At 53.6% G+C, this 70,278-nt stretch overlaps 1 protein-coding gene and 1 long non-coding RNA gene across 10 annotated transcripts; one reads left to right on the top strand and one right to left on the bottom strand.

Moving 5' to 3' along the window:
- Positions 1–10,167: 10,167 nt before the first annotated feature.
- Positions 10,168–68,523, bottom strand: SLC29A1 (solute carrier family 29 member 1 (Augustine blood group)). 9 transcript variants are annotated; one of them, XM_038396534.1, is made up of 14 exons: positions 63,672–63,729; positions 52,670–52,832; positions 23,369–23,461; positions 20,528–20,609; positions 20,211–20,401; positions 19,802–19,941; positions 19,319–19,453; positions 18,771–18,868; positions 18,436–18,532; positions 18,052–18,143; positions 17,796–17,904; positions 17,249–17,334; positions 13,236–13,435; positions 10,168–11,381 (listed from the first exon to the last, which is right to left on the bottom strand). In XM_038396534.1, exons 3-14 carry the CDS (start codon positions 23,395–23,397, stop codon positions 11,270–11,272), a joined length of 1,371 nt encoding a protein of 456 aa, XP_038252462.1. In that variant the 5' UTR covers positions 23,398–23,461; positions 52,670–52,832; positions 63,672–63,729; the 3' UTR covers positions 10,168–11,269. The 9 variants fall into 9 exon arrangements, with proteins under 9 accessions (XP_038252462.1, XP_043367519.1, XP_043367518.1 ...); XM_043511584.1 differs by lacking the exons at positions 52,670–52,832; positions 63,672–63,729 and adding exons at positions 29,439–29,544; positions 29,836–29,995; XM_043511583.1 differs by lacking the exons at positions 52,670–52,832; positions 63,672–63,729 and adding exons at positions 28,740–28,819; positions 29,836–29,995.
- Positions 28,590–32,852, top strand: LOC122459456. The gene is made up of 2 exons (XR_006280166.1): positions 28,590–28,923; positions 30,910–32,852. It is a non-coding gene; the product is annotated as an uncharacterized LOC122459456 (long non-coding RNA).
- Positions 68,524–70,278: the final 1,755 nt, after the last annotated feature.

Below are 70,278 nucleotides of genomic sequence, written 5' to 3'. Positions count from 1 at the left end.
AAACAAAAGAAAGGAGGTGAAGAAGAGGAGGGTGATGTCTGTCAGCTACATGAGCCAGTAACTGCTGTCCTCCTTGGTGAACCAGTTTGGGCCTCAAAATGGAGTGAGAGGGGTTGTCTATGGGTCATAACTTCCTCCCCCTCCCCCCCCCCCCCCCCCCCCCCCGGCTGGCAGTGCAGGGATCTCCCTCAGACACGAGCTACCTGCCCTTTGGCAACGCCTGAATACTTTGTCATGTCAATTAAGTCTCATTGGATAGAATTGCCTGCAGTTCTCCCCATGGCACCACGTAGTGCCCAATCTCCAGTATGACAGGTATTTGCATTGCTGTGTTGCCAGCAGAGACCCAGCATACATGGACCAGTGGAAACAACCAATGGCCCTGCAACAGGGAGGGACTGCAAACCTGGGGCCCATGTAGTTGCCCTGGGGATCTCTGGGCCTCTCAGCCCCTCTTCACAGTGTGAATTGAGTGAAGGTGTCTCCACTGTGACTGGAGCACATTCCTCCCTGGTGGGGCCTGGCTTCTGAGGATGGGGCAGGTGTAATCATAATCAACCCAGGCAGGGATTGATGCTGTGACCCAGTTTGCGTCCCATTCACACTAGCTGGATCACATCAGGGGGGAGCCACTTCAGTCACAATTCAGCCTCTACTTTAACAAACCCATGGCCCCCATAACTGGGCAGGGGTTGCTCTGTGGCACCCCTCAAACACCTCGCTGGGCAGTGGGGACAGGACTTGGAGCCTTCTGCTCCGTAAGGTCCAGCAACAAGGAGAATCTCTGTTGCCAGCAGTATTGGACCTCTGACCCTTGGGAGCAATTCCAACACCATCCCATCTGGGGCAGCTCAGGGAAAGTTGGGACCAAGCCTTCTAGGGAGGGAAGGAAGTGCTTCCCGTTAGGGATAAGGGCACTCTGCAGATCTGTGAAGAACTGGAGAGCCTCACCCATGGATTGAGGCAAATGGCCCCATTGGGGTAATGATGGTTTTTCCAGAAACCCAAAGGAGAGCTGAGAACAGGGCTTAGCTGGGGAGACCCCGTGCACCATACTTCCAGTCTCTCCCAATGGCCTTCTCCTGCTTTTCCTGCATGTTTCCGGTCTGCAGCTGGGCAGGTGCTGTTCTGGAGAGACTCTGCTTCCCGAATAGGCAAAGGTAGCGGGGTACTGGAGCGCCAGCTTCATTTGGGCCAAACCCTTTGGAATCAGACAGCAAATGCCTATGAGGAGACCAGAGTCCCCCACTGTTGAGGGTCTCCCCAGCTGCCTCCCTCCAAGAGCATGTCTGGGGGAGCCCTAGGCTGGAAGTGACCTCTTTAGTCTGGGATGGACACCTCCTGGGGCCTAGGGAAGGAGCATGTGTCCTCTGGCCTCCTCCTCCTCACAGAGAGTGGAACTGATCTGAACCCTGCTGAGATGCCAGAACAACACTGCCATCTCCATCCCTGGGCACATCCTGCCCCAGGGGAGGTTCCTCTGCCAGCTCAGCTGTCCCACCTCCAGACTGAATGCATGGTTATAGTCTTGGTAATCTGGGACAGGTGGGTGGGGAGTGGTAGGAATGAGATGCCAGGGCTGGAAGGGAAACACAGGGGAACGTCTGGTCTCTGGGGTTGGCTGTCTGGTGTGTGTCCCCCAGTCCTGGCTCCTCTCACACACAGAGCCCTTGTTTTCTGGCCTTACGGAGCCAGCAGCTCTTCTAGGGCTCAGGGCCATGGGAAGAATGACTGGACAACGTGGCTGTTGTTACAAACCTGGCCAATGAGCTCATGATTCTGCTTGACTTTCCGGAGGCCATAGGCATGAGCTCTGTGCTGAGCCAGATGCACACTGGGATATGCAGAGCTCCAGGGACCCCGGAACTGAATAGTGTGTGGGGAGGGGGGATGGACTATAGGTTAGAAGTGAGGGGCATGGGCCGAGCTGGGTATGGGGAGCCCAGGGCTCAGATAGCGAGTGGGCACTGACAGTACTGTGTGGGGGGGAGGTCAGGGCCGGGATAGCAGGGGGGCTGCAGGTCAGGGGTGAGGGACACTGGCAGAGCTGGGTGTGTGGGAGCCCAGGGCTGGGATAGCGGGGGGGGGGGCTACAGGTTGGGGCGAGGGGCACGGGCAGAGCTGTGAGGGAAGAATAGCAGCTCAGGTCAGTGTTGAGTGTCAGCCCTGGTCTACACTAGGCATTGAGGTCGAATTTAGCAGCGTTAAATCGATTTAACCCTGCACCCATCTACATGACGAAGCCCTTTTTTTTGACTTAAAGGGCTCTTAAAATTGATTTCCTTACTCCACCCCAAGGGGATTAGCGCTGAAATCGGTTTTGCTGAGTCGAATTTGGGGTACCGTGGACGCAATTAGACGGTATTGGCCTCCGGGAGCTATCCCAGAGTGCTCCATTGTGACTGCTCTGGACAGCACTCTCAACTCAGATGCACTGACCAGGTAGACAGGAAAAGGCCCGCGAACTTTTGAATTTCATTTTCCTGTTTGGCCAGTGTGGCAAGCTGCAGGTGACCATGCAGAGCTCATCAGCAGAGGGAACCATGCAGAGCTCATCAGCAGAGCTGACCATGATGGAGTCCCAGAATCGCAAAAGAGCTCCAGCATGGACCGAATGGGAGGTACAGGATCTGATCGCTGTATGGGGAGAGGAATCCGTGCTTTCAGAACTACGTTCCAGTTTTCAAAATGCCAAAACATTTAATCTCCCAGGGCATGAAGGACAGAGGCCATAACAGGGACCTGAAGCAGTGCTGCATGAAACTTAAGGAGCTGAGGCAAGCCTACCAGAAAACCAGAGAGGCGAACAGCCGCTCCAGGTCAGAGCCCCAAACATGCCGCTTCTATGATGAGCTGCATGCCATTTTAGGGTGTTCAGCCACCACTACCCCAGCTGTGTTGTTTGACTCCTTCAATGGAGATGGAGGCAACACGGAAGCAGGTTTTGGGGATGAGGAAGACGATGATGATGAAGTTGTAGATAGCTCACAGCAAACAAGCAGAGAAACTGGTTTTCCTGACAGCCAGGAACTGTTTCTCACCCTGGACCTGGAGCCAGTACCCCCAGAACCCACCCAAGGCTGCCTCCTGGACCCGCCAGGCGGAGAAGGGACCTCTGGTGAGTGTACCTTTTAAAATACTATACAAGGTTTAAAAGCCAGCATGTTTAATGATTAATTTGCCCTGGCATTCGTGGCTCTCCTGGATATACTCCCAAAGCCTTTGCAAAGGTTTCTGGGGAAGGCAGCCTTATTCCATCCACCATGGTAGGACACTTTACCACTCCAGGCCAGTAGCACGTACTCGGGAATCATTGTAGAACAAAGCATTGCAGTGTATGTTTGCTGGCGTTCAAACAACATCTGTTTTTTATCTCTCTGTATTATCCTCAGGAGAGTGATATCATTCATGGTCACCTGGTTGAAATAGGGTGCTTTTCTTAAGGGGACATTCAGAGGTGCCCGTTCCTGCTGGGCTGTTTGCCTATGACTGAACAGAAATGTTCCCTGCTGTTAGCCACGTGGTGGGGGGAGGCAAAATGCGACCTTGTAACGAAAGCACATGTGCTATGTATGTAATGGTAACAGCAAGGTTTACCATGAAAGAGTGTACCCATTGTTCTATAAAATGTGTCTTTTTAAATACCACTGTCCCTTTTTTTTGCTCCACCAGCTGCATGTGTTTCAAGGATCACAGGATCTTCTCCTTCCTAGAGGCTAGCGAAGATTAGAAAGCAAAAAAAATGCACTCGCAATGAAATGTTCTCTGAGCTCATGCTGTCCTCCCACGCTGACAGAGCACAGACGAATGCATGGAGGCAGACAATGTCAGAGTGCAGGAAAGCACAAAATGACCGGGAGGAGAGGTGGCGGGCTGAAGAGAGGGCTGAAGCTGAAAGGTGGCAGCAGCATGATGAGAGGAGGCAGGATTCAATGCTGAGGCTGCTGGAGGATCAAACTAATATGCTCCAGCATATGGTTGAGCTGCAGGAAAGGCAGCAGGAGCACAGACCGCCGCTACAGCCCCTGTGTAACCAACCGCCCTCCTCCCCAAGTTCCATAGCCTCCTCACCCAGATGCTCATGAACGCGGTGAGGGGGGGCCTCTGGCCACCCAGCCACTCCACCCCAGAGGATTGCCCAAGTAACAGAAGGCTGGCATTCAATAAGTTTTAAACTTCTAAAGTGATGTGTGGCCTTGTCCTTCCCTCCTCCACCACCCCTCCTGGGCTACCTTGGTAATTATCCCCCTATTTGTGTGATGAATTAATAAAGAATGCATGAATGTGAAGCAACAATGACTTTATTGCCTCTGCAAGCGATGATCGAAGGGAGGTGGGGAGGGTGGTTAGCTTACAGGGAAGTAGAGTGAACCAAGGGGCGGGGGGTTTCATCAAGAAGAAACAAACAGAACTTTCACACCATAGCCTGGCCAGTCATGAAACTGGTTTTCAAAGTTTCTCTGATGTGCACCGCACCCTCCTGTGCTCTTCTAACCGCCCTGGTGTCTGGCTGTGCATAACCAGCAGCCAGGCGATTTGCCTCAACCTCCCACCCCGCCATAAACATCTCCTCCTTACTCTCACAGATATTGTGTAGTGCACAGCAAACAGTAATAACAGTGGGAATATTGGTTTTGCTGAGGTCTGAGTCAGTAAACTGCGCCAGCGCATTTTTAAACGTCCAAATGCACATTCTACCACCATTCTGCACTTGCTCAGCCTGTAGTTGAACAGCTCCTGACTACTCTCCAGGCTGCCTATGTATGGCTTCATGAGCCATGGCATTAAGGGGTAGGCTGGGTCCCCAAGGATAACTATAGGCATTTCAACATCCCCAACTGTTATTTTCTGGTCTGGGAAGAAAGTCCCTTCCTGCAGCTTTTGAAACAGACCAGAGTTCCTGAAGATGCGAGCGTCATGTACCTTTCCCAGCCATCCCACGTTGATGTTGGTGAAACGTCCCTTGTGATCCACCAGTGCTTGAAGCACTATTGAAAAGTACCTCTTGTTGTTTATGTACTCGCTGGTTTGGTGCTCCGGTGCCAAGATAGGGATATGGGTTCCGTCTATGGTCCCATCACAGTTAGGGAATCCCATTGCAGCAAAGCCATCCACTATGACCTGCACATTTCCCAGGGTCACTACCCTTGATATCAGCAGATCTTTGATTGCGTTGGCTACTTGCATCACAGCAGCCCCCACAGTAGATTTGCCCACTCCAGATTGATTCCTGACTGACCGGTAGCTGTGTGGTGTTGCAAGCTTCCACAGGGCTATTGCCACTCGCTTCTCAACTGTGAGGGCTGCTCTCATCTTGGTATTCTTGCGCCTCAGGGAGGGGGAAAGCAAGTCACAAAGTTCCATGAAAGTGCCCTTACACATGTGAAAGTTTTGCAGCCACTGGGAATCGTCCCAGACCTGCAACACTATGTGGTCCCACTAGTCTGTGCTTGTTTCCCGGGCTCAGAATCGGCGTTCCACTGCCTGAGCCTGCCCCATTAGCACTATGATGCCCACATTGCCAGGGCCCGTGCTTTGAGAGAAGTCTGTGTCCATGTCCTCATCACTCTCGTAACTGCGCTGATGTCGCCTACTCGCCCAGTTTCGCTTTGCCAAGTTCTGGTGCTGCATATACCGCAGGATAACGCGTGTGGTGTTTAATTTGCTCCTAATTGCCAAAGTAATTTGAGCAGGCTCCATGCTTGCCGTGGTATGGCGTCTGCACAGAAAAAAGAGGCGGAACGATTGTCTGCTGTTGCCCTGACGGACGGAGGGGTGACTGACGACATGGCTTACAGGGTTGGCTTACAGGGAATTAAAATAAACAAAGGGGGTGGCTTTGCAAGAAACTGAATGGATAGAACTCAAAAACTGGGTTTAGCAGGTCGTTGATTTCACAGAGGGAGGGAGGGAGGGAGGAGAAAATGAATACAAACCAAATCTGGTCTATTTCTTGTTTTGAGCCACTTCATCTATCTTTCAGAGTAGCAGCCGTGTTAGTCTGTATTCACAAAAAGAAAAGGAGTACTTGTGGCACCTTAGAGACTAACAAATTTATTAGAGCATAAGCTTTCGTGAGCTAATAAATTTGTTAGTCTCTAAGGTGCCACAAATACTCCTTTTTTCATCTATCTTTATACATCTTGCTGGCAGCAGACTGTGCAATACGACCGCTATCCATCGTCACCTCCTGGGTGCTCGGCAGAAGACGGTGCAGTATGACTGCTAGCCATCATCTTCTGCTGGCTGCAGATTAAAAGACAGTGCACTGCCGGTAGGACTCAATCGCCATGAGACAAAACAAGGGAAATGATCTGTCTGAGTCACTCCCACGTTCACCCAGGTGCCTGGTTAAAAGAGCACCCAGGACTACGTCGACGATGGCTACCAGTCATACTGCACTGTCTGCTGCCAAAAGGCAATGAGTGGCTGCTGTGTAGCAATGCAGTACCACGTCCGCCAGCACCCAGGGGACATATGGTGACGGTTAGCTGAGCGGGCTCCATGCTTGCCAGGGTATGGCGTCTGCACAGGTAACTCAAGAAAAAAGGCACAAAACGATTGTCTGCCCTTGATTTTACGGAGGGAGGGAGGGAGGGAACGGGGGGCCTGACGATATGTACCCAGAATCACCCGCAACACTGTTTTAGCCCCATCAGGCACTGGGATTTCTACCCAGAATTCAAATGGGCGGTGGAGACTGCGGGAACTGTGGGATAGCTACCCACAGTGCAAAGCTCCGGAAGTCGACGGTTGCCTCGGTACTGTGGACACAGTCCACCGACTACATGCACTTAGAGCATTTGTGTGGGGACACACACACTCGACTGTATAAATACGCTTTCTACAAAACCGACTTCTATAAATTCGACCTACTTTCATAGTGTAGACATACCCTCAGTCACTCCTATTGTCTAGCTGGTTGGTGGCCCCTGTGAATCATGTGTTCAGGATGTGTACAGCAAGAGGCAGACAAAAGGCTTCACAACCCCCTATTGTAATGGGCCTCTCCTCAGCCCCACTCCCACCAGCAAGGCCAAGGAGTGAGTATGCCACAAAGCCTGTGGTCCCTCCAGCACAGGGCTGAGGTCTGATGGGATGTGAGTGGGGGCGGTCGTCAGGGCTGATGAGATGTAACTATTGGGCCTTCTCTAGCAGGCAGCTGGGGCAAAGGCGGTGTCACCAGGGGTTACTCACCTCAAGGGAGGAAAGATGAGTGGCACAACCATCCCCTGGGTCATTCACCTCCTCCATGGCTGTGATGTGTGTTTTGGGGACAAACCCTGATGCCTGCAGTACAGGGTATGGGCTTGTTTACACTCAATTTTTCACACCCCTAAGCAAGATAATTGGGTTATTACTTCTGGGTGCAGACCTTGCCTATGGCTACATCAGTGGTTGTGATCCTGCTTTAACTGGAGGTTACTGCTAATGAATGCACAGTACTGAACACAATTGTGTGTACTAAGCTAGGCCTTCCAGGAATGTTTTTTCCAGGACACAAACAATTGTGGTTCACCCTAGGCTGGGATAATGGTAAATGGGACAAAATACAACATGGTTTTACAAAAGGTAGATCGTGCCAAACCAACCTAATCTCCTTTTTTGAAAAAGTAACAGATTTTTTAGATAAAGGAAATGCAGTGGATCTAATTTACCTAGATTTCAGTAAGGCATTTGATACCGTGCCACATGGGGAATTATTAGTTAAATTGGAGAAGATGGGGATCAATATGAACATCAAAAGGTGGATAAGGAATTGGTTAAAGGGGAGACTGCAACGGGTCCTACTGAAAGGCGAACTGTCAGGTTGGAGGGAGGTTACCAGTGGAGTTCCTCAGGGATCGGTTTTGGGACCAATCTTATTTAATCTTTTTATTACTGACCTTGGCACAAAAAGTGGGAGTGTGCTAATAAAGTTTGCAGATGATACAAAGCTGGGAGGTATTGCCAATTCGGAGAAGGATCGGGATATTATACAGGAGGATCTGGATTACCTTGTAAACTGGAGTAATAGTAATAGGATGAAATTTAATAGTGAGAAGTGTAAGGTTAAGCATTTAGGGATTAATAACAAGAATTTTAGCTATAAGTTGGGGACGCATCAATTAGAAGTAACGGAAGAGAAGGACCTTGGAGTATTGGTTGATCATAAGATGACTATGAGCTGCCAATGTGATATGGCTGTGAAAAAAGCTAATGCGGTTTTGGGATGCATCAGGAGAGGCATTTCCAGTAGGGATAAGGAGGTTTTAGTACCGTTATACAAGGCACTGGTGAGACCTCACCTAGAATACTGTGTGCAGTTCTGGTCTCCCATGTTTAAAAAGGATGAATTCAAACTGGAGCAGGTACAGAGAAGGGCTACTAGGATGATCCGAGGAATGGAAAACTTGTCTTATGAAAGGAGACTTAAGGAGCCTGGCTTGTTTAGCCTAAGTAAAAGAAGGTTGAGGGGAGATATGATTGCTCTCTATAAATATATCAGAGGGATAAATACAGGAGAGGGAGAGGAATTATTTAAGCTCAGCACCAATGTGGACACAAGAACAAATGGGTATAAACTGGCCACCAGGAAGTTTAGACTTGAAATCAGACGAAGGTTTTTAACCATCAGAGGAGTGAAGTTTTGGAATAGCCTTCCAAGGGAAGCAGTGGGGGCAAAAGATCTATCTGGCTTTAAGATTCTACTCGATAAGTTTATGGAGGAGATGGTATGATGGGATAATGGGATTTTGGTAAGTAATTGATCTTTAAATATTCAGGGTAAATAGGCCAAATCCCCTGAGATGTGATATTAGATGGATGGGATCTGAGTTACTATAGAAAATTCTTTCCTGGGTATCTGGCTGGTGAATCTTGCCCATATGCTCAGGGTTTAGCTGATTGCCATATTTGGGGTCGGGAAGGAATTTTCCTCCAGGGCAGATTGGAGAGGCCCTGGAGGATTTTCGCCTTCCTCTGTAGCATGGGGCATGGTTGACTTGAGGGAAGCTTCTCTGCTCCTTGAAGTCTTTGAACCATGATTTAAGGACTTCAATAGCTCAGACATGGGTGAGGTTTTTCATAGGAGTGGGTGGGTGAGATTCTGTGGCCTGCGCTGTGCAGGAGGTCGGACTAGATGATCAGAATGGTCCCTTCTGACCTTAGTATCTATGAATGGCATTCAATGAACTTGAAGTAACACAAACTCCCAAGGCTACGTCTGCACTGCAATAGGTGTGACTGCAGCTCGGCACGTGCCCCAGCCAGTTTGAACTTAATGTGGCTAACAAGAGCCGGTAGCTGCAGCAGCATGGATTTCAGCACAGCCCGCCCAAGATCCTGGGTTATATTCCCATTCAGAGCCTGCACCCGTGCAGCTCTGTCTTCTCTGCTATGTTTGGCTGTCCTAGCTCACATGAGTATGCCTCTGCGAGCTGCAATCACACCTTCAATGACTGTGTACACGTACTCCAGGGGAGAAACAAAGAGCAAAACCTGGGGGTTTTGCACAGCTAGGTTTGGTGCAAGGGATGCAGCTATCCTGGACATGAGTTACAGGTGGTAGATGGAGGGCATCAGTGGACTATGCTGGGGTGAAGCTGGCAGGTATATGTTTGTGTCAAGGGCAGGTAGTCCTGGTGTTCAGAGGAACCATCGCTGTCCCTAGGAGCGGGAGAATGTTTCTGGGGCAACTGCTTCCAAGAGAGGCAAAGGTGCAGGGATGCTCAGACAGGACAGAATGCTGCAGTTCACTATTGTGGTCACTAGGGGGCACAACAGCTCAGCCAATGCACCTGTCAGGGCAAGTTTTGCAGAATGGATTTGATTCTCAGAATAGCTTAGCACCTCCCCCCCCCCAGCACCTCCAGTCTGCCGGTACTGCCCTGGACCCCCACACCCCCAGCCTGCTCTCAGCACTCAAAGCACTGGCCATGTGTCCAAGCGCTGGGGTTATGGTTGGGACCCCCTACCCCCTCACTGCCCATGGAACCCCCCCCTGAAATGGGAAGCCAGAGTGGGAGTGAGCTGAACAGGGGCTGAGGACGGTTGTCTCCACACCAGTCCCTTCAGCCCTGGGGGCCTGGCTCTGCTGGGGCTGACGCCTGTGGCTGACGCCTGCATGGTGCTCGCGCTCCCCTCCCCCAGTGGCAGCGTGGGAGTCAGTGGCAGACACACGAGGAGGCATGTTCACTCTTTGTATAGAAAAAGGCAACTGTACAGCTACATTTACAGAGACAAACGGGCCAAGCCCCCACTTGCACCAAAGAGTACCCAGCCAGGCAAGGCCTCACGGAGCATGGAGTGGCTCGTGGCAGTGCTGTCCTGCACTGGCCTTCTCACTCTCTGCGCTCCCCCAGCCAGCATCCCTGCTCCATTCCGTCAGCGCCTCCTGCTGGGGAAGGCGGGGACTGCTGCAGGGGGCAGATCAAAGTCTGGGGCAGTGCAATCAGCTGGGGTGAGTGTCACCTAGAGGGAAGGCAGGAGCAGCGGAAAGGCCAGGGCAGAAGGAGAAGAAGCCAGTGCAGTAATTAAGGCAGCTGACTGGCACTCAAGACAGCCCTGCCCCAGTTCCCCATCTGGAGTATGGGATCATGACCCTTCCCTAGCTCCCAGGAGGGAGGGGGAGGAATAAAGCCATGAATGGCTGAGAGGCTCAGCAGCTATAGAGATGGGGGGCACACACGTATATAGGGCAGAGGGGGAGGGAGTGCAATCGGCAGGACTCCCCTTCACTCAGCCAGGCCTGGGGCATTTCCCTTGCTAGGGGAGGGGGAGAGAAACTGGACAAGGGTGAACGCTCCAGGGACCCCTTGAGAGGAGGGTGGATGGTGAGAGCCAGTCACAAGCAGCCCCCAAGGGGGCAGTGACCCCAGGCACTCTCTTTTCTTTTGAGCAAAAGACCCCAGACTTGGCGGGTGTGATATGAATTCGAGGCAGGATCCTGGCATCTGTGTGGGGGGAGGGAGACACACAACACTGGGCAGGGGGAGATCTGTGCATGCATAGGATGCAGGGGTCACACACAGTATGGTGGGCACACAGGTCCTGGAGCCATCACACAAGCTGGGGATAGGGCAAAGTGGCCCAGCCATGGGAGCCCCAAGCCATCCTCAGGGTAGGTGGAGGTTGCTCCCCAGGTCAGAGGGCATAAGGTCTGTTAAGGCAGTGAGAGTTCATAGCAGTACACAGGAGATGTCCCCCGCAGCACCGTAACCTCTACGCGCTGGCCGGGAGGATGAGAAGCTGAACCAAGCACGGCCTCAGTGTCCATGCTGCCGCCCCGCTAGATCACTGTCCGGAAGAGGAAGGAGGACATGGCTCCCAGCGCCAGGCCCAGCGAGAGGAAAAAGGCCATGACGGCTCCGGCCGTCTCGGCTTCATGGGCGGGCACCTTCCTGGGGGAGGAGAGAAGCGTCAGCCCAGCAGCACTCTGCACCAGTCCCCACCCTTGGTGGCTCCTGTCCTAAGCCCTCCTGCAGGAATCAGTGCCCTGCAGCTCCCCAACATCTCCCACACCATTCTCAGGGCTGAAGGGAAAGGGAACGAGAACCTGGAATGAACTAGGAGTTGTCCTTGGGGAATAATCCTGCGCCACCCGAACAGAAGGGCTGGGAGGGACCTAAAGGGGCTTCTCAATGCACACTTCAACAGAACATGTGGGAACTAGAGCAGGCGGGCTGCCCCACCCTCGCTCCTGCCCCGCCCCTCCTGCTCTTCCAGCTCTGGTCTCCCCATCTGTGTGGCACAGAGCAGTTAAAATACTTCTGCTGGACACCCACCCCTTATGGCAGAGTTGGGCTGAGAACCCAGGTCTCCCGACTCCCAGATCTGTGCTTCAACCCCTGCTTGTGGGTCAGAGCAAGGGACTGAGGGGATCCTGAGGCACACACAGGGTCTTCTCCCCCCCCGTGGCCAGGACCGCTTTAGAGACCAATTGTTCTATCACCAGAGAGAAGCCTCAAGTGCCTGACAGAGAACAGTTTAGTCCAGTTTCCAAGGGCCCCCCAGGGTTGGGGCACTGACACTGTAGGGAAGGAGGGGACAGGATGGCATGTGAGGGGGAGCAGCCTGCAAAGGGCCCCCCGATGTGGAGGGCAGGAGGCTCCCTTCACGCCACTGGGAATGCGCTTGGTGAGCGAGTTCACTGAACTGCCCAGCTGTTATGCACTGGAAAAGCACCAGCGGGGTGTGTACAGACCCGGCACAAGCCGTCGGTGGTGCTCTCATGCTCCCTCTGCTGGAACATGGCAGGCAGAGCAGAAGTCTGCGCTAAGGGTGGTGCCCAAACCAGAAACATGCTCTTTTCAGGCTGTGTGAGGAATATGGGGGCTGGGACGGGGTGTCACACACAGCCACACAGGACTGAAGCTGAGCCTGGGGTCGAGCTGGTGCTGTATGTGGAGCAGGGGGTGGGGTTAGGAACCAGGCCAGCCAGGAGCAGGGAGAAGCGCTGCCATGGCTGCCACTTGATAATCACACACACTGGTGATGGGGAGAGGGAAAGGGGGGCAGGAAGGGCAGGGGGCCGAGGAGGTAGTTGCAGCGAAGGGCAGGGAGGGTGCTGACTGCTTCCCGGCAGGGTTTCTCCGCAGCAGTAATCCCATCCCCATGTCCCGCTGGGACATGCGCCCAGCTCTGAGTTATGGGCTCGTAAAAAGAGCACAGCTGCTAAGTGTCAGGCAAAGCGCCATCCTGCAGCTCCCGGTGCCAGCATACCCCTCGCCTTGACAGAATGCAGGGCCCAGTCGACCCCAGATCCCTGCGCTGGGGCCGAGGCTATGTCCCTGGCCAAGCGCTCTGCAGGGACAGTCACTTTTGGCTGCCTAGCTCTGGGGGCAGGTCTCCCCCTGGGGATCGGCCCTGGCCCCTGTCGCTTTCACTGCTCTCTTAGGAGGCACAAGTCTGAGCTCAGCTCTTGGCTGGGGAGGAAGGAGAAGACTCGTGGCTGAAGCACAGGACTGGGAGCCAGGATACCTGGGTGGCCTGGGGCAAATCCTCCCCCCACCACCTGTTTCTCCCTCTGTAACATGGGGAGAGTGATCCTAACCCACTGCACCAAGGCAACTGGAAAAGCACCCATTAGATAGGGGAACCCCCAGTCCCTCAGGCAGGGCCTGGATAAGGGGGCTGTGCCCAGGCTGGGTCCCTGGGGCAGAATTGCCATCAGCCGGTGCCCAGTGCAGCAGCATGGGCTGGTGTGTGGCAAGAGGTTGCTTGGCTCCCCTCCCTCCGCCACAGGTCACACTCACTTGGGCCCGAAGCACATGCAGAGGCTGGCCAGGTAGCCGTTGGAGATGGAGAAGAGGATGATGAAGCTGATGTACCAGGCGTCATGGTGAAAGAAAACGGGTATGTGGCTGCGGGGCTGCACGTTGCATAGCATGAAGAGGGGGATGAAGACCATACGGGCAGCCACCATGAAGGGCAGGAGCCAGCTGTCTTTCCCAGGCTGGGAGAAAAGATACAGACCTATGAGTGGGTAGTGTGCCACAGGACACTGGGGAACTGGGCAGGTGAGGGGCATCTCCCCATGGCACCCTGCAGGGCACTAAGGTGCATCCGACGGCAAGAGGTGAGGGTGGAGGGGGATCAATACAGGTAAGGCATAGGAAGGAGGCTGTTGAAGGAGCTTCCCATTGTCCCACTCAACTCTAGCCCCCCCCTCTAACCGAGGCAGCTCAGTGCTGTGCCTACCCACCTGAAAGGGGTGCTGCTGAGGGACACAGGCTCCCTCTCTCTGCCCTGCAATGCCCTTTGTACAGCCTGCGCCCCCATCTGATGCGAATGTGGCTGGGGAGGACTGGACTTGCTGAGCTCCTGCACTGCAGCTGCTGGCTTAGGCCCCAGGGAGAACAGGGGGTCAGCAGGCAGGTCCCTGGGACGCAGTCCCTGGCTCCTGCAACCCCTTCAGGTCCATTCCCTGCGACCGGGCTGGGGCTTTTCCAGCCCGCTGACTCGTGCTGCTGGAGCGCTGGGTGGCGGCAGGAGCCAGAATGCTGAGCCAGGGTTCTGCAGAGCCAATAACGAGCTGATGGAAAACAACAGGCTGATGGCAGCTGTGAAAGCCCTGTGCGCACACAGTCCCCCGCCCTCTCCCGAGGGGCCAGCGTTCATGGGAAGTGTCCGTACTCCTGGCCAGCTTTCACCAGCTCCCTGAGCTCCCCTGCCCCATGCTCTCTGATCCGTGGCCCTGGCTTGGCAAGTTTCTGGTCAGTCTCCCTTCTCCTGCCTGCTGTGTCTGCAGGTGTGAGCCCTCCCCAGGAAACACTTTGGTTCCGGCTGGAACCTGCCCTGCTCAGTCCCTTCCCTTCGGCAGGTCCAGCTTTGCTTAGAGCCGAGTGCGCAGAGTGGGAGCCCCCATCTTTGTCTTTCTCCAGCTGGGTGTGATAACGTGCCCCCTGGACCCGACACCGCTGGGACATCTCAGCCTCTCCTCTCAGTTCCACCTGGGCCTCTCCAGAGCAGTTGCAACGGGGCCACCGTGGATGGATGCTAACATCCCGGAGCCAGGATTGGCTGCCTACGTCTGACATGAACCTTTGTTGTCCCCTCAGCTATAGACCCTGCAGGGCACATTGTGCCCACGACTGCCCCACCGCCATGCCAGCCAAGCCCAAAGAGTTTGCTGCGGGATAGGGGCAGGCCAGTCCTAGTGTTTGTGGGCACAGCCAAAACCATCATCCTGTTGACTGAGCGGCCCCGCCCCGGGAAAGGAGGGCCTCCGACAGATCAGCCAGGCCAAACCACAGGCAGTCACATCCCCATTTCCATACAGCTTATTTTGGAACCATCTCCTGCTGGGTCCTCCTGCCAGCGGGGATGTGGCCTGGCAAGGCAGCTCGGGGCTAAGGGAGAGGGCAGCCAGATGATGTGACCCCAGAGCTGGGAGCGAGTTTCGGAGAGGCAGCTCCTGGCAGCAGGGGGTCCTAGTTCAGCCAGGCCGGCTGCCTCAGACCGGACAGGCTCTCCGTTGTCTCATGCTGTCAAGTTTATTCAAACAAACATCCTGAACAGTAATGGGGAAAGTGTTGTATGGGGCATGGAGGAGGCAGGAAGAGCCAGAGACACCCCAGCCCCCTCCCCACCCATGGCAGCAGGCACAAGGGATAGTCACTGCAGAGCAAAACTCTGGACCCACAACCTGACCCACTCAGGCCACCTGGAATGTGAGAGAGAAAGAGTCCCCCAGCAGCCCTGTTAACACTACAGGGCCTATGACACACACTCATGCAGATCAGTTTCCAAAACACCCCCAACTCCCTGGGCATGGTAGCACCCTGAACGCTAGCTACAGGGGGCGGTGTTTAGCCTCGCTCCTGCATTCTCAGTTCCCTGGAGGACGGCAGGAGGCAATTCCAGGGCAGAGTGGGTACAGGGCTCAGACCAGCTTACACAGTCTCTGAGGCCCACACGAAGGGCCTCTGAGCCCTGTTATTGGGACAGGGCCAGACCCCACAGCAAACGCCATAGAACTCCAGAGCATCAATGGCACCATATGGGGCAGGCCTGAGGGGCAAGAGAAAGAGACAGAGGGGGGCCAGGGAAGGGGGCAGCATTGGGCACTGCTGCCATGGAGGGGACTGTAGCCCATTTGGTGCCCTTTGAGCCCAGCCCTAGACTGCCTGTGAGCAGAGCAGCCCCCCGCTGCTCCTCCTCTGCCCTGGCCAGCTGTTTGTATAGCTGCAGCCTGGGTTTGTTTACAAGGAGGCTGCAATTACGAAGATGGCTGCCTCCAAGCCACAATGCTGGGAAAACAGTACCATGGGAACGTCTAACCGGAACTGCACAGGATCCCGCCCCCGCTCCCATTCGCCACATCCCCTCTCGGACCGCCACAGCACCAGCTCCCTTCCATGACCTCCAGCCTACCCATCTCTCTGACTTCATTTGGGCCCACGCCCTCCTTCCCAGCCGGAGACTTCTCAGCACCATCCTCTCCCCGGTGGTGAGCTGCTCTTCCCTTGGCCCTAGCTCCCAGACTCATAGACTTTAAGGCCAAAAAGGACCATCGTGATCATCTAGTCTGACCTCCTGCACGTCGCCAGCCACAAAACTTCACCCACCCACTCCTGTGACAGACCCCTAACTGCTGGCTGAGTTACTGACACCCTCATTTAAAGATTTCAAGTTACAAAGAATCCACCATTGACTCTAGATCAAACCCACAAGCGACCCATGCCCCATGCTGCAGAGAAAGGAGAAACCCTGCCATGGTCTCTGCCAAGCTGACCTGGGGGGAAATTCCTTCCCCACCCCAAATGACGATGATTAGTTAGACCCTGAGCATATAGGTGGGACCCACCAGCCAGACACCTGGGAAATAATTCTCTGTAGTAACTCAGAGCCCCAGCTAGCATCCCATATCCAGCGACTAGAGATGTTTGCCAGCTGCCATCCCCACGCTTCCTTCCCTGTCGCACACATTCCCAGAGCAGCCCATCTGCTTCTGCTCCCTGGGCTCCTTCCCCCCAAGTAGCTGCTGCCCTCTGCACTCTCCACAAGGCGGCTGATGGCTTCCTGCAAGTACCACCTATGGGTCCCTTCTATGCCCTTGGAATCCTGTATCTTGCTTTTCTCTGGGCTCACCACTTCTCTCCCTGCTGTACTTTGCTGCCCCCAGCTGCTGGTGTCCCTCAGGGCGCCATCCCCTTGCTTGCTAGTTCTCTCTGGAGTGCCTTTACGTCCACTTCCCAGGGAGTTAATTATAGACCCTTAAGGAAACATGTCAGACTCAGCTGGGAAAATACCCGGAATTCACAGTGCCTTTAGCTTCTCTAGCCAAAAGAGGCAGGACAGGATTCCAGGGGGACAGGCTCCCTACATCTCCATGATAGTCACTCCTTGCCGTTCCCTAGCACATACACAAAATTGTACTTGAGCCCCAGCCCACAGGGAGGTAGGGGTCAGCAGCAGGATCTCTACTGTAGAGGTGGAGAAACTGAGGTAGGGCGCAGGGAAATGACTCACACACGGGCATGCAATGAGGCAATCAGCGCCAGGGACAGAAACTAGGAGTCCTGACTCCCAGCATCCTACTCTAACCCAACAGTTCTTGCTCAGCTCCCAGAGTCAGGATCAGAATTCAATGCAAAGCCCCTTGTGCTAACTTGCCAGCACCCACTTCCTTGTGTCCTGCATGGGCAGCTGGGCTGTCAGGACACAGGCAGCCCTGAGAGGTGAACTCTGATTGGTTGACTGTGCTCCTAAAGGGTCAGGGCCCAGCTGCCAGGCCTGTTCCCCCTCCGCTCTGCCCCACACTTACCCACAAGCAGACAGCTGTGAGGCTCCGTCCCAGCCAGTCGAAGATATTAAACATCAGGAAACAGGAGACAGGGATGAAGTACATCTCTGGAGAGAGGGAAAGGGTCAGTGACAGGTGATAGGAGGGGGTGGGGTGTCCTGTCTGCTGCGTGAGGTGCCCTCCACCGTGCAAGGGGACAGGGGGATCAGGCCCTACCCTACAACACAGCCCCTCCCAGGGGCACAGGCTCGCACCCTCCCTCTTCCTCCAACACACCTCTCCCTGCAGCTCAGCAGCCAGGTTGGGGTCTGGGCCCAGCCCACACCATTGCCCACAGATCCTGCCCAAGTCTAGGAGGGAAACCTGGCGTCCAGTCTGTCAGAGGGCACAGCAGGCCTATCCAGCTCTCAGGTTGCCATCAGAGATCACTGGGGCCTCTCCCCTGTAGCTCCTTCCCCACCCGAGCCCCACTTTCTTCCAGCTCTGCCCCTGGGGGTCCGCTCCCTTCTAGCCCGCCCTGTCCCTAGTCTTCCCAGAAATGAACGAAGGGAAGCCTGCTGTCACTCACCCCACTTGCTGCTTCCGGCGATCGTGGACTTCACCTCGGCAGTGACTGCCGGGAAGACCCCAATGGTGACAGTGAAGACGAAGCAGACTGACAGAGCCATGCCCCAGATCTGAGGGGAGAAAACAGAGCCAGGACCCGGTTACCCAAATATGTAGGGACAGACCAGCTCTGGGGGTCTCCCACTCCGGGTGAGAGACGTGGCCCAGGGACCCATAACCCAGGCATTAGGGGTAGGGGGTATCACCGACTCACATACCTTCTTAAAGATGCTGAAGACGGAGGGCTTCTGGCTGGGAACTTGGGGGGCTGTGTTGTTCGGGTACCTCTGTTCCACCCCATTGGGCTCGTCTGCAGGGAGAGACAGGAAGGGTGAGGGGAGGCCCCAAGGTGGTGGGTGACCCCAGGTGCAGCCAGTAGCTCCACGCTTGAGCCCAGTCCCAGAGTCAGCACTGATCATGCCTGCCGCTTCCCCATCCCCTGGGATTCTGGGGTGGGCCACTTGCAGAGGGGCTGCAGGCTTCCCCAGAACCAGAAGCCTCCCCAGGTCCAGCTCCAGCACTAGTCCCCAGCTCTCCCTCCAGCCTACCCGTCAATATTCCCCTGTCGTTTGGTCCGGGCTACTCCACCTGGCACACCCCACCTTTCTTGATCAGGTCGATCCTGGTCTCCAGCTCAGCATGCCTCTCGTGGACCCGATACTCATTCTTGTCCTTCATCAAGTGGTAACGGAAGAAGTCCTGCAGAGAGACCAACCAGAGAGTTTGTGTGTGTGGGGGGGGGCAGGGGCGGAAGGAGAACCTCTCCGCCCCCAGGGATGGGGGCTGTCTGTGACAAGGGCTGGAGTGTCACGGGGGAAGCCTGCAGGCACGGGAATGAGGCTGGCTTCCCCTTGCACTATGGCTCGTCTGGAGCACAGCATCCCCACCCCCACTCTCCTCTGCCGGCTGGGTGGTCCTTACCAGGGTGAGTCCTTACCAGATGGGGCAGCAGGATGTAGGAGCCGATGGCCAGCAGGATCACCACGCAGGCTGTGATGAAGTAGCCGAAGGCGCTGTCTTCCAGCAATGAGCCACCTGGGAGCACGGAGAGGAGAGAGGCCGGAGGTGAGGGAAGGGCAGAGAGAGTTGCTGAGGAAGGCAACAATAGGGGAAGAGTCATGCCCTGCCTCTCCCCCCCCGCGCCAGCTCTGCCAGAAGGACACCCCTCTCCTAGGACAGGATGTTTGCAGAAGCCTGTGGAGACCCCCCGAGCTGCCTCCTGCAGTGATCACCTACCCAATAATTGGATTTTAGTGCCCCTCCCAGAGTGACCCCCAAGTGTGCCCTTTCCTAGAGGTGCCCTGGCAGTGGCTCTGAAGGGTGTGTGTGTGTAGGAGGGGTGTCGAGGGGAAGGGCAATCTGCACACCCTCTGCACCGATCAGGCCCTCCTGCAGCTCCTGGGCACAGGCTGTGTTTTGCAGCAGATCCCACTGAAAGGTGGGTGGCTGGAAGGCTGTAGACAGGGCTTCATGGGAGTTACTCACTGGCGATAGCGCAGATCATGGCCAGAGCTGCGAAGGTCCCTGCCATGCCCTGCCCGCTCATGATAGGGGCTGTGTAGCTGACAGGCAGCAGCCCTGCCAATCCAAAGAGGCTGCCCTGGAGGATGGCACCAAAGGCTGCAAGGACAAAGACAGGTAATAATGAGGATCGGCAAATAGGGGTGACACATAACAGTGCCCTTCTCCCACCCTTGCTGCGAGACAAACCGGGGATCTGCACTACATCACAGCCAGTGCCCCTGCCTGGCTCCCTATGGCGCCTCCTGCTGGAGGAGGAGTAGCCATGCACTTCAATGCCAGGAGATCAGACCCAGACATGAGACCCTGTAGCAGCAGAGTGGGTTGGCACCGCCCGGGCTAACAGCGAAGGGAGCAGTTGAACGGGGTCAGTGCCTCTTTCCACCCCTCTGGGGACAGCTTCCCCGACCCCAGTAGCATCAAGGATTGCCCAAGGCCCCCACTCACAATTGATGAGGATGATCTTGACCACAGTGATGACGAAGAAGGGGAGGGGCTCCAGGGGAATCTTTACCAAGGCAGCCGTCATCATGAAGACCAGCAGGATGGCAACCAGGCTGCCCAGGACACGGACTTTCTGGGGTACCCTGCAGGGTGGCAAGAGAGCCCCTCAGTGAGAAGAGCCCCTGCCAGCAGGGCCATGGGGGGCTGTGGGAGGCACCCACCTTGGCAGGCCTGCCTCAAAGAGGAATTGGGTCACAAAGGCCAGGCGTTTGGTGGGTCTCATGCCAGTGTTGAGCGGGGATTGGTCCAGCTGGGCTCTGGGGTTGGAGGGGACCGGGCGGGAGGGCCGCGTTCTCTGCTTGGCCAGAGGGGATGGAGATGAGGGACTGGGCCAGAGCGGGGCCAGACTCACCTCTGGTGGAGGAAGGAGTTGAGGCAGGTGAAGATGAGCAGGGGTAGCATGGCACAGAGCGTCATGAAATTGTTGAACCTGGCCTGCAGGTAGGTGGGGGGAGGCTCCTGGCCCTTGTCTGTGCTGTTCAGCCCAGCGAGGGGCTCCAGGGAGGAAACGTTCTGGGGATCCCCAAGGCGGTTGGTGAAATACTGAAAGGGAGAGAGTGAATGAACGCGCCTGCCTCCGACACACCCATGCCACACGCACGTCCCTCCTGGCGCATACCAGCTCCCAGACCACACGAGCATGGACCACACGCACCACACACTCCTTACCCTGGTGGCTGTCATGAAGAAATTCCATGGCAGCAGTGTCCCCAGGCCGAGTGTGAAGAAGATTAACCAGACGGCTTTATACCTGTGCGAGAGATGGGCAAAGTCAGAGGGGTCTCTGAGCAGGCTGCTGCTGGGACAGGACAGGTGGTAGGAGGATGTGTGGATATTGCCCCCATCTCCTGACCATCCCTGGCCCAGAAGAGGGGAGAGAGGAAGGAGGCACCAAATCATGACTTAGCTCAGGTTCAGTGTTCATAAAGGGAGGGCAGTCAGGGCAGTGGAGAGATTTTCTTGGAGAAGGCAGGGGCCTGGGCTACCTGCCACTCCCACAGCTCTGCCAGTGCCCCTCAGCCCTGACCTGCAGCCCCCCCTCCCGCTATCCCAGCCCTGGACTTTCCAACACACCTCTCTGCCAGTGCCCCTCACCCCTGGGCTCCCCACACACAGCTCTGCCTGTGCTCCTCACCCCTGACCTGCAGCCCCCCCATTATCCCAGCCCTGGGCTCCCCCACCCAGCTCTGCCAGTGCCCCTCACCCCTGACCTGCAGCCCTCCCGCTATCCCAGCCCTGGGCTCCCCACACCCAGCTCTGCCAGTGCCCCTCATCCCTGACCTGCAGCTCCCCCACTATCCCAGCCTTGGGCTCCCCACACACAGCTCTTCCCATCCCTATCACTCCTGATCTGCAGCCCCTGGCTGTTCCAGCCCTAGGCTCCCTTAAGCAGACATTAATTACATTTCCTGGACCTCAGGACAGTGCAGGCTGGTGCTGCTCAAGCTCCCTCACACAATGCAACACAGACAGACATTAGCCTTTGGGGCACCCCTGCTGAATTCTGCAGCACCCTTACAAGCATTAATGTCCCCAGCCAGTTCCCAGATTCAGAGATTCCCAGGACAGAAGGACCACTGTGACCATCTAATCTGACCCTCCCCTCTCCCCCCCCCCCCCCGTATAACACGGGCCGGAGAACAGCCCCAGAATAATTCCCAAAGCATATCTTTTAGAAAAACATCCAGGCTTGGTTTAAACACTGCCATTGTTGAAGAATCCACCATGATCCTTGGTAAATTGTTCCAGTGGTTAATTATCTTCCCTGGTAAAACTCGGTCTTATTTCCAGTCTGAATTTGCCTTGCTTTGACTTCCAGCCATTGGATCGTGTTGTACCTTTCTCTGCTAGAACGAAGAGCCCATTAACAACTATTTGTTTCCCATATAGATACTTATAGTCTGGAATCAAGTCACCCCTGAACCTTCTCTTTGTTAAGCTAAATAGATTGATCACCATAAGGCCCGTTTTCTAATTTTTTAATCATTCTTGTGGTTCTTCTCTGAACTTCTCCCCAATTTATCAACCTCCTTCTTGAACCACCTGTGGGCACCAGAACTGGACACACAGAGTGTGCCAGCAGCAGTCACCCCAGTGCAAATACACCTCTCCACTCCTACTCATGATTCCCCTGTTTATACAGCCCAGGATCGCTTTAGCCCTTTTGACCACAGTGTAGCACTGAGAGCTCATGGTCAGCTGATTACCCCCGGGGGAGGCAGGACACCCAAGTCTTTGTCAGAGGGTTCTCCATTCAGTGGGGCGCTGTGCCGTTGTGCCTGTTTTTACAGAGGTGATGAACACCCCACAGCTCCCACTGGCTTCACCTGGACTGGAGAGTGCTCAGCCCTTCTGAGAATCAGGCCCTAGAAGTCTAACATGGGACACTCAAAGCCTATAGCTGCTTTTGTCCACCTAGGCCTTAATGTAGTCGAATGCGCACGCGGAGTCCCAACTGCCCCCTAGTGGCAGCTCTAATCATAGTGCTGTTTAGTACAGCACCCACCTGTTGGACCCAGAATCCCCTACTGGGAAGTTGGATGTGTTGGAGTTCGGAGAAATAAGGCCACCTGGGTTGTTAGTGGCGAACACCGGGGCTCCCACTTCCTTACCCACTGTGTGTGCCTTCCCAAAGAGAAGAGACTGGGTGCCCCCAACAAGGTGTATCCGGGGAGGGGGCTATATCTGACACTCCATATGGCATTGATGCTAAGGCAGGAGAATGGATCTCACTTGTAGGAGAGGGGCAGCTCTCTGCGGGAGGGACAGTGGGGAGAAGAGTGTCTGCTTGGCCCAGGAGAGGTTGTGTGGAGCCCTGCAAGTGCTGGGAGCAGACCCGCCTCCCACTGACATTAAGCAAGAGTGCAAGGGTTCAGCTGCCCTGGGACCCAAGAGCATTTCCAAGCTGTTATGAAAGAGGGAGGGAGCAAGCGAGGGTGTTGGCTGCTCACAGGCCCATGGCGGCCAGATGTGTGCTGGCAGATGTGGAAGGGGGCCAAGTCTTATTATTTGTCTTCTCCTCGCAGTACGGAATGTTTGCAGCCCATGAGTTATGGGAAAACTGACCAGAGGAGAGCTGCCGAGGGAGGAGAGCGCCACAGACCCGATCCCGTTGCTTTAGTCACGTCATGAGCTACAGACTGGGCTCCACCATAGAACTACATATAGCACAGCACTGGCTGCTGCTCCCCCAGCCCTCTGCTGTAGGGCCAGGGCAGAAGGCAGGGCAGCAGGGTTTCTGGGTTTGGGGACAGCAATAGCTCCCCACCATCCCACCTCTAAGTTCCAGGGACACTGGATTTGTCAGGATCATGGCCCCTGTGGGCTCATCCCAGGGTCCTTGGGCTCTTCTGGCAGTCCTGTCGCTTGATGAGCCTGCCAGGCTGCAGGGAGGGGGTCCCAGAAACATCGCTGCAGCTGTGGTTCTGTCAGGAGGGGCTGGTCAGGGGACCAGCGTGGGAGGCGATGTTTCCAGGGGACGTGTGCACACACACTAAGGTCTGGCCATACCTGTCTGAGGGACCGCTGCTCGTCATCATGGTGCCTGGTGGTGGTCAGTGAGGTTTGGTAGCTCCCAGCAACTCTCACTGTGCTGCTGGTGTCCTGCAAATCCAAACCAAACAGAGAGCTTAGTGGGGAGCTGGAATCCCGGGAGCAAGGAGCGCAGTGCTGGTTTTAGTGCTGGGGGCATCCTGGGTGAGCTCCCAAAGGGCTGGGATCAGCAACACTCTGAAAAGGGAACAGTACCCGCACTGATCTGCCTCCCCTTTGCAGAGCTGCTGCTTGGAGCCCTTCAAAACGACTTGCTCAGGACAGGCTGGGACACAGGGCAGTGGGGTCGGAGGCCTGAAGCCCCTTCCTCCTGCAGGGAAGCCCTGCCCTGACACTGCCCCTTTCTCCCCTGGGTGAGTTGAGCTGGCATTTTTCTCAGCTCCTCAGTCCCCTCTGCATCAGCCAGGCATATCTGTTCCCCTTCAGTTATATACCCAGCAGGTCCCATCCAGGAGGCCTGTCTCCTCCACTTTAGGCTATGTGGAGTCGCCAGCCCAGCAGCGACTCCAGTAGGGGCAAATACCCCATCTCCAGACAAGGGGAATGCCTGGCTCTGGCATGCTCTAGGTTCCTTTAAGCTGGTGCGTATCTCCCACCCCCCTTTTCTCTGCATGTACACTGGAGCAACTCCCCCACAAGGGCTGAGGCCCCTCCCAACCCCTCTTTGGTACCAAGTGACAAGGAACCTTTAGGCACTGCTCCAGCCATGTCTGCTTTCTGCAGAGACCCGGCCCTGCTTTATCCCTATACACCAATGGCTTTTCAGCCCCGAGGATGGATCAAGGGACAGCTGGAGGGTCTGAGCATAAGCAATTCCCTCCTCCCAGAGACTGCAGGATTTTCTGCCCAATCAGCAGGAGCAGCCCTAGTGTGGCCCTTGCCAGTTTCACCTGTTACTACATTGGGCACTTCCTCTTCACACGCAGTGGGCATACTCTGGGCGCCCCCATCTAGCTCACTCCCCTCTGCAGATTGCATGATCCCCCAGACAGGGAAGAAGTGTGATCCCTTTTGTCGCTTATGGGGCACGGCATAGTTATCTAGTACATCTCACCCACTTCCCCCTGCCATGGCTACCCCCCAAGGCTGCCTCCCGGAGAGCCAGCGCCCAGCCACAGCTGGGAATGCTCTTCAAGGCTCCAGCATCAGTCTAAGGGAGCCCAGAAATAATGGAGAGAAAATGGGAAAACCACTGCGTCTGGTGAAAGAAAGCCTACTTAAGGCGAGGAGTTCAGCTCAGGGGACATGCGAGTGCGGGAAGGAATTTGGGAAGACCACTATGAAGGTGGAAGGTGCTGTACCAGAAGAGACTAGTGGGCCCATGTGCCCAGCATCCTCTGTCCTTGCTAAGCTGGATCAGATCAATGCGCCATCTAATCTGATGCCCCTTACGTCCCTGTTGCACTGGCTGCTGGTCCCAGTACTTAATGGCACAAGGAACGTTTAAAAAAAAATCCTCATCATGCACCTGGCCAGGTTTGCAACCCTCTCCCCAGCCAGCTAACACTGTGAAGTGTGACATCCAGTTGCTCTTAGGTCAGCGTGCAGAGAGCTGCAAGCTTTCCTGCTGCACATCCTGCTCCCCAGACAGATTCATCCTGCCACTGCACAAGGGGCCCAAGGCAACTGGATTCCTCCTGTCGGGAGAGTTCCAGTGGGGTTGATCAGAACCTGGATCCCAACACGCTGCTTGATAAATGCCCTGACTGCCAGACACACCCCTGCTCCCTCACCACACCTGCACCATAGAAGGGCTCGGCCTCTCCATCAGCCCATGCACACACCTGGGGCTGACAGAACCAACGGAAGCTCTGGCAGCCCCATGCCCATTGAATGGGAAGGCGTGTCTGAAGGCAGTGGAACTGTGTTTTGCCTCCCACGGGGGTAAGTGCCAAGCCCCTCCTGGTCATGGGGGCTGTGTTGGAGCAGATGAGTTGGTGTCAGGTCACATCACACGGAGCCAAGGGAAGGGAAGTGAGGAAATGGAGGATTTTGAGGAGGGAACAACATGTGAGCAGTACTACAGGCTGCCAGCTTCAGGATCCCAGAGGAACGATGGAGCAGGGCAGCAAGGCCCAGGAGCTGGGGAGTTTGCCGGCGTGGGGACGGCTCTCCCTGCCAGCAATGCAGCTGCAGTGGGCCCGCTTACAGCAGCCTCTGAAAGCCCATCTGTCACAGGGCCCCATCATACCTGGTTTAGTTCTGCTGCCCTGAGCTTGCGGGTCCCCACATACTCCTCTCCCTGGCCCCTCTCTCTGCCCTGAGGGGGCCACTCGCTCCTGTTTCCCTATTGACTGTGAGCCCATGTCACTCTGGGAAGGGTGAGCGGGCTTCCTAAGGGAAGGTGCCATAGCTGCTTAACCCCACGCTCTCATTTTGCCAAGTGCTTCCATTTCTTTCCACAGAGTGCTGGCTTATTGCAAGCACACACAGACCAGCACTCATTACTCCCAATATCTGTAATGCAGCCAGCTCTTACAGGCAACCCTACCATAACAAATCAATGTGAGTGACCCAGCCTGTGCCGTCTTGGGCAACCCAATAACAGTGCCCTACAACCAACCAGCGTATGTAGCTCGGCCTTCACAAGCAACCCTGCGATAATGCCCAGCTCAGCTGGGCTAAGAAAGCCTGCAAGACAGCTGCTGGGCCTGCACTCTTCCTCTCAGAGGATACACGAGCCTTCATGGATCGTGAAATCTTCCGCATATCAGGGAGAGGAAATACTTTTTTCAAGGTCATGGCATAACAGCTTTGTGACAGTTCTGCAGAGCTTAGAAATGAAATTTCCCTGCAGGGGAGGGATGTGGGAGCCCTTGTAATAAGCCAGGCTGCTGCTCCCTCTTGTGAATCCGCTGCAAGGCTACCTCTGACAAACTGTGTGGCCCTTTCAGGGCTTCAGGCCGCATGGGATTGCGTGAGCTTTCCACGGTCAGTACTTTGACTCCCAGTACGCGCCAAAAATGGCTGTCAAGGACATTGTTCCCATAAAACAATCAGGACGGACAGGTCCAGATGCCTTTCCTACCCTTATCTATAGATATTCTTCAGAGTCAAAAGTCTTTCCAGATGTCCTGGTGCAGGGGCTGACTTGAAGGGACTCCCATCTGAGTTCATGCTGCCCTTAGGGGAGTGCCTATGTACGCTTTTGATACAGAGAGTGTATATTTGGCAGTTGTACATTGAATGCAAAAATCTCACTGATGCTGCACTATGGTATATCTGAGATTTCACACTCCCACCTGGCTCCCATATGGACCCTAACCTGGCTGCTATTTAAACTAAAGGGCAATTGGGCACAATAACATATGGGCATCAACTGACCATGGACACATTTAGGATGGCAATTAGAAGGTTTCTAACCCTCAGACAGGTGAGGATCTGGAACTCCCAATAGGAGTTGTAGGGGCAAACCATGATCTAGTTTTAAGAGTCAGCTGGACAAACGTATGCGTGCGATTGTATGATGGGGTTGCTTGTGATCGAAAGGTCAGGGATCAGCAGCCTTGGGGCTCCCTTCCAGTTTGCCTTATGTTCCTAAAAGCTCTTGTTTCAGGGTTCCAGCCAGCCATGCTGCAGGGGTCAGGAAGGGATTCCCTCCTCCCTGCCCATGTATTCTGGGGGGATTTTTTTTTGTTTTTTTTTTTTTAAATCTCCTTCCTCTGAAGCATCAGGGATGGCCATGGCCGGAGATGGTTCATTGCACGGGGAGGGTTGGAGCTCCGAGATGGTACCAAGCATTCTCTCTCAGCTACTTGCCCACATGCTCATGGTCTAACCGATGCCATAGGTGGGGTTAGGAAGGAATTCCCCCCCCCGGTCAGATTCGGGGAAACCCTTGGATTTGGGGTTTTTTTTTTTTGCCTTCTTCTGCAGCATGCGGGTCACTTGCAGGATTATCTGGGTATATCACACTTAATTATTTCATTTCTCTGTCATTGCAGGGGAACTTGGGCATTGGTGCACCTTGGTCCCTCCTATCCTCTGCCTGTGGCACAAGACAGTCTAGTCTCCTGAGGGCTGTGATACTTTGGTCTCATTGCAGTCGCTGGGTTTCGTGTGTGGGTGCTGGGTGGTGCTGTTGGTCTGAGATATACAGGACCTGGTCAGACTATTATGAACTGATGGTCCCAGTTTGGCCTTCAACTCTATGACTAATGAGGCTGTGGACACACTAATTTGGAACTGTCTGGTCTGGTGAGGGTCAGGTCCCTGGTAACGCAGGTATTTACAGTTAGCCTCTTGTACTTCTACATCCCAGGCAGAGGCTGTGTGCAGAGAGCTGTATTTGTGTGGGTGTGCAGGGGCATGCCTGCCTACGTTGGCATGTGTGCATCCAGGGGATGGTATGTCTCATACTGTTCCCAGAATGATGACAAACCCTTTGTTTCAACAGTCACCATCAAAGAGCTGATGAGGAAACAGCCACAGTTTCCAGATATCCTCTCTCTTCCTTCCTGAGTCCTGTTTTCAGACACCCTCTCCCACTGTTCACCTGAGCCCAGAAACCTGGGAACCCCACAGCCACTTCCCACAGGCTTCCAAACCGGAGGCTCTGCCCCTCCCTGGGAAGAGGCAGCAGGAACAGGGCAATCTCTGAAGGGCCAGTGCCTAGAGTCTCTGCTCCATTTTTACAGGGGCTCTGTATGCCTGGCCAATGAGAGAGAGAGACTAAGTGCTTCAGAGGCAGTTGGACATCAGGCTCCCCCACCCGCTCGGGTGTCTCTAATGGGGGCAGTAATGCCTGCTCTCTCGTCCTGGCAATGCTGCTGACAGCCCTAAGACCTCTCATTCCAGACACTCACCCCCTTCCTCCAGGTCAGGGACCCTGCAGCAGCTCCTAGCATTGTCCACAGCCATGACCCTGTCCTGTCCCGCTCCATTTTCACGGCCCCATCTCTTTGGTAGGGAGTGTGAAATCAGACAGCCCTGAAGGGGAGTCATAATCCCAGCTCTCTGGGAGTGAAGGGTGACCCGAGCCCAGCCCTCTCAGCCACCCCATCTGCAGAGCCTCAGGGGGAACTCTGCAGTCAGTGGGAAGTCCCTGGGGAAATATAAAACCAAGGTGTTTTATCTTTCCTAGCACCTGGCTCCTTCTTATCACAGCTGCCCAGAAGTCTGTGGGGGGAGTAGGACAGCAGTGTTTCAGGGTGGTATATGCCTTGAGTACAGGCTACAGACCACTGTACCAGCCACTTCCAAAGCTAATGAGCACAGCTCCTGACACTGTGCAGGACCTGAGCTAACGTACCCGCTCAGTGCACTCCACGCTACTTGAAGAGCCAAATATAGCCAGCTCCCCAGGCATCTCTGACCCAGTTTGACTCACCCAGCCTGGACCTCACTGGAATCCCTCCTGATTACACTGGCATGAGAGGAGAAGAAACAGACCTTCCGTAGAATCCAGGGCTGCAGTAACAGTGGTTAGTTACCAATGGGGTGTAAACAATCACAAACAGCTGCAAGTGGGTGCCTGGAGTAAAGTTGTGCTACTGATCCTGATCTGGCACCAGGTGAGTGTGGAGAGAGTAACACACATGCTGAGGGGCTCGGTTGGTTGCAGCAGCTAATAGGTGGGCACAAAGCAAACTGAAGAGATGCTTTACTCTTACATCCACCTGTTAGTTACTTCTCCCACCCACACACTCCCTGCTTAGAGCAGAAGACAAACTCCTTTCAACCCCCCCCCACCCAATGCCAGATCCGCTGCCATTCACACAGCTTTCCCAGAAGCATTCACTCCCACCTGTTCCCAACCATTCACACAGTTCTGCTAGAAGTTGGCCTCGGGCCTCAGAGTCTGATCAGAGTTGTACAGTGTAAAGCCCGTTACTACTGCCTGGAGTGACTTAACTGTACCCTGCTGTAACTGACCAGCACAATCAGACTCTGGGTGTTTACACCAGACTAAAGAGTTTTCTGTGAAAAAGAGAGAGAGCTGGCCCATTGATTTTGGGGGTAAGTTTCCCTGCAGATTGAACTTCTAGGATCCCTGCCTACAACCCCTTTACCAAATGCCCCATCCTACCAGCCAGGTGCTCTCGATAGCTCCTTCAGGCTCTCTGTGCCCTGGGCACTGAGCATGCTCCCAGCTCCCCCAGAATTACGCATATTTGGAACAGTTCCCTAAGAGACTAGCCATATAAAGTAGATATTAGAGAAACTCCCACAAACACAATTCCAGCTGCTTAAATAACAACACAAACAATGCCGTGTTCTCACAACAGGAGGACTCAGCTCCATGCTCCTGGCTCCCTTCAGCTGCAGCAATCTCCCAACCCCCCCTGCTACCGCAACATGTGACAGAATGGAAACCGACCTGTTGTCTAAACCCAGCTGCACGATCCTTAAATCCCTCAGCTGGGAACAACTGGCTGGTTTGGGGTGAGGCTCCCCCTTGTCCCAGTGGGCAACAAAGAGATTACCAAGAGGGCAGGTGGGTCTCTGTCAGTCAGGTCGCTCCAGACCCTTCAGGCTGCCACTGGGCAGAGATTCCACGGAGAGCAGCGGCTCAGGGAGGTGCCCTCTAAAGGCCCTGCGGCTGGTATCTGAGCCACAAGCTGAGGCCAGCACTCTGGATGTGGGAGGGGGAAAAGCAGATAAAAGAACTGACCAGGGCCTCTTTCTGAGGAAACACGAAGACACCTCTCCCGACAACCTGCTATGTCAGGGGAGCGGAGATAAGCTACTCTCAGTGTGGATACCAAGCACATGGGTCAGGGCCTGTCTCCCGATGAGATGTCACACAGGGATCCTGATTACTTATGCCCATTAGATGATCCCAAGCACTTCTGGTGATGCAGGGTGTTACGTCCTGTGTCCTGGACTCATCTCAACTTGAGCAAGTCCATTCAGCCACCCTCATCTCCTTGCCGTTTCAAACAGATACTGAATTCCTGCCTTGCTTCATGGCTTAAAAAAATTGTGCCGTGTCACTGTGCACTGTTAAAAGGCTACCACGCTCCAACCAACAGTAGCTGCACTGGAGCAACGGGAGGAAACATTCTGTGTGTGTGAAGGACAGTGTTTAACAGAAGTGAAGCCAGTGAACAGGGGGTGGGGTGGGCACTGTTTTCTATACAGGCAGTAAATCTGTGTGCATTCCCACTTGAGTGTAAAGCAGTACGGATACAGACAGGTTGGAGGGAGGACCTGTGCCCCAGGGCCAGAGCAGAACTCTGGCTATCTATCTCCACAGAGTTAGCCACACACAGGCTGTCTCTGCTCTGCCCCAGACTCAGTCAGGGAGTCTAAGGGCTAGGGTGTGCAAACTGCTAGCCTGCTGAAGGAAAGATCTATACACATTTGAACGGATTTGCTGACTGGGCCAGTTTTCTTCCCTAAAACTTACTGTGATGGTTCTCGGGGTACCCAGAACTTGGCACCTGCTGCCTCCAGAGCAAGGAAGCTTGCCTGTGGTAGCTAGGTATAGCTCCCTGATACCACCAGCCTTCCGAGCTAGTACAGTAGGTTTTCCCCTAAAGTTCAGTCTGTTGCAGAATCGGCTGACTTCAGACGAACCAGGATCCAATCTTTTATGAAACACACTCGCTCAACACGACATCTTCTCGGTGAAGGGATGCAGAGGATCATTTCTCCACGCTGTGATAGAATGAATCAGAATTTTGTTTCATTCACAGACAGGGTGACTCCATCTGTGTATCCTTCCTTTTTACCTCCAAGTGGTTTCAATGTTTATAGTTTGTCTTTGATGGTTTCTATTCACTGTTCTCAGTTGCTGCACTCGTAGAAAATCGGAGCAAGCAATATGGACATAATCAGTTAGCCAGGAGGGGAGGGAAAATGTTCCCTTCCACTTGAATCGGCCATCACCAAGATGTCTTAATGCTTCCCTGTGGACTCATTTTTACTTCAAGACCATAAGGCACAGCTTTCAATATAGTTACATTATTCCTTAAACATTACCCATACACACAATGGTTATAAGTATTAATAAGTTACAAGCACTCAGAGACATCATATGCTACCCTTCATGGATAAACACCCAGAAAATGGTGTATGAGGTGGAGTGAGTTTGTCAGGCCTGAGACAGGAGTTGTTTGTAAAGAACAGAGAGCCCTTTGCCCATTGGCACCAATTGGCCTCTGTGTCACAACGACCCATTCCTACCCAATCCTAAGTTCACCAGAACTAGGACCCTGGTAGGTTAAAGCAGGCTTCGGAGAATTAAAAGTGGTTACCACAGCAGTAACAGGAGAGCCAGAGCAGCCGATTGTAAAATACCCAGGAAAGGAGGGAAGGGGTTGGCCTTGCTCAGAGAAGCAGATGCCACTGAAGTGTCCTGAGATGCAAGCCAGGTCATTGGGGGTTTACAGAAGGAGGCTCTGCCATGGAATTAATTGGCCTATTAAAATACCATGCTGTTTAGCCCTGTGTCCCAGGGTCCCACTTCCAAGCCAGCACCATGCTAGGCAGCAGTCAGTCCCAAGCCTTACTGGCATTCTCCAGAGTCCTAACCAACTTCCTTGCTGAGCTGTCACAGGCTGACACTGCCCCTTTAGGGGCAGAGCAGAGCCAGTGCATCCTGAACCTCATCCAATTAAAAGGGCGGGGCAGCACTGGGTGCTATCAAAGATCCGGAAGAGACCCTCTGAGAGATATCTGGTGACTCAGGGCTGCCTGGCAGTACTGACTAGAGGAACAAGGAAGAGGCAAGTTAGCACTACAGCCTGTATGTTTGGAACCTGGGAGAGGGCTGAAGGCGGGAGCAGCAAGAGAAGGTTGCTGGCTGACATCCCCACAAAGAGCCAGATGGAGGCAGGAAGAGAGCAGCAGCAGCAGGAGCTGTGTTGGCTCTAGCTGGAGATGGGGATAAGGGAGGGTGGAAGGCAGAGGAGCAAAGGAGGGGCCTACCATTGCCACCTCCAGGGCTTGAAAGCTGCTACCAGAGGAACTGTGGAGGGCTGGGGGAGTGAGGGATGCTTGGCAAGGATGGCTGCCAGCAGAGAGGCTGGGGGGTTCCTGCTGGGAAGAAGAGGGGTTGCCCCAGGAGGAAGGGATGAGTTGGCTGTCCCAGCAGAGGGACAGGAGGAGTGACAGAGTCTGGGTGTGGTGGGTGATGCCAGAATGTGGTATGTGGTACGCCCATGGCCGAGAGGATGTGTGATTTTCAGGACAGCTTGCACTGGGGTGATAAATGGACTATGGTTTGGGACTTTTGGTAATAAACTCGCCCCAAGAGAGCCTGCATTGGAGCTCTTGGGTTAAGGGAGGGGGACACTAAGGACAGGCCACACATGTCATACCATGGCTTGCCACCCAAGGTGCTGCAGACAGGGCTGCCTTCTGATACCAGCCATCGTGGGAACGGGAAAGGTGGTACAGCAGAACCTCAGTTACAAACCTCAGAGTTATGAATGACCAGTCAGCCACGCACCTCATTTGGATCCGGAAGTACGCAATCAGGCAGCAGCAGTGACCAGCCCTGCCCCCGCCCCCACCCAAATACTGTACAGCACGGTACTATGTTCAACATAAACTACTAAACAAATAAAGGGAAAGTAAGAAAAGAAAGACTGACAAGGCAAGGAAATGTGCTTGTTTCATTTAAATTAAGACGCTAAAAGAGCATTTTTCTTCTGCATGGTCAAGTTTCAAAGCTGTATGAAGTCAGTGTTCAGTTGTAAAACATTTGAAAGAACAACCAGAACATTTTGTTCAGAGTTACGAACAAACTCCACCCAAGTGTTGGTAACTCAGAGGTTCTACTATAAGTGCTGAATGGGGTAGCTGGAAAAGCTCTTGTTCAATGGTAGTGCTGGGAAAGCCTTCATCCAGCATAGTGGTGGCAGGGGGGATCCCACACTGATTCCTGCTTCCCTAATGCACCCTGATCTTCACCCCTTCACAGATCTGCTCCCTTTTTCCCCAGTCCCAAGGATCCCTAAGCGCACAAACAGTCCTTGTTTCTCTCCCTGCCCTCCCATACCCTTGCTCTCCCCACGATCCTGCCCCAGGGCCTAACTCTTTGCTGCCTGTGTGTTGAAACTAGCATTGAAACCCCCTTTTCACATCCCCCTGCAAAGAGTCCTGCAGTGCTCGCTATCCCCCAGTTCACAGTCTGGGCAGTGACAGAAGAGAGGAGTAAATTCCACTTTGGGGGGGCAGTGTAGATAGGAGGCGGGGGTAAGGTCCTGGGGGTGTGGAAGGGAGTGGGATGAGGGAGTGGAGTCAAACCTTGTTGCTTCACACTTGGCGCCAGGGTCTAGGATAGACGGCGTCAAATAAGGAAAAGAGAAACTAGGGGCAGATGCGAAGCTAGTGTGAATTGGCAGAGCAACCCGAGAGGTGTTGTGGAGATTATAACACTACCTGCTCCTTGGGTACGGGGCTGTTCTGCAAGCTACTATTCAGTGGGTTAGGCCCTGCCTCTGCTGATGCTCAGAGCAGCTGGGTCTTGTTTGTCTTCAAAGGGCAGGGTGGCTGGTTCCAACATGACAATAATGCTAGCTTTCTCAGGAGGCCATCTCCTCTGTGTTTGCATGGCTGGTACTGCAGCTTGGGGAGAGGTGGACTGTGATTGCTCTGGGGATTCAGAAGGGGGGGCCCCCCAATGTTAAAGGTGCTGATATTCCCCCCAGGGGAAGTGGCCGGGAGCATCAGAGCAAACACACCTGGCAAGGGACTGCCCGGGCTCTGCGAAATAAGTCACATTTCTCTGGTCTTTTATAGCTACAGGAATCACTTGCCCCATCATGAGACATACTGCTCCAAAGGTGGCGGTTTAGGTTTGTTCCATCTCGTTTGAGTGGCCATGTTGGCTGGGCCACTCCATGACCATGGTTCCAGGTGGAACTACACAGTGCCAGGAGCAGCCCGGAGGTGTTGGAACAGCCGGGAAACAGCTATGCTGAGCTGGCTGTAGGCTGGGAATTGCATTCCCCCGGGGTTAATCTGCTAAGAGCTGCCCTGAGCTGGTCTTGGGCTAGCAGCTGCCATTCTGTGGCTCTTAAGAGAACATCAGAAGCCTAGGGCAGCCAGCAGCCTCCCTGGCGCTCACCTCTGTGCTCCCTGACTCTGGCCTGTTGCTGATTTAGCCCTGTAATTCACCCCAAGCCTTAGCTGCCCACAGCAGGTTAGAGTCCAACTCCCTGGGGAAATACAGAGTGAGGGTTGCCCTGACCCTGAGGTCAAGGGGCTGCTTGCAGAGCTTGGGGGCTGAACTTATGCAGCTCCTCTCCCACCTTGGGTGAGGGTAGCTTCCACTCAGCTATTTCTACTATGCAGCTCCTGCTAGCTATTTTAGGAGGCCGCTGGGCTGGGGAGCCCAAATGAACTTGCAGCTGGTTCCAATTTAGAGGTGGGGGGGAAATGCAGCCAAAACAGAACAAAATGTTCCATGGGCTGACCATTACCATTTCCCCAAGTTGCAAAGATTATGGTGGGGTGTGGGGCTCTTCCTGAGGATTGGCAGCCTCACTAGGAGCTAGGCTTGCCTCTCAGCTCAACCAGCTGCTGCTGTTCCAGTGGGAGTCAGGTGGCATGAGGCTGGGATTTTTGCCCTCCATCAGTCATGTCTGTTCATAGTATGGGCATGACAGAAATGCAGCAACTATTTTGGGCCCCAGCCCCCAGAGAGCAACTGGCCCCTCCCCTATCTACCAGACAGAGGCAGAGCAGGGACAGTGCTGGTGCTCTGAGAGGGAAAGGGACATGCCTGTGTTATCTCCATCATGGGAAGCGGGGCAAGGAAAGAGGCAGAGGCAGGAGAGGCTTAGGGCTGAACCGTGGGCTGGGAAATGCTTGGCCCTGCTCGGACTGCTGAAGTGGTGCAGTTTAGTACCAATCCCTAGCGCTCTCCAGCAGCAGATCTGCTAGCACTTTCCAAAGGCGGTCAAAGTATTCTCCTTTTACAGCTGGGAAACAGATGCAGGGAGGTGATGTGACTTGAGCAAGGGCTCTGCAGGTCCGTGGAGGTAGAACTCCGGTGCCCTGAGTCCAGGCTCCATGCCCTGGAGGTCAGCTGCATGGAAAGAGGCTACCCAGGGTGTTGGTGCTAGCTCAGCCTCATCAGGGGGCAGGGGCGTGAGACTTCAGTGCCAGGGAAGGGATGGGCAGGTGTACATGGGCTGACTCTAGCTCTGCTGCTGCCCCTCAAATCGGAGCTGGTCTCTCCCACCCTTCTACTTTCACTTACACTCTCCAGACGACTATTGATTATGTCAATTGGGCTAGAGAAGGGTGGGTGGATGGGGGAAGAATAGGCTGAGCTCTGCAAACTCATTCTCATTGTGACCGAGTCAGAATGTGAACCAGCTCGCAGAGATGGAAGGCCAGTGCACTAACCCTCTCCTCAGCTCTCCACTTTGCACCCGGAGTACATCCACCAAACTCTGTTACAGGCTAAACAGGAGTTTCTCTGCACTGGGACCTTGGGGTAACAGCCTGATGAAGGGGCCATTTGCTTCCCATTCTCCAATACTTGAGAAGTGTATGTCACATGGCTGGAGCAGGGGTGTCCAAGGAGCAAATGGAGAGTGGGAGTGATGCTGTGGCCAGGTCTCCTCACCCCAACCACACAGCTGGAATTAGGTTGGGGAGGCTTCCCACTAAAATGCCCTCCCCAAAATGGCCCCATTTCCCCACCAGCTGAGGGGGATCCCTGGCCTTGCGGCCACATCCTCCCATGCTGCATGCAACTCACAATGATGGGGCAGAGCCCTGCCCCCACTCGCAAGGATCGGGTAGTCCCAGGAGATGCAGATCTTCAAACCCATGGCAGAGAGAGATCACGTGCAATGCAGCCAAGTACCAATGCATGGGGCACTGCCACAGCAAATGCGTGCTGGTTGGATGCTAGCTCCACCCTTTCAACACAATCACACCCACGAGCAACTCCCCGGCGGTCTCCCCCCACCCCTAGGCACACAGGGCAAGATGGGACAAGCACAAGGACCAGCAGGGTCACTGTGAGCAGTCCAGAAGTGGTAGGATGTGTCCCTGTGTTTAGCACAATGAGGCCCTGACCTGAGTGAGGCCGTGGATAGCTCTGCAATACAAATGATGAGATGCCTTTTGCTTGGCCAGGGCAGAGCAGGTAACCTGTCCCCCTGCAGCTAGATACCCTCATGCAGCCCCCCACTACTGGCTGTCAGTCAAGGACCAGCTGGGGCAGCACATGTCCCTAAGTTCTTGGTTCCCAACCTGGGATAGCTGGGGATGGATCATCCGGGGTGCTGTGCACCCACAGCTCTCATGTACTTTAACTGGAGCTGCATGTGCTCAGCTCTTCTGAAGTCAGGCCCTGGCCCTTGTCTCAGCAGAGACACCCACAGCTCAGTGAGAACAGCTGAGCACCATGGCATTATTTGTTAAAAAGCTCTTTAGGGTGGGGACTCTGTCTCCGCCAACATCTCCCACAGGAGGGAGGCACTGCTAGCCAGAGGCACAGCTGCAAGGCCATGAGCCCCTCCGTTCTGAGGAGGGGGCCTGAGCAGGCCAGCCCTCCCTGGGTGCAGGCTGACCACCTGGAGATGGCTCAGAGTCTCACTAGAGCCTGTCCCAGAGTCTTTATGTGTTGGAATGTTTGTGGGCTGGGATGACTGATAATGGGTCCATTGGCAGAACCCTGCCTAATTAATAGCTTTCTGGCACATGCGTCCGTGCGAACCACTGGGAGGTTATTGTCTTTGTTTAGATAGCAAAGTGATGTAGTAGGGCTGGAGTTTATCTCTGTTGAAAGTCGCTTTCAGCCCCAGACACAGGGTTTACAGCGGAGAGTAAGTGACAGGAAGAGATGGGGCCCAGTATCCCCCCAAGCTCTGGGAGAATCAGAAATGGTTCAGCTCGCTCCCCACTTCAGGTCTGGCCTTTGCCCAAAGATCATGACTGCTCCAAAAGCCAGTCAGAATCCTGCTGTCTACTGCATCATGGCAGCCCAACTGGTGTGACGGGGGTACCGGGAAGAACAGCGAAGAAGGGGCCAGACACACCAATGAGATCATCATGCTTTCAGCTGGCTGGCCCTGGAAGAGCACCAAGAACTGATCCCCCTCCAGCATGCACCAAAGTCATGTTAGGGTGGACTACCCTTTCTACAAAGACCCCACGGGGGCCTTGACTCCAGCCTAGAAAGGAAACTGGCTCACATGGCTATTGGCCAGCGTCTATCTAGACAGGGCTGGGGTGAGGAGATGCCTCAGTCGAAAGGTCTGGATTGTACTTTATGGGAGAAGAGGAGAAACAAAGACTGTACTAGAGCCACAAAGGGAGAAGGTGCCAGAGCCAGGCTAAAGAATCAGCAGTTCCTGGATCCAATTCCTGTGCTCTGCCCCCCAGACCAGGCTGCTCTCTCACTGTCTTGGAGTACTCCAGAAGTCAGTTCCTGGAGGATGTACCCAGCACAGGGAGTTGAAGGCTTGGCTGGTGTCAGCATCTACTGGCAGAAGCTACATTCTGCACCAGGCTGCAGCTACAGCTACATCAGCATCAGAAGGGCCTATCAAATGGAATTGATAGTGAGGCCCTAACACTGGGGCTGGCCATCCCCTCACTTCCCAGACAGAGTCCCTCTCTGGGCTCACAACTCTAAAAGGAGAAATCTCTCTCTGCCCTTCAGACCCAGCAGCCACAGCAGAGAGAAGAGGGAAGGTTGGCCAGAGAGCAGGGCTCTCAGTGGAGAGTCTGCATGAGCTGAGGCTGAGCAAGCCCTGATGTAGAGCCTGGTGAAAGAGCAGGGAGGAGCAATCTGTGCCTGCAACCTCCCCTCCCTCCACCCAGGAAGAGATACCAGCCCAGTTAGCCACCACCCTGAGCAGGCTTCAGAGAGACATGGCTCTCTCTACCCAGCTGGTTAACAGCAGCCTCCATTCCCAACAAGCTTTACCGGTGATGCACCCAGCAACCACTTCCTTTCCTGCCACCACTGGGGACAGGGGGATTGGCGGTGTTTAAGAACACACACCACAACAGGCAAAGAAAGAGAGTCCCATTTGCAACCAGAACTGGAAGGGACATTTTCGAGAGACCAAGCTGAATTGCCTGAATTTCAGTCTGGGCAAAACAGCAAGGTTAATAATGTTCCTCTTCTTGCCAGAAGTGCCTTGAGATCTTTAATAAACACGAACAGTCAGGCCCCTCGGAAGCATGGCATGCCCTAACGTACACTAGGATATGGAGTTCCATACTTTGAGAAAGCCTGCCCCATACAGAGTCATGCCCGTGAGCCCTCCTCCGCTTTCAGCGAGCACTCCTTAGCTTCTGAGAGCTGATGGGGTTGTGACTGTCTGAGAGAGAGAGAGAGAGAGAGCATGCGCGAGAGAGAGCTGCAGACTTCTTGCAGGCACCATATAGGGGATGGGAGATCCTATAGCACTAGGCTGTCCAAAAAGAATAAAATTCCCGCGTAATTCACAGAGCAATACCATGGGAGTACCGCAGCAGCTGGCTTCACCAGAAATGGCATCGAACCCACATCTGGATTCTGATGCAAGACATTCTAGGAAGAGAAAGGCGTTTCCTTCATCCTGGTGCCAGAACCAGATGCGGCTCATTGGAAACCAGAACTGGCAGCTCTCCTTCACTCCCAGCTAAGGACAGACCAGGAAGAGAGGGCCAGGATGCGTCTCTACAGTCTAGACATGGAAAAATCCCCCTGGAGAAGAGTTATAAGTGTCTCACAGGATGGAGTGTCCATTGCTTCCCTAGGGAATCTCTACTACAGGCTGGTGTGGAGAGATAGAGACATGCTGCAGCAAATCCAGAGGCCTCTGGGAGAATCTCCATCTCCTCTGGATGGGGATCTCAGGGTGAGCTGTTTTGGAAGACAGGCCTGTGGAACAGAAAGTTAATGTTCCATCCAGGGGTAGGCAACCTATGGCATGCGTGGCACTCACACTGCCTGGGTCCTGGCCACCGGTCCGGGGGGCTCTGCATTTTAATTTAATTTTAAATGAAGCTTAAACATTTTAAAAACCTTAATTTACTTTATATACAACAATACTTTAGTTATATGTTATAGACTTATAGAAAGAGACCTTTTAAAAACGTTAAAATGTATTACTGGCATGCAAAACCTCAAATTAGAGTGAATCAATGAAGACTCGGCACACCGATTCTGAAAGGTTGCTGACCCCTGGACTAGACTGTCCTGAAGCATCACTGTGTTATCTGGCTTCCAGGCTGGATGGAAACAGCTGGGCTCTGCCTGTTGTTGTTAAACAGAGCATGGCATTGGCGCACACCTCCAGCTGGAGCAGTGCAAGCAGCTGGAGAAGCCAGGCAAGGTGACGCAGTTCAGATTCTGAGCCGGCCTGCAAGGTCTATGGCAAAGGTGTTAACTCACTGCGGAGAAGGCTGAACTCCATTTTAATTCTGGGCTGGTGTATGAGGTTATGACAACGCTCTCCCAGGGATGGTTTGCACAAAGATCAAGGGGAGCACATGCCCTTATGTACTAAGCAAGCTGTGTGATGATCAGTTGTTTGCCCTGCATCACTCAGTGGGAGAACATGTTCCCCTTTAGAGCCATGTCTATTTCTGATTCGTTTCTCTCCCTTTTCCCCACCCTCCTTTCTCTCCCTCTTCCCCGCCTTTGTGTTCTCCTCTCTTCCCTTTCCACATCCCAGTTTCCCCACCTTGTGAACTTCACTCCCAACTAGAGCTGGTCAGAAATTATCCATGGGACTGGCTTTCTATCATAGAATGCTTATTTGTCTAAATCTAAGCTTTCTGGGGAGATGATTCCATTTCACTGAAGGTGCCACAGAAAGCAGGTGGGGTTCTGATTTGCTGATCCCTTGCCCATCCGGCTCCTGGCTCTTTGGGAGGCTGATGGGAACCTGAAAGTCCCAACTCCTTGGCAGCCCAGGGTCCGTAGCCCCGAAGGCTCCCCTTTCTGTCACAGCCAGTAGCTTCCTCCTCCTTGGACAACCTAGGATGTGGGGCTAACTGCAGAAGGTGGAAGACTCTGGACTGCATGTAAGAGGCCCTGCTCCATGTGCTCTGGGTCCAGGCAGCCACAGTAAGGAGGACGGTCAGGCTAGGCCAAGTCCTCAAGTGACTGAACAATAATGCTGATCCGCCAACGCTAGCAAATTCATTAACATCCTCCACCCAGGAGATAATGAAGTACTAGCATTAATTCCTCATGGTAGGATTCTTCCTCTCATTAAGTAGCTTAGTAAGGGGAGGAGGCCCAGGGACACCCTGCAAGACCCAAGCTCCTCACTTCCTGTGCCTTCCAGGATCCCAGCCCTGCTGTGTGGGTTGAAGCAGATTCATTCTCACCCAACTCCTCATCCTCCTATTTCTGAAGGTTTGTCTTCCCTGTAGAGCTAAAACTCGAGTGATCTATGCTCAAGTTACTCCTCTCGAGTTGGCCTTGCTTGAGTGACTGCAGCCACACTATGACATAACACGCCAGCTACTGCATCTTCACTGACTCTGCACTCACTCGTGTGTAGCACTAAGGGTACATCTACATTAGAAACCCTACAACAGCAGTCAGACTGCTGTAGTGTAGACACTACTGCAGTGACGGGAAGGGTTCTTCCATCACGGCAGTAAATCCACCCCTCTGAGAGGCGGTAGCTAGATGTACAGAAGAATTCTTCCGTCGACTTAGCAGTGTCTACACGAGGTTCACTTCAATACGTCTCATAGGGGAGTGAATTTTTCACACCCCTGAACGTAACTTCGTAGTGCAGACTAGCCCTATGATTGCTGGAGCTGTTTCCCATGGCTCCTTGTGTTGCAGTAAGCTAAGGTGCTCTTTGAATTTTTTCCCAGTGAATTGAGGGAAGGCACTGGAGGACTAGCAGCACCTGGGTAGAGTTAGCTTGCATCCACATTACAGAGCAGTCACGTTAGCGACTGGTGAGTTTTGCTCACTCAAGCTTTAGCTTATACCCCTGAAGGACCACACTCCAGTCAGGATTATGGGTGTGTGGACAGGACTCAAGTTAACCGAGTGAAGATAAGCCCTGAGAAACTCAAAGCTATTTAGGGCAGGAGCTGGCTGCTGCCACAGAGACAAGAGGATTACATGTTTTGGGATTTCACAAAAGGGACTGGGGATTCATGTTTTGGCATAGACCCTGGACAATGAGGGAGCTGGCTGGAGCAGGCAGCTCAAGGGACAGGCCTAGGGAGGCAGCTTGCTGCTCAGGATGAAAAGGGAAGCATATCTCAGCTGTGACATTTGGATGACTTGCATGCCTTTAACCCAAGGGAACCTGCCAGGTGTGGGATTGGGGGCCGATGCTCATTTACCCAGGACCTCAATGACGAGTCTCAAGGCTGGACCCCAGAGCCTGGTCACCATCACCCCAACTCACAGCTTGAAGGTGCCCCACTCAAAGGCAGAGAGTGGGCAATGGCTGGTACAACTGAGATCTTAGTCAGCTGAACTGGTATTAGTGCCCAGCAAGGTTGGGATTCCCCTATCTGGCGTCTATAAAGTCTACTAAGGAAGGGTGGGCACAGGGTCCAGTGTGTGGCGGTCTCTGGTCCTGCTCCTATCAGACTCACTATTAATACAGTTGTCACTCTCAAGAAAAGAAAGAGATGCTCACTAACATTTCTGTGGTGTCCTGTCACCCCATTCAGAGCAATTCCTATCTTGGCCATCCCCTACAACCACTAACCAGGGGGAGTGCAGCAGACAAGGCAGCAGGGCCAGATACAGGGAGCTACCCCAGACCGCCCTCCGGCTCCTCTTACACAAGAGCCTTCCAAACTGAATCCATGTGACACAAAGGGGTTACAAAGAGAGCGCTCTAGCTCCCCACAGCCATCACAACACAGCAGCTTCCCTAGTCCCACTCACCAAACCTCCTTCAGAGCGTCTTTCTTCCACCTCCCTTTCCAGCACTGCTCTCCTCTCCAGCACGACCCTACATCCTTATTGGGCTGGCTCTGCCCACGGCAGACTGTATATTCCTTGGGGCTGGGATCTTGCCTTAATCCTGCATGTTTGTAAAGCTCCCCACACACAATGGTGGGCACTACTGATCCTAGAGCAACAACATGAGCAGCCCCAAACAGTCGCTCCCATCGTGGGCACTGAAGACATCCACCCAGTGCCAAGGCGGTACACGGTAAAGACCCGCACCTGGGCCAGGCTGCACGGTACAGTTGGGACACCACCACCACCACCACCACCATCTCCCACCCACTGCCCCAGCAGTAACCATTACAGGGACATTCAGCCCCACCGCAGACAGGGAGCAGTGCCGCAGGGATAATGACCATTGCCTGGCTTTGGGGGAAAACTCGCTCCTAACGCATTCCGCTGACCTGCCCTATTCCAAGGAACTGACAACTGGCAGCTCCCTACCCACGCCCAGCCCACTGGGTGCTGCCCGATTCCTGTGCCCGAGACGTTCAGGTGATGACACTGTCGGTGAACTGGGACACACACCCACACGCGGGAAAGTGCCTGCTTCCGTTACTCCACAAACTCCTGGGGGGGACTATCAGCAATGGGGCAGGCTGTGCCCCCGCGCCGGTGGCAGGGGCTGGGCCCGAGGCATCTGCCTACAGCAGCAGGAAGCCGATTTACACGTGGCTGGCCGGAGAGGCGGGTTGTGGGAAGGAGACGGGAGGGGGCCCCGACCCGCAACACCCGCTGCTCGGGACCCACGTGCTGGGCAAGGAGCAGCTCGGCCTCCCCCACCCACGAGCCAGGCAAGCGGGTCAGACCCCCCCCCACCGGGATCGGGGCCCTTCCTCTCCTACTAGGGGGTGCGGGGGGGGGGCTCTGCTTCCCCGGAGCGCGCAGTCCGCCAGCGGCCGATGTCCCGCCTGTCCCGGGGCGGCGGCGCAGAAAGGGGGTCGGTGGCCCAGCCTCACCCACCTGCTCCGGGACGGCTCCGGCGGCCTCAGTCCGCTCCCGCGCTGCTGCTGCGGCTGCTGAGCGCCCCGAGGGCGCAGGGAGCCACATGTAGCCAGCGAGCAGGTCCGGCCCCGCCCCTAGCCGCCTTCCTCTCCTCCCCCAGGCTCAGCCCTCCCGGCTCCCTCGGCCCCAGGCCGGTGCCCTCACTGCCCCCGCCGCACCTTCCCCGGATACCCTCCCTCTGCCCCAGGCTGGCACCTTCCTCTGTCCCTCTCCGCTTCGTGGCTGGCACCCGCACCCTCCCTAGCTGTTCAATCCCCTTGCTCCTCCTCCCAACCGCCAGTCCTTCCACTCTGGCGGGCACTGCCCCCTCGCTTGTTCTCTGCTGCCCACCCACTAAAGCGTTCCTTGCTCTTCCCCTCTGCAGGGCACCAGGTGCAGCCTCCTCCGCTCAGGAGCCAGCCCAGGGCCCAAAGTGGGTCATGGATCTTTCCAAAGCTAGGGGCTGGGGATGAATCTTAACAAGGCTCTTGAGTTGTCTGCCAGCCACCACAGCCCTTGGCAGAGAGCCCTTCTCCTCTTCAATAAACCCCACTCTGTCCTGGGCGCCTATTAAACAGGCAGCAGGAGCCAGGAGATGGCAGGCTTTATTTATCATTCCAGAAACTTGTGAGCCACCGGCACATCCTAGAAGTTCTGCTGGGAGTCAAGCTGTCTTCCTCCCCTCCATTCATTGTGTGCTGCACAGGGGATTTGGCTCAAAAACAGGCTCTTTGCCCCCTTACCTGCTACTCCTGGGCTTATTTCCCAGCTGAGCTCAGGATCCTGAGGGTCACAGCACTGCCACCTCCACTGCAGCCCCATGCGGAGGAGCAAGAAGCCTCCAAAGGGACAAAGAGCTTATTTTCTCATCGTAGTCCCCAGCACGCACCAGTCAGGAAGAGGAATGCATAGGACCCAGGGAGCAGAACTGTTTCTAACTGGCCTACTTCTCAGAGTCCCTGCTACTCTGAACCGCTGCTATAGCATCACTCGATAATGATTGCTCTGCCCATTTTTGGCCCCTTCCATGTGAGGATCCCAAAGTACTTTACAGACATCAATGAATTCAGCTTTTCAGGCCCACTGCGTGGTTTAGGATCCTGCTCCTCAGCTTGCAGATGGGGAAACTATAGCACACAGGAGGGACAATGACTTGCGTAAAGTCACACAGTGAGTCAGGGGCAGAGGATTCCTGGCTCCCAAGCCAGAGTTTGAGCCAATAAACCATCCTTCCTCTGCTTCAGAATACCGTTCTTCAAAACCAAGTGGCATGGACTGACGGAGCTCAACCCCCTACACACAAGCTCCCCGGTGCGAGTCTCTGCCTACCTCATCAGACCAGTTCCGCTTCTGGCTGACGTCCTACATTGGCTGTCCCCAGGCTGGGTGCATGTTGCAATACATTTCCCAAAGCACCGGATCACGTATGCTGACTCTGTCTCAGACCTTGTCTAGACTAGGAGTGAAGGTGTGACGTTAGCACACATTGGAGGGCAGAGAGACTAAAGCTATGTCTACATTTAAAATGCTACACAGGAGCAGCTGAGCACCGCAGCATTCAGCATAGACATTACCTCTGCCGACAGGAGAGGTTCTCCTGTCAGTGGAGTTAATCCCCCTCCCTGAGAGGCAGTAGCTAGGTCGACAGAAGAATTCTTCCATCAGCCTAGTGCTGTCTACACCTGGGTTTTTCACGCTCCTAAGAGACATAGCTATACCGATGTAAGTTCCTAGTGTAAATTAGGCCTCGGCTTTAATTCAAGCAGTTTTAACATGTATTAAAGGAAATGTGCCTTGGGATAGTTAGGCCTTGGTTACACGCCAGGGCTATGTCTACTTTACAGCCTATGTCGGCAAAATTTATGTTATTCCACGCCGCTGAGCAACATAAGTGACACTGTATCGGTAGAGCTGCGCCACTGCAGCGCTGGATGTATAGACATATCCTAATTGTATCACTTTACCTATACTAGTACAGTCAGTGCAGTGCAACCTCCTAGTGTGACACAGCTATATGCGTATAAATGTGCTTTAGACCAGGATAGGTATTCCTCTTCCTTATGGGAATAAGCTATACTGGTAAAAGGCACCTTTACACCAACATAACTACATCCACAGGAGGGGTTGCACCAGTGTAACTATATTAGTAAAACAAAACACAGCCCCCACCCAAATATGTGTAGATCAGACTTCAGCAAGTGAACATCACATCATAAACCTAGTCTAGGCAAGACCTTTCTGCTGAGGCTTGTCCCTTAGGTATGTCTAGACTAGAAAAAAAGGTATATTCCTAACCTGAGTTAGCCATCCCCATTAGAAATACCACTTAGAACCTAATCTAAATGCATTATAGAATCATAGACATGTAGGGGAAAGGACCTCAAGAGATCATCCAGTCCACTCCCTGTGTTGAGGCAGGACCAAGTATCCCCAGCCCCTCCCTGACAGGTGTTTGTCTAACCTGTTCTTAAAAAACCTCCAGTAATGGGGATTCCACAGCCTCACTTGGAAATCTAATACAGAGTTTAACTACCCTTATAGTTAGAAAGTTTTTCCTATTATCTAGCCTAAATCTCCCTTGCTGCAGATTAAGTCAAGTACTTCTTGTCCTACCTTCAGGTAGGTCATGGAGAACAATTGGTCACTGTCCTCTTTATAACAGCCCTTAACATATTTGAAGACTGTTACCAGGTCCCCCCTCAATCTTCTTTTATCAAGACTAAACATGCCCAAGTTTTTTAACTTTCCACATAAGTCAGGTTTTCCAAACCTTTGACCAATTTTTTTTCCCCTCTCCTCTGGACTCTTTCCAATTTGTCCACCTCTTTCTTTGTCATTGTAGGGGTTGACCCTACAGGATGCACAAGAGAGAGATACTTGTATTTAATCATCATTAGGGTTAACCCCATATCCATAGGGCAGTCATTTCTCCTAAAGAGCTAGGAGCCAATCTAATCTATAAGTTTGTTTCAAGTTACCTGTCTGCAGACTTAGGGCTTGTCTACACTACCGCGCAGGGTCAATCTAAGATATGCAACTTCAGCTATGTGAATAGCGTAGCTGAAGTCGACGTACTGAGATCTACTTACCGTGGTGTCTTCACTGCGGTAAGTCGACAGTTGATGCTTTCCTGTCGACTCCATTTGCGTTTCTCATTCTGGTGGAGTACCGGAATCAACTGGAGAGCGCTCAGCGATTGATATATCGCGTCTATACTGCTGATCCAGCAGGTAGTGTAGACAAGCCCTAAGATGGCCTGCCACTGGGGTCACCTTTGCAACTGTGAGATCTAGATTTTTTTTAAAAAAAAAATCAAATCTTATAGGGGGCGCATCAGAGAAATCAGTTACTTTGTCTCACCCCAAACCAGTCCAAGCCAACCATTGATCAGAACAAACACAATCAGTCATATTTCCAGATGACATACAGTGATTAAACTGATTAGATTGGCTCCAAACACACCATTGTACTAAAAACAACCTCTGCTTGTGCCCTGGAAACTAGCACACAAATGTAATCATATGCTTTCAGTACACAGCACCCCTTCCTATGTGTAACTCAACTAGACAATGAGGTCACGAGCAATGTTCCCTCTAATTTTTGACAGGCCACGTGAGCAAAAAATTTCTTCTATGCAAATTTTTGTGTGCACGGTGTTTCGCCATGTGTGTGGGGTTTAGGATCTGTGTGTGTGCGCACATGCGCACAGCTTAGAGGAAACAGTGGTCATAAGACCCCAGAACCAACGGCAATGGCAGGAAACGGAAACTGTAACTGCTTACCCAAAATCCCTCCTATTGCAGCCATCTTATGTTATTAAGACACACACAAAAAGCCCATCTGACTTTTCGTCAGCTGCAGATAGTGATAGAAATTAGTGATGGAAAAACCTCCAGTAGATCCCAGCCTCTCCATATCCCAGGGCAAGATTACTCTCTGCAGTCAGACTTCTGCAGCTGTGGAATATGTTCCAGAATCCAACCCTGGCTGAAGAATCATGCTCCAGCACTGCACTTTAATTTAAGAAAAGAAAAGAAAAAAAGGAAAATATGGTTGTAGCCCTTACAGTTGCAAAAAAGTCTTGAAAATATGATCCAAATGTAACCAAAGCAGTGACGCCTGAGTCTGCAAACAGCCTGAAACAATAGCTCGGAGAGGGGTGAATCACCCCATTCACCTCAGTGAGGCACTGACTCTGAAACCTAGAGATGACAAAATTAGAGATCAACATTGTTATCTAGTTCACTGCTATAATTTTAGCAGATGTGTCCAGGTAACGTCCTTATCCCACAGTATCAAACCACCTCCACAGCTACTCCTTGACTACTCCATTGCTGCAATTGTATATTTCAGTATAAAACTGTGTGGCAAATTGAAACCAGGTGGGGACAGCATAAAATAAACTGAATATCTACATAAACAACAAAGGGGCTGCTGATCTGAGGCTATTATTCATTTCAAATCAAAGTCATTAAAAGCCTTCTTTTGTCATGTAAATGAAGCTCTTAACGAATCTCCCATCTGCTACATCAGAATGTTGCAGAATCAAGGGGTAATGCTGCAGAATTCAGGCCCAGCTTGCCAGAAGTGTATGGAGCCTGTCCTATAGCCTACTTCTCAGAGCTTTCTCCCCTCTAGATTGACATGTCTTGAGCAATGGGAACTCTGTCAGGGAAAAATCTTACTGTAGGAGTAAAAACAGACAGAAACTAAAAAAAGACTCAGAAGCCACCAGAAACAAACAAGATCAGACACAGACTTGCCCCTGCGCTTCAGCGAACCTAAGAGTTAATGATCTCTAACTTAATATGCCTTCTGTTTCAAGCGCAGTGGATCTGAGATGCATCAGTAGGTCTCACTGAAGTCTATGGGTGCTCAGCCCCTCTGAAGATCAGGTCCCGCATGTCCTCTTGAGACCTCTGCACTCAGGGCTCAGAACTGTAAACTGAAGCAAAAATCCAAGGTAACAATCTGCTGTAGATTCCACAAACACTCTGAGCAAGCCATCCACAAAGCTGTTATTTGTGCCCCTGTAATTTCAGGAAGTGAGTGCTCTCAGCGATGTGCACAGTTAGAATGCAAGGGGAAGGGAGACACCACCTCCATCTGGAAGGATATTATAGGAAGTTTCTACTTCAGGACCTGACATTTATATCCCACTGTGTTCCCCAAAGGGTTCACAATCAACATAGTATTTAGTGCTTTCAAGCTTCAAAGTACTCGACAGACATCATCTAATTCATTCACAGACCTTTGCAAGAGACACTGGAGCTTCCAAGCACAGGAATGAATTTTCCTTCAGTAGAGTCTCTAGGCTTAAAATCCATTAGTGCCAAATCGCACAGCAGCCATCAGTGGCCACTAGAAGACACAAGCCCAGAAGAATGTAGAAAATGACAGAAGGACATAGCAGTTTTTATCTTCAAAGTGCTGTATGTACACAGAGGCCCTGATCCTGCAACTGGATCTGTTCAGGCAAACCCTTGGCCCCTGTGGATCCAATTACAGGAGCAGGGCCTTGGGTGAGGTAATATCTTCCACTGGACCAACTTCTGTTGGAGAGAGAGACACAGCTTTCGAGCTTACACCTGAAGAAGAGTTCTGTGTGACTCAAAAGTTTGTCTCTCTCACCAACAGAAGTTGGTCCAATAAAAGATATTACCTCACCCATCTTGTCTCTCTCTGATATCCTGGACTCGACACAGCTACAACAGCACTGCAAGGCAGGTAGGCAAGTCAGTGTTGTTATAAGAACTTACCCAAGAATGAAAATCCAAATGGTTGGGCTACTTCTTTAAACTCCACCCAGCAAACGACAACTTCTGGCAACTGCCAAAGGCAGAATTGAAGCAGGCTTCACTCAGTTAGGTGATTTGAAAGTAATTTCAGGCCAGGATCCGCTCAATGATATTTACGAACATCTCTGCCTTTGTGGTGTAACTCACATCACAGCACGAGACAGGAGTGCGTTTGAAGAAGGTGATGCTAATTCTGTTAAGTAGCCCTGGATCTGAAGTGTAATTAGTGACTCGCAGTTCATGTGGAAGGGTTTTCATTACAAGGCGGATGAATCACCCTGTATCCTGTGACTCCACCTAATCCACATGCAGCTAGGAGCCCCCGCTTGAGCAGCTACAGTCTTGCCAAATATCTTTCCAATAATATCTCAGTCACTGACCAAAAAAAAAAAGATTCACGCGCCAACACAGCACTGCGTCTAAACTATTTGGCAGGAACAACACCCACAGTAACCTAAGATACCTTTGCTCAATCCTGGAGAAAACCAGGGCTTTGTGCAGAAATCAGCACTGAGAACTTTACAAATTATAGCTACCGCACACTGAGCTAAACTGTGTCCTGGATTACAATTGCTGCCTTGGAGTCTAAGGGGAAGTAAGAGCCCTCCTTATATCCCTGCATAACCTCCCTAGGGAAGATACACAAGCATAACTAGGGGCTGTGTGCCCACTACTCCTTCCTGACCTGATGGATGGGGCAGGGCAGTGTGTTGGCTCCAGCCCCTGTAATGTTCTCCTTAACACAGCTGAACCCTCATGGTGTCATCACAATTTGCTTCTGCTACAGGCCAGCAACAATTCTGGAGCAAGGGGGAAGCAAAGAGGATGCTGTTCCTCTCTAAAACCTCCCCCTGCACTGTTTCTAGGGTGGCACTGCTACATGCCAACCCCACTTGCACCAGAGCCATGATCCAGCCCACTGGAGCTTCTGAAACTTTCCAAAGTGTAGAGCGATGGACAGAAAACTCCTCACAAATGGGCCATTTGTATCCTTCCCCTTCAGTTATTTTTTTAAAATCCATAATAAATGTGCTACATGATCTCCTTTTACACATCCCATTTCTTGCAAAATGTTTAATGAAAGCTTCATTTGTTTTCAGCCATTCAGTGTCTTCTACTTAAGTAACAAAACCCAAAGGGAAAAAACAAACACCTGTCTTTGAAGGCAGCAGCAGAAAATGGGATTTGCCCTAGGCATTGGGCAATATACCAGATAATCTCAGGATCTATTTTTTTCCCCTTGGCCAATATTTGATTTCTAGGGCCCTGGAGCTGGTCAATATTTGTATGATCTCAGTCTGTTTAGAATTCTTTACACTTTGCACCCATACAGAACCTTTTGTCTGGAGATCTGAAGCACTTTACAACCATTCATTAACTAACCCTCACAACCCCTCCACAACATGTAGAGTATGAGCACGGTCCTGGGGTTATAGATGGGGAAACTGAGGCGCAGAGAGATAAAACGTCTTGCCCAATCTCACACAAATGAGTCAGTGGCAGAACTGGAAACAGAACCCAGGAGTCCTAAAGTATCAGTCTCCCGCTCTAATAACATGACAATATTCCCTTACTGAACCTGGAAAAGCATCTGGACTTCCAAATGGCTTTAGCTCCTAGACTTTGCTTGCTAGTGAAGTACTGTTTGCTCCCCAGTGCACAGGCAAAATCTAGTATTGCTGTTGTAACACAGTCTGGCGCTGCTTAGCACCCCTTCCCTGTATAGACAAGAGCAGCAGAGACAGGGATCTATAGATACCTACCAATGAGGAGGAATCACAAGCCTGTAACTCTTATGTGTTCCCATGCCCTTTGCTAGTTGGCACCAAGAGGTCCTGGGGTCACCCCTCCATCATTTTGTTCCAAAACAGAGCTCAGTTTAGAAAGTACTGGGGAGCATAGGAGTCTGGGGGCAAGGAGCCATTATACTCTAGGCTACTGCTGATTCCAGTTACAGCTCTGGTCAGCAGTGACTGAGTTGTCCTCTTCTGACCGATGTTCGAGGGCCACATGTGAACTAAGTGAGTTGGTGGATTCTCAGCCCAGTTCCTGGGGGACATGTGTCCACGACACAAAAACCACCATCACTTTTGGCACTTATTTTTGGCAGTCTCAGCAGAGGCCAAGGAACCACTAGGATGGAGCTCCTGCCTAGAAAGGGTCCCTGCAGAGCAGGGCTGAGGAACACTACACTGGCCCTGGGCAAGTCCCCGGCTCTGTGCGTAGAGGCCACCCATCTGCAGAGATCAACCTGGCACCTGTTGTCACCAAATCCATTCAGGGTTTTCTCCAAGTGGATTTCCTGTTCTAAGCTCCCAGGGCCTGGCAGCTATGGGCAGGCTGCCAAGGGGTCACTCTGCTGCAAAGGGCTCCACAAGAGCAAGAGCAAAGGCAGACGTACAGGGACTTGTGTCATTAGTGTCCCATTAACACAAAAACAAGACCATAAAAACAGCCATGCAAGTCATTCTGCCATGGTCTGCATCTTGGGACTGGGGAAACCCCCGCTGGCCCGCAGGCCCTCTTAGCACACCTGGGGCCAGCTTGCTGAGCTAATCCCTCACTACCAGTCACGAGACCCAGAATCTAGTCTCCCAAGCACACCTGGTCTTAACACCATCAGTTGTGCACTGAGGAGCAGGCTATGCTGCAGTAGGGAAGACAGTAGTGGGGACACAGCTGCTGGATGGGCCAGAGCGCTCACTTCCCACATTCAGTGTAGGGCAGCTGCCTCCTTGAAGCCAAGCACAGTGTTGGAGCCTCGTAGTGGATCACACACTAGTCTGCAGCAGCGGCCCCTGCCCTGATCCTGAAACTGGAATATGCTAGCCTTGCCCTGGCTCTGGGGGAAATGGGTTGAGTGGCATAACAGATGTTTCCCATCTCAAAGCTGGAAGCAGCCCCTTAAATCACCAGCGCTGAATAGTGCTGAGAATTAGGGGCTGCTGAGAAACTGATAGAGTTTATTAAAAACAGAGACGGGTGGCGGGTGGCAAGGAGTGGGGCTGAGGGCACAGCCATGATGAAAGGGTGCATCTGGAGCAGAATCCCACTCTGCATGTCCCTACAGATGCAGAAATGACTGCCTTTTCACTGCTGTTCTTATAAAAAAGGGGAAGGGGGTATGTGTATTTTAATCAGCTGTCCCAAGTGGCGGTGGAACTATTTCAATTGCCAGCCGGTTACTGACAATGGGAAATAAACCCACAAGCTGGGGCCTAGCAATTAGGTTAAAAATGTGACTTTAACATCTGTTGATAATTCATTTGTAGACAAAAATAAACAATACGAGTGTCTCTATTAAAAAAACACCAACTCAAGAAACAACAGCAGCCGCCTGGTGTGTCCTTAGGTTCTGGGGATGGGGCGCAGAGCAGGGGTGATGCATTATTTTATTTTTACCTCCTCACTTTAACAGGCTGGATCAGAGCTCTATGGGCATGGCAGATCCACCATCACATCTATTACCTGAAAGCTTAGAGGTTCCGTGTGAAAGAGCCAGGGGGAGCTGCCTGGCTGACTGAATATCCCCTTGACAGAGGATGACAGCTCAACGCAGAGGTTGGCCCTTGTGTGTTTGAACAGAAAGTGAGGGAGAGGAGGCAGGAGAGCTGGGAAACTAACCTGGTTTCTTTTTGTGGGCTGGTTTGTTTCCAGGGAAGAGTATGTCACAGTCCTGTCCCAAACTCCGCCCACAGCTTGAGTTCCACTCACTGGCATCACCACTCACAATGGACTGTGCAGATCTTCAGTGTGATCTTCCCTCTCCTTTCTTGCATGATTTAACCTGAAGTGAAAAGTTAACCAAGGCTAACATTTACACTCTCCTCAGCTTGCATCATAATTAACACCCTCACAGAGAAGAATGGGGGCAGTTCACATGTCCTAGAGCACCTGTATCAGGCTCTCTGCAGGCTCAGACATTGCTGACATTTGTGTCATGATTTGAAGTTTTTCCTTCACAATCTCAAGGGCTACAGATTTATTTTAGCTGAATGCTGAGAAGCTGCAGCACAAGCTGCTGATAGCAGGCAAGAATTCTAGCTGCCCAGCTGCCATAAGCCAGCCCATTTCCACCCCTGATTGTCTCTCCAATAAGCTTTTGCTAGAAGCAGCTGCCTAAAGCAGGCTGTGGATAAAAGTGAGGCTTCAAATCAGCAGAGAAGTGAGATAGAATAGAATATCAGGGTTGGAAGGGACCTCAGGAGGTCATCTAGACCAACCCCCTGCTCAAAGCAGGGCTAATCCCCAATTTTTGCCCCAGATCCCTAAACGGCCCCCTCAAGGATTGAACTCACAACCCTGGGTTTAGCAGGCCAAAGCTCAAACCACCGAGCTATCCCTCCCCCCTAAATGCCTTAGTAGATTCTACTTAATCCCTCCCAAGAAGGGCAAGGCAGGATTAGGCCCTATAGCACATCCCCCAGGGCTCTGTCCAGCCTAGGGCCTCCTTCTCTGGGGAGGTAATTCACAGCTAAGTGCCAGGAAGGTCCTCTAGACACAGCTGCATGTTTCCCTTTCATACTTTTATCACTGGCTCTCCCATCACTGCACAGCTCGTAGCTAAGAGCCAGGCAGGGTCAGGTCCACGCTGTATTGTGGGGGTCTAGACCCAGCCCTGGCTCCAGTAGAAGGGGTCAGAACTAATAACTATTTTCACAGGGCTCAGTGGCAATGTCAATGCATGTGATGACTGCCCTCTGCTGGGGAATGACAGAACGCACCTGTACGTATGATTCCCTTCCTAAAAGCAGAGCAACTGTTTTGACTCACTCCCTCCCCGCATGCAGATAGGGCTGCTCACTGCGTCCCAGATACCCTCTGGGGACTGAGAGCACTTTCTGTGCCCCCCAGAAGGACTACCCTCTGGACTACAAGCCATCAGGAACAGTATCCCTGATGATGTCACAGCAAACCTGGTGGCTGGATTTTGTCCTCACCCACAATTATTTCACATTTGGGGACAATATATACCTTCAAGTCAGTGGCACTTCTATGGTACCCGCATGGCCCCACAGTATGCCAACATTTTTATGGCTGACTTAGAATAACGCTTCCTCAGCTCTCGTCCCCAATGCCCCTACTCTACTTGCACTACACTGATGACATCTTCATCATCTGGACCCAAGGAAAAGAAGCCCTTGAGGAATTCCACCATGATTTCAATAATTTCCAGGCCCACCATCAACCTCAGCCTGGACCAGTCCACACAAGAGATCCATTTCCTGGACACTAAAGCGCTAATAAACGATGGTCACATAAACACCACCCTATACCGGAAACCTACTGACCACTATACTTACCTACATGCCTCCAGGTTTCATCCAGACCACACCACACGATCCATTGTCTACAGCCAAGTTCTATAATACAACTGCATTTGCTCCAACCTCTCAGACAGAGACAAACATCTACAAGAACTCTATCAAGTGTTCTTACAACTACAGTACCTACCTGCTGAAGTGAAGAAACAGACTGACAGAGCCAGAAGAGTACCCAGAAGTCACCTACTACAGGACAGGCCCAACAAAGAAAGTAACAGAACGCCACCAGCCGTCACCTTTTGCCCCCCACTAAAACCTCTCCAGCGCATCATCAAGGATTTACAACCTATCCTGAAGGACGATCCCTCATTCTCACAGATCTTGGGAGACAGGCCAGTCCTCGCTTACAGACAGCCCCCAAACCTGAAACAAATACTCACCAGCAACCACACACCACACACCAAAAACACTAACCCAGGAACCTATCCTTGCAACAAAGCCCATTGCCAACTCTGTCCACATATTTATTCAAGGGACACCATCATAGGACCTAATCACATCAGCCACACTATCAGAGGATTCTTCACCTGCACATCTACCAATGTGATATATGCCATTATGTGCCAGCAATGCCCCTCTGCTATGTACATTGGCCAAACTGGACAGTCTCCACGCAAAAGAATAAATGGAGACAAATCAGATGCAAGAATTATAACATTCAAAAACCAGTCAGAGAACACTTCAACCTCCCTGGACACTCAATTACAGACCTAAAAGTCGCAATTATTCAATAAAAAAAAACTTCAAAAACAGACTCCAACAAGAAAGTGCAGAACTGGAATTAATTTGCAAACTGGACACCATTAAATTAGGCTTGAATAAAGACTGGGAGTGGATGAGTCATTGCACAAACTAAAAACTATTTTCCCATTCTAATTTTCCCCCTACTGTTTCGCACACCTTCTTGTCAACTGTTTGAAATGGGCCATCCTGATTATAACTACAAAAGTTTTTTTTTTCTCCTGCCAATAAAAGCCCACCTTAATTGATTACTCTTGTTAGAGTTGGTATAGCAACCCCCATTTTTTCATGTTCTCTCTCTATATATTTATATCTTCCTACTGTATTTTCCACTGCATGAAACTGATGAAGTGGGCTTTAGCCCATGAAAGCTTACGCTCAAATAAATTTGTTAGTCTCTAAGGTATCACAAGTACTCCTCGTTCTTTCCCCAGTATTTATCTTCCGTCTAAACGCACAGAGGAAACTGATGCTTAATCCATGTTTTGGGAAGGCAGATTTTGCGTGTGATACTTCAGAAAATGTTTTCTCTTTATATCTAAGCAGTTGCTGAGCTGTTATTAAACATTCCCCAAATGGCTGGAGTGCTCCCCAGCGTTAGCAGCTCCTGACATTTTTACCATCGTCTCAGTCATGTTAGCATGCTCCCAAGCAAGAACACTGCATGGAGGCCAATATGTACAGTGCCATGACTACATATCACAAACAGGGAGGAATTAATCTGCAACATCTAATAGTAACTGATCAAATCTTACAGCAAAGGAGAAATGAGGGAAAGCACCCAGCCCTCCCCATATAGTACTCTGAGCAATTTTCCCCTCCTCCAAAAGTCCCCCTCCAAAGAAGACCCTTGCAATGTAGCCTGAGGTCAGCAGACCTGGACTATTTTGGACCTGTGGGGGGAAGAGAGTTCCAAAGCCAAGAGACCCATACAGAGAATGCCCCCCTGCCCCTTCTGTTTCATACCAAGCAGTGCCACTACCTCAATTGCATCAATACGGCATGGGGAAGAGGCAGTCTCTCAAATAGGCAGTTCCTGGGCCATCTGGGGCTTTCCTGGTCTTAAACAGCATGCATCCTGGAGCACTGTTGGCACATGTTCCCAGCAAGATACACCACTGAGTGGGCCACCGAGCTTCTGCTGAGATTTAAGATGCAGTGTGATGCAGCAATCCAATCCTGAGGTGGCAAAGGCATGAATCAAAGTAGCAAAGTCCCCATAGACAAGCAAAGAATGTGTCCTATCTCCTCCTAGCCAGATACAAATGAGCTGATTAAACAGTAATTGGCAATCTACCCAGGTTGGGAACGCTAGTAACACATGGCAGGCAAACATCCTAACTGTATCTTTTTGTTGCTATCCCCAACTCACCAACAATCTCTGCACTGGGCTGAGCTAGCTGGCGCTCAGCCATGCTGCAGTCCAGCAAAGCACTGCAAAAGGGACTTGCCTGCACCATCTGAGTGGGAAGAGATAAGAACTTCTATAATTATTGGGCTTAAAAATGTACTTTATTTGTAAGCTTAAATGTAAAAAGTATGTAAAAGTTTATAAGATGTTACAACAATGTGTAACTCTGTTTGCTTGCTTGGGAATTAACTATGGAAAATAGGTCAAGTTGTTTTTAATGCTAAGTGTTATGAACTAATGCAAGAAAACCAGACAGACAAACTCAATTAGTCTAAACAGAAAAAAGCCAACTAATATGATTTAAGGACTGTTAAAATTAAATTAAATAAACAACAAAAAGACAGGACTCCTGAAATCAACAGACTAAAATTAGTGCAACGAATATGAGGCCTAATTGGTGGATAAAATAGCGAGAGAAACTACGCCACCCGCTTTTTTCTTTTTGGGGTTTTTTAAAAAGAGACTTAAAAAGACCCAAACATCTTGTCTCCCCACCACATTTTAGCTTATTTTGTTTTGTTTTATTTTATTTTTCCCAGCCCCTAAAGACAGAAGAAGCAGATCAGGCTGAAAGCTTTTTTCTTGCACTTGTTTAAGAAACTTTGTTTTTTATTTAAGAGTTAATGTTCAAACAGTTCAAAGGCTAATCAACACTTTTATCTCTTTTTGCCCTTAAAATCAAAACAACAGACCACAGGCCCAGAATCAGGGAGCGGCTTAAGGCCATGTCTAACTTTAAGCACGTTGACTTTAATGGATCTACTCACAAAGCTAGACATGGCCACGAAGCTGGTCTGAAGACACTGTAGCCTGGCTCTGCAGATGGTTATGAAAGCCTGCCAAGCCCTGGACAGAAGGGTCTGTCAGAGGAACAATCCTCCCCCTCCACGACCCAGGAGAGTGCATGGCCTTGTACACGGGACAAAGGAAGATGGCTCCCTATCCCATCAGTGCAGGGAGTACTGGGCCCTGTTGGAGTGATCCCACAAGGCTTGCTGGGGGAGAGTAAAGTCCTGGAGTGTTGTGTGCTGGGCACAGTTCACAGCAAAGGCTGCAGCAGCGAGGAGACACAGTCTTAAGGCCCTGATAGCAGCTCCTTCCATCCTGGGTTGGCAACAGCCTTATCTCAATCCCTTAGATAAAGAACAGCTCTGTGCTAAAGACTGCTGCAGAGCAGCCCGGCTCTTATCACAGGTGACTTTCTGGATTGTGAGGAGAGGCCAGCAAGAGGCCCATAGGGAGGGGAAGGATTCTCTCTCCCTAGCAGCATTTCACTCATTCACACCCTGGTTGCCAGTCCCTGGCTTGCTGACTTAAAGAACATAAGAATGTCCATTCTGGGTCAGACCAATGGTCCATCTAGTCCAGTATCCTTCCTGTCTGTGACAGCAGCTGGTGCCAGATGCTTCAGAGGGAATGAGCAGAACAGGGCAATTTCAAGTGATCTATCCCCTGTTGTCCAGTCCCAGCATTTAGAGGCTAAGGACACCCACAGAATGGGGTTGTGCCCCTGACCATCCTGGCTAATAGGTCCATCAATTGATCCTTTATGAGCTTATCCAATTTTTTTGAACCCAGTTATAGTTTTGGCCTTCACAACATCCCTTAGCAATGAGTCCCGCAGGCTGTGCATTGTGTGAAGAAATACTTCCTTTTGTTTGTTTTAAACCTGATGCCTATTAATTTCACCTCATGAAACTTTGCAGATCATGAAATGTGCTCATGACTCAGGAAGGCCCAGTCTCACAGCAATCACCTAGCATATGGTGACAGCTCCACCCAGTCAGAGAGAAATGCCCCAGCTAGAGCCACTGGGCTGCACTGTCCCTTTCACTCGGCCCATCCCCTGCCTGGGACCCCCGTAGTAGAGGGGGTCCTCCAGAATAGGGCCAGAGACATTGTGCAGAGGAGTGGGGGTATGTGTGTGTATCCCTGTCCACAGAGGTCTGCAGCTCCAGACCAGGAAATCCTGCATATTTCACCACCACCAAATTCACCACAGCAGCAAACAAGCCAGCTGACAGCAGCAGGACCAGGCACAGCCCAGCTCCTCCTGGTGAGTGGGTAGATACTTCTCATGAACTGCCACAAGACCTCTCTGAACCCCGCTGGGCTCTCTCAGGAGCAGCCACTTCTGGGCTAAAGCACCTGAAGAATGACAAAGTGTTAAAAGTGAACTGGCTGGGGAAATCAAGCTCTCTTCTGGGAGGATCCTGGGTGGCAGCACTAAACTGCTCATCCCAGCCATTGCTGAGCATTTATGGCCCAATATCTGAACACTTACACCGAAACTAGCGGAAGAAAAGGTCTGTTGGTCTCCTGAGTGTCTGAGACAGGCCTTGTGTGCAACAGCTTTGATCTATCATCCTCGGGATTAGGGTCTAGGATTCTCCTGCAGGGCCATTCAGATGCTTTTTGAGCTGGCCCACCAGTATTGAACAGGGGGCACCAGGACAGCCTGGTCCGTGCTGTGGGACTTCAGCTGGTGTTACGATTTCAGGCGTCTGTATAAGATGCTGGTTTGGTATCCGTGGTCATGTTGCTGCCCCCCAGAGGCCAGATTGAGGGATTATAACAGCCTGCTATTTAGTGCCAGCTAATACAGTTATTCCCTTAGTTCTTGTGTTTTTGGAGCTCCAGGTATTGGTTTCAATTCCCTATTTCAGTCATGGAGCCCTACCCCTTGTCCCTATGGCAAAGCCAGAGAGGATGGGCAATTATACAGGTGTGACTGACTACCTGGTCTGGGCTGCCTGAGAACTGAGGCAAAGCACAGAGAGGCAGATGGACTGTAAGAAGACTGGCAGGTAGGCAAGAGCTTTTAGAACACAATGATGAGTTAGCTAGCAAACCACTGTGCCCTCTGCTGGTTGTAATCCAAACAACTGAGCTGGGTGCCATAAGCCCTGTACTGCTATGGCAACTCTCCTCTCCCCCAGCTCCTGTGGCTGGGCCTGTGTCAGTGGAGCATGAGGATCTGAATGCTATCCCCATTGCTGCTGTGAAGTTCTGAGAGGCCACAATGGGCACAGCAGATCAGAGACAACCGTGAAATCCCAGGTGGCCAAGGATTTGCTCCAACATCCGATCTTTCCCTGCTGTTTTAAGTCGGCTCCAACTCTGATCCACTCATACAGCAGGAGGGAGCAGCCTCCCTGCTAACCTAGCAATACACCCGGATGGCTCAGCCAAAGCCTCCCTCGGGATGTGGGAAATCAAGCGATACAGAGCTCCATATATAGCTCACCTTCAGCCACAACAACAGGCAATGGATTTCCCCTTTAAGAAAGCTAGGGAGGGAAAGCTTGCAACCCCATATGCCATGTAGAAAGCAGGAGCTGTCCTGCACTGTTCCCTGACAGGGATCAGGGTGGCACATGAGGCTCATGGAAATGGATTAGGTGGTTTATAGACTTAAATTCCTCTGTGGCTTGATGTAGGTAAGAGGACAAGAAAGTTAAACAAGAGGGTGAATGAGCACAGTGCTAATCACTCATGATATCAGGGGATGGAGGGAGATGGCGAGCAGCATCAGGGAAGGAAGCTGCCCCTTTTGGCCTCTGCTTCACACCTTCGGCGAGTAGAGAAGCAAAATGAACTGGACAAGATCTCCGCAGCACACAACTACTCACAGCAAGTGAAGTGCTCCAGAGGTCTTGTCCTCTTTACTTAGCTGTTCCACTCACTCGCACAGCGGAGTATCGGGGAAAGGGGGCAGTACTGGAACTGGTGCAAGTGGGGAATTTGGGGGTTGTGGGTGTAGCTGGTGAGGTTTAGGAGAAGCAGATCGGGCTCTATCTCCCTTGGCAGAGGCAGTTTCAAGATGCAGGGAACTGGTATAAGTTTTGAGGTCCAGCTGCGTGGGGCCTGCATTGCACCGGGGAGGTGGCAGGGAGCTTTTTTAATGGTTGCTCTCCAACAGGAAAGCTGGGCCTGTAGTGAAAGCCCAGGACTGGGAGTCAGGACACTTGGGTTCTATTGCCAGGTCTGAAAGGAAGTGTTGTCTTAAACTGTAGTGGTTAGAACACTTTACTGGGAGTCAGGCAGGACTCCTGGGTTCTATTCCCAGGCTGCGTCACCTCAGGTGAGCCACCTAACATGTAGTTCAAGTCTGAAAAGTGACTCTCCGCCCATTGCCTCTCTCCACTGCACTCACAGAACCAGCCTGCGGAGCCATCTGAGAAAGACAGCCCCAGAGAAAGGACTGGGACTCCAGCAGCCATCCTGAGAACTCACTGCATGGGGCTGACTCACTCCTTCCGTTCTCAGCTGATTGTAACTCAGAGGCTGTCCCCAAGGCAGCACCACTTGAGCAGCACACAGGAACCCATTGAGCAACAGACTGCCCCTCTGGGCTGCGTGTCTGGGAAACCAGGAGAAGTTTAAAGCATCACACAAGGATGCATGTGGCTGAGCGTTGAGGATCAGGCCCATCCGGTTCCTTGCAGAGGCGGCTTCAGATAGGGCTCAAGACATACTCCTGTGTCCAGAACAGGAGTTGGCATCCTCACTGGGGAAGACAGCTCGCTGTTCTGGTCCCAGAGCGGCCCCTTGGCAGGGTTTGGATTGGACTGTGTAGAAGGACTGGCAGGGATTGGATGGGCTTGCATTGGAACTGAGCCAGCAGAAGGGGATTACTTGCTGTTTGATACCGAACGATGTCCCTAGAACCCTGGTTTATTCCACACTGAGAGCCCCAACCTCATGATCCATCGCGGCTGGAAAGCAGCAGAGGGTCCCTCCAACAACCTATGTTGACAGCTGCCCTGGAAGACGAATTGCTTCGCAATGCAGAGGGCTGGAGCTGCAACATTAATATTAGCACTACAGGTTTCAGAGTAGTAGCCGTGTTAGTCTGTATCCATAAAAAGAAAAAAAGTACTTGTGGCACCTTAGAGACTAACAAATTTATTAGAGCATAAGGAAGTGAGCTGTAGCTCACGAAAGCTTATGCTCTCATAAATTCGTTAGTCTCTAAGGTGCCACAACTACTCCTTTTTTAAATTTTTTTTTATTAGCACTACAGTAAATCCTGGCCCTGAATTTTGTTCCTGTCAGTCACATGGGCGAGGTTTGCAGCCATCCACTGTATGCAGTGCTAGGCTACAGACCTGCTTGCTTTGATCACTACCTCCCCTCTCCCTCCCTCCTGTTTGTTATGCCCACTTGTTATAGCAGGGATCAGATCTCCTGAATATTTGTGCAGCACAACGGAGCCCACACTACAAAGGGGATGTGGCAATAATAATGCATTGGATGAGGGTCTCAGCAAACTTTACAATGAATTCAGCCTCACAATCCACCAAGCTGGAGGGCCCCAGGAATCTCATTTTGCAGAGGGGGAAACCGAGGCACAGACATAGGTAGAGACTTATCCACAGTTACACAGCAAGTCTGGGACAGAACCCAGGAGTCCTGGTTCCCAGCCCCTGCTCTAACCACACTGACAAAACACATTCTTGTACTCTGGAAGGCAAACTCTTCATTGCCGGACAAATGCCCAGCTCACCCTCTCTCCCTCCCAGTTAGCTCCCTGCTCCAGCTTCTCAGACTGCATCACACCTTGCTTTGCTGCCTCTCTTTCCCGAGAAGAACGCCTAACTCCTGGCACCACCAGATCCCTGAATTCAACCCATCACAGACATACTGGACATACTGCTCCCTCCGGGCCTGGAGGCAGCTCTGGGCAGTAGGATGGGAGGGAAAGGGAACTGTAATGGAACTGGTTTCAGAGTAGCAGCCGTGTTAGTCTGTATTCGCAAAAAGAAAAGGAGTACTTGTGGCACCTTAGAGACTAACAAATTTATTAGAGCATAAGCTTTCGTGAGCAAGTGAGCTGTAGCTCACGAAAGCTTATGCTCTAATAAATTTGTTAGTCTCTAAGGTGCCACAAGTACTCCTTTTCTTTTTGTAATGGAACTGGACACCACACTGAAGGGTCAACTGCTGCATGAGCTGCCAGCAAGCTGTGCGGCCCTTTAACAGGATTGCAGACTAAAGCTGTGACCTTGAGAGCTCAGAGCATGGTGCGCACAGGCAGTACCTGCACCTTCTTTCTGCCCCTGACACACACACTGGCACCCTGCAGAGTGCCAGACTCAGCCATTCAGAGCTGAGCCTAGCTACAGGCTCAGGATTTGCTGCCAAAGCCCAACCCTGCCCAGGAGTTCAGAGCAACAGAGAAAGTCCAGTGGTGGAGGGGCACCCCTCCCGAGCAGTTACAAGGATGTTGATGTACAAGCTGAATCTGAGCACGTGTGGGATGTCAAAGGAAAAGCTAGCCATTAGGTAGGGTCTGAAGGGGGGCTGGCACGGGGAGGTCAGTCCATGCATAGCTGGGATCATGCACAAAGGTGGGAGAGAGAGGAGAAGGGGCAAGGGCATAAAGAATGAGACTCGAGATGCAGGCGAGGGCAGAGCCTTGTAAGGTGGCAGGGATGGTGCAGTCTGAAGGCTGGTCCACAAACAGATTTTGTACTGCTATAGGGGGCATAGCTAAATCAGTGCAATGCCTTAGCATGGATGCAGTTATAGCCGCATAAAGGTGCTTATCGCAGTATTGCTCCTCTGTCTGCCAGCCGGCCCTTGACACGGCGGAACCGTGTCCTGGCGAGGGGGCTGCACAGCTCGAACAATATGTTTCTAAACCAACCGTTATAACAGGATACACCCGGTGTGTAGATAAGCCACGCGTGGGGGCCAGGGCGGTGACTGGGAATGAACCGCAGGGGGCTACGCAGGAATCCGGGGGGGCAGAGCAGAGCAGAGCAGAGCGGAGCAGAGCAGAGGGGGCTGCGGTGCCTGAACGCGCAGGAGGCCGGGCAGGGACCCTAGCAGAGCCGGCTGGCCCGGAGCTGCACCAGCCCAGGGAGGGACTCGCAATGCCGCGCGAGCGGCTGGGAGCACAGTCGCCGCGCGCAGGGTTGCACAGGGGGCAACTTCCGACACGTGGGCAGAGCCCGCGCCCTGCCCCGCAGCAGGGAGCGGGAGGCCGGGGCACGCCCGGGCGGGCGAGCGGGGAACTGCGCGCTTGGTCTGCAACCTGTAGCTCCCCCTCCCGCTTCCCCGGCGCCTGGGACACTGCCCGGCCGGGGAGCCGAGCCGGGCCGGGCCGCGCCAGCCCCGGGGCACAGTGGCGGCGGGTGCTTACATGTCTCCCGGGGCCGCAGCGGCGGCTGCTTCCTGCTCCCGCCGCCTCTCGCTGACAACTCTCGAGGGAGGCTCGGCGGTCCCTTGCTCCAGGCTTCCCGGGCTGCGGAGCGCTCCCGGGTCCTAGTGCTCGTCTGACCCGAAAGGCTGAATGCGAGGGGGTGCTGGGGCTCCCCACACCCAGCTCTGCCTGTGCCCCTCACCCCTGACCTGCAGCCCCCCCGCTATCCCAGCCCTGAGCTCCCCACACCCAGCTCTGCCTGTGCCCCTCACCCCTGAGCTGCAGCCCCCCCGCTATCCCAGCCCTGAGCTCCCCCCACCCAGCTCTGCCTGTGCCCCTCACCCCTGACCTGCAGCCCCCCCGCTATCCCACCCTGGGCTCCCCACACCCAGCTCTGCCTGTGCCCCTCACCCCTGACCTGCAGCCCCCCCGCTATCCCAGCCCTGAGCTCCCCACACCCAGCTCTGCCTGTGCCCCTCACCCCTGACCTGCAGCCCCCCCGCTATCCCAGCCCTGGGCTCCCCACACCCAGCTCTGCCTGTGCCCCTCACCCCTGACCTGCAGCCCCCCCGCTATCCCACCCTGGGCTCCCCACACCCAGCTCTGCCTGTGCCCCTCACCCCTGACCTGCAGCCCCCCCGCTATCCCACCCTGGGCTCCCCACACCCAGCTCTGCCTGTGCCCCTCACCCCTGAGCTGCAGCCCCCCCGCTATCCCACCCTGGGCTCCCCACACCCAGCTCTGCCTGTGCCCCTCACCCCTGAGCTGCAGCCCCCCCGCTATCCCACCCTGGGCTCCCCACACCCAGCTCTGCCTGTGCCCCTCACCCCTGAGCTGCAGCCCCCCCGCTATCCCAGCCCTGAGCTCCCCACACCCAGCTCTGCCTGTGCCCCTCACCCCTGACCTGCCGCCCCCCGCTATCCCACCCTGGGCTCCCCACACCCAGCTCTGCCTGTGCCCCTCACCCCTGAGCTGCAGCCCCCCCGCTATCCTACCCTGGGATCCCCACACCCAGCTCTGCCTGTGCCCCTCACCCCTGACCTGCAGCCCCCCTGCTATCCCACCCTGGGCTCCCCACACCCAGCTCTGCCTGTGCCCCTCACCCCTGAGCTGCAGCCCCCCCGCTATCCCACCCTGGGCTCCCCACACCCAGCTCTGCCTGTGCCCCTCACCCCTGACCTGCAGCCCCCCCGCTATCCCACCCTGGGCTCCCCACACCCAGCTCTGCCTGTGCCCCTCACCCCTGAGCTGCAGCCCCCCCGCTATCCCCCCCTGGGCTCCCCACACCCAGCCCTGCCTGTGCCCCTCACCCCTGAGCTGCAGCCCCCCCCCTATCCCACCCTGGGCTCCCCACACCCAGCTCTGCCTGTGCCCCTCACCCCTGAGCTGCAGCCCCCCGCTATCCCAGCCCTGAGCTCCCCACACCCAGCTCTGCCTGTGCCCCTCACCCCTGACCTGCAGCCCCCCCGCTATCCTACCCTGGGCTCCCCACACCCAGCTCTGCCTGTGCCCCTCACCCCTGAGCTGCAGCCCCCCCGCTATCCTACCCTGGGCTCCCCACACCCAGCTCTGCCTGTGCCCCTCACCCCTGAGCTGCAGCCCCCCCGCTATCCCACCCTGGGCTCCCCACACCCAGCTCTGCCTGTGCCCCTCACCCCTGAGCTGCAGCCCCCCCGCTATCCCACCCTGGGCTCCCCACACCCAGCTCTGCCTGTGCCCCTCACCCCTGAGCTGCAGCCCCCCCGCTATCCCAGCCCTGAGCTCCCCACACCCAGCTCTGCCTGTGCCCCTCACCCCTGACCTGCAGCCCCCCCGCTATCCTACCCTGGGCTCCCCACACCCAGCTCTGCCTGTGCCCCTCACCCCTGAGCTGCAGCCCCCCCGCTATCCTACCCTGGGATCCCCACACCCAGCTCTGCCTGTGCCCCTCACCCCTGACCTGCAGCCCCCCCGCTATCCCACCCTGGGCTCCCCACACCCAGCTCTGCCTGTGCCCCTCACCCCTGAGCTGCAGCCCCCCCGCTATCCCACCCTGGGCTCCCCACACCCAGCTCTGCCTGTGCCCCTCACCCCTGACCTGCAGCCCCCCCGCTATCCCACCCTGGGCTCCCCACACCCAGCTCTGCCTGTGCCCCTCACCCCTGAGCTGCAGCCCCCCCGCTATCCTACCCTGGGATCCCCACACCCAGCTCTGCCTGTGCCCCTCACCCCTGACCTGCAGCCCCCCCGCTATCCCACCCTGGGCTCCCCACACCCAGCTCTGCCTGTGCCCCTCACCCCTGAGCTGCAGCCCCCCCGCTATCCCACCCTGGGCTCCCCACACCCAGCTCTGCCTGTGCCCCTCACCCCTGACCTGCAGCCCCCCCGCTATCCTACCCTGGGCTCCCCACACCCAGCTCTGCCTGTGCCCCTCACCCCTGAGCTGCAGCCCCCCCGCTATCCCACCCTGGGCTCCCCACACCCAGCTCTGCCTGTGCCCCTCACCCCTGACCTGCAGCCCCCCCGCTATCCCACCCTGGGCTCCCCACACCCAGCTCTGCCTGTGCCCCTCACCCCTGACCTGCAGCCCCCCCGCTATCCCACCCTGGGCTCCCCACACCCAGCTCTGCCTGTGCCCCTCACCCCTGAGCTGCAGCCCCCCCGCTATCCCAGCCCTGAGCTCCCCACACCCAGCTCTGCCTGTGCCCCTCACCCCTGACCTGCAGCCCCCCGCTATCCTACCCTGGGATCCCCACACCCAGCTCTGCCTGTGCCCCTCACCCCTGAGCTGCAGCCCCCCCGCTATCCCACCCTGGGCTCCCCACACCCAGCTCTGCCTGTGCCCCTCACCCCTGACCTGCAGCCCCCCCGCTATCCCAGCCCTGAGCTCCCCACACCCAGCTCTGCCTGTGCCCCTCACCCCTGACCTGCAGCCCCCCCGCTATCCTACCCTGGGCTCCCCACACCCAGCTCTGCCTGTGCCCCTCACCCCTGAGCTGCAGCCCCCCCGCTATCCTACCCTGGGCTCCCCACACCCAGCTCTGCCTGTGCCCCTCACCCCTGACCTGCAGCCCCCCCGCTATCCCACCCTGGGCTCCCCACACCCAGCTCTGCCTGTGCCCCTCACCCCTGAGCTGCAGCCCCCCCGCTATCCCACCCTGGGCTCCCCACACCCAGCTCTGCCTGTGCCCCTCACCCCTGACCTGCAGCCCCCCCGCTATCCCACCCTGGGCTCCCCACACCCAGCTCTGCCTGTGCCCCTCACCCCTGAGCTGCAGCCCCCCCGCTATCCCACCCTGGGCTCCCCACACCCAGCTCTGCCTGTGCCCCTCACCCCTGACCTGCAGCCCCCCGCTATCCCAGCCCTGGCTCCCCACACCCAGCTCTGCCTGTGCCCCTCACCCCTGACCTGCAGCCCCCCCCGCTATCCTACCCTGGGCTCCCCACACCCAGCTCTGCCTGTGCCCCTCACCCCTGACCTGCAGCCCCCCCGCGATCCCAGCCCTGGGCTCCCCACACCCAGCTCTACCTGTGCCCCTCACCCCTGACCTGCAGCCCCCCCGCTATCCCAGACCTGGGCTCCCCACACCCAGCTCTACCTGTGCCCCTCACCCCTGACCTGCAGCCCCCCCACTATCCCAGCCCTGGGCTCCCCACACACAGCTCTGCCAGTGCTCCTTGCTCCTGACCCGCAGCAGAACAGTGGATCTGGCCCATGGTGTGTTAGAGGGGTGAGGAGCCTGAGAACTGTTTCCCCCTTTGTCTGGCCCTTCCCCCAGTCTTGATAGCTGCCTGACTGAACCCAGCCTAGAGTCCTCAGCAAGAGTGTCTGCCCCTAGTTCTCTCCCTCTGCAGCCCCTCCTCCCAGAGAAGAGAACTAAGGCATCCCACACACCAACACTCCCTGACCATGAGGGGGCACCCCAGCCACTCAGATCCCTTCCACATTTGCCACCATTTCCTTGGTTCCCAAGGCCAGGGTGCCCAGGGCTGGACTCAGATCCTTCTCCAGGCAATGCTGTGGACCTCCCTCTGCAGGATCTCCCTCCTGGCAGGAACCGACCGAGGTGCTGCTTCTGAGAGCTTCCTGGGGCACAGCAGGCCAGCCCTGTGAGTGACAGACGGAGGCTTCCTACGCCACAGCAGGGGCAGTAGTGGTCAACCCTGTGATGCAGTAGTTTGCCCTGAGAGACAGGGGACACCAGAACAGCAGCTCCATGTAACTGGTTCTGCTTCTGCCTCCTCCCCAGGGGCCCTTTCACTTCCTCATGTGGTGTAAGCCAGCCCAGCATATTAGCCTTTCTACAGACATTGGGGTGGGAGGGTTCAGAGCTTTGCTCAGCTCCAGGTCCTGGCTCAGTGGGGGAAGGTGCAGATCCAGAGGGGACAGTGGAGCTTACAGCAGGGTCCCTGAGCTGGTGCCTCTGTCTCCAGGATCACCCCACACCAGAACAGCCAAGTTACCATTATGAGAGCACAATCTGTGTTCCCAGAGCTGGGCTTCCAGGACCCCTCAGCCCCCCACATTCCAATGCTCCAGCCCTGCAGGGTCAGGGCTCCCCTATCACCCTCATTCCTCACCCCACAGCCTTGTGCTTCTGGATCCCACATGCTCTCCAGCCCATTACCTCAAGGATCCAGCTGTCTCTGGGATTTACACTGCCATCTCCTCTTCTCTGCCGCTCTTGGCTGAGTAGTCCCAGTGCACACCAGGAACGAAGCGCTTCTTAACCCCAAAGCTGAGCCAGACCCCTCCACAGACTGCACAGCAGGTGCAGATTTAAGAGCCATGCCGCTGGCTGGGACTGGGTCAGCACAGCCCCCACTGGTTCAGCCGGTGGAAGTTGCCTGCAGCAGCAGTTTGCAAAAGGAAGCAGCTTCACCCCACAGAAACTGCAGGGGAGGTTTGTCAGTAGAATGTGACCTGCCTGGGAGTCCAGGGCTAAGCGCCAGAACCCATAAAGAAGGGGGCTGGGGAGTTTCATGGGCTGCAAACAGGCAGGGCCTTGAGTTTTGGGTTCTTCCCAAAGAGGACCCCTCAAGCAACACAGTACCAGGCAGCAGCATGGGCTTCAGTGCAGAGCTGGAGGGGAGAGCGCCCCCTACTGAGACACCTACACTGCTGCCTGCAGCACTGCACCCCTTCACAGGCTAAGGCATTGGAGTCAGTACTGGCTGTGACCGGACAGCACCCCTGCTGTCACCCACACCTCTCTCTTCAGCACGCTGGCTTTTCCTGCTGGCTCTTGTCCCAGTACAAGGTCTGACCCTGTCTGTTGCGCTGGTGATTTGGCAATGAGGACGCTTGTCCCACCGACTGGACTGAGACCCCCCAGCCCCCTTCACACAAGCCCTGAACAGCCATGGAATGATGTTGGGCGATTGCTGACCAGCTGCTCTTTGAGTAGGGGCTGGCCAGGTCCCTGAGCCCATTATCACAGCCACCTTCTTCCAGCCCCTGCCAGGGCTTGCCCCCTCCCCAGTCCTGAGAACAGGAGGCTCCCTGCCGTGGGGCAAGAGGCTGCCTCTCTCACCTGCTCCCATCAAGGAAGCATGGATGCTGTGTTTACTTTGGTGAGAGTAAAAAAAAAAAAAGAGGAGTACATATGGCACCTTAGAGACTAACAACTTATTTAGGCATAAGCTTTTTTCATGTTCTCTGTGTGTATATATATCTTTCTAATGTATTGTCCACTGCATGCATCCGCTGAAGTGGGTTTTAGCCCACGAAAGCTTATGCCCAAATAAATGTGTTAGTCTCTAAGGTGCCACAAGTACTCTTTGTTTTTTTTTGCTGATACAGATTAAACCCACCACCACTCTGAAAGCTGTCACCATGTTTGGCAAGAGTGAAAGCAGGTGACTGAGCTGGCCCAGCACCCAGGAGGTGGAGGCAATAGGAGGGGAGCAGGGAAGCTAAGAGGAAGAATCTTTCCTGGGTTGGAAAGGGGGAAGATATTGGGAACATCACTGCATAGGTGCCAGGCTGAAAGCCCTGAAGATTGACTCCCACTGTGTGTACAGACTGGTACAGCCTGGCCAGCAGCAGGATCAGCATCCCCTCACATGCCAGCCAGTGTGCCACAGACCTTCCCCTGGGGGAGTGGGGAGCTCAGCCTCCATGGCCCCACCGGCCGTGGCTCCCAACAAGATAGCTAGTGTCAGTTCTGCCTGTGATTTTGTACTATGGCCTTGGGAAGTGGACCAAGACCTGCCCATTTCATTCCACAGATATCAGGTGGGACTGAGCAAAGATTGGAATGGAACTCGCTAACCGCATTTTGGTGCCAGGGGACCCTGCCCTTACCTTATTTACTCAGACCAGGGGCCGCGCCTGCTCACACATTAGAAGCTGCAACTCATTTATTTAGATGTTCCTTTTGGAAATGGGGAAAAAACCCAGATGCTCCAGTCTGACAGGCCGTGCCCCCCCATCATGCTGGGCCTTGCTGTAGTACCATGCACCAGTAGAGCCCAGCCCTGCAGTAAGAAAGGGGCTAGCCAATAGCCAGGGTGCTGCAGCGACGTAGGCAAAGGGAAGGATGGCAGCTCTCAAGCTGGCAGAAGCAGCCCCTTACCCTGAACTCGACATACTTGCTTGGTGCCCACGGCCTTTCCTGTGATCCTA

The sequence above is a fragment of the Dermochelys coriacea genome, chromosome 3, assembly GCF_009764565.3.
Source record: "Dermochelys coriacea isolate rDerCor1 chromosome 3, rDerCor1.pri.v4, whole genome shotgun sequence".
Classification (NCBI taxonomy): domain Eukaryota; kingdom Metazoa; phylum Chordata; order Testudines; family Dermochelyidae; genus Dermochelys; species Dermochelys coriacea.
Note: the sequence above shows the minus strand (reverse complement) of the source record. Positions and strands in the feature narration are given on the sequence as shown.

Coding starts and splice junctions, on each gene's coding strand:
- SLC29A1 (XM_043511588.1), bottom strand. CDS start 23,397: ATGATGACGAGCAGCGGTCCCTCAGACAG. Junction 19,942..20,210: donor AACTCCTTCCTCCACCAGAG/GTGAGTCTGGCC, acceptor GCCACCCTGCAG/GGTACCCCAGAAAGTCCGTG. Junction 17,335..17,795: donor CGCCGGAAGCAGCAAGTGGG/GTGAGTGACAGC, acceptor CCCTCTCTCCAG/AGATGTACTTCATCCCTGTC.